This window comes from Ovis aries, chromosome 15 (genome assembly GCF_016772045.2).
Source record: "Ovis aries strain OAR_USU_Benz2616 breed Rambouillet chromosome 15, ARS-UI_Ramb_v3.0, whole genome shotgun sequence".
Taxonomy (NCBI): Eukaryota; Metazoa; Chordata; class Mammalia; order Artiodactyla; family Bovidae; genus Ovis; species Ovis aries.
The window spans coordinates 78,754,858-78,821,259 of NC_056068.1; the positions used below are offsets into that span (position 1 = coordinate 78,754,858).

Sequence of the window (66,402 nt, forward strand, 5' to 3'; positions counted from 1 at the left end):
CCAACTCCCGGAGGTCACTCAGACTCATGTTTTATCGAGTCCATGATGCCATCCAGCCATCTCATCCTCGGTCGTCCCCTTCTCCTCCTGCCCACAATCCCTCGCAGCATCAGAGTCTTTTCCAATGAGTCAACACTTCACATGAGGTGGCCAAAGTACTGGAGTTTCAGCTTTAGCATCATTCCTTCCAAAGAAATCCCAAGGCTGATCTCCTTCAGAATGGACTGGTTGGATCTCCTTGCAGTCCAAGGGACTCTCAAGAGTCTTCTCCAACACTGCAGTTCAAAAGCATCAATTCTTCGGCGCTCAGCCTTCTTCACAGTCCAACTCTCACATCCATACATGACCACAGGAAAAACCATAGCCTTGACTAGACGGACCTTAGTCGGCAAAGCAATGTCTCTGCTTTTGAATATACTATCTAGGTTGGTCATAACTTTTCTTCCAAGGAGCAAGCGTCTTTTAATCTCATGGCTGCAATCACCATCTGCAGTGATTTTGGAGCCAAGAAAAATAAAGGCTGACACTGTTTCCACTGGTTCCCCATCTATTTCCCATGAAGTGATGGGACCAGATGCCATGATCTTCGTTTTCTGAATGTTGAGCTTTAAGCCAACATTTTCACTCTCCTCTTTCACTTTCATCAAGAGGCTTTTTAGTTCTTTTTCACTTTCTGTCATAAGGGTGGTGTCATCTGCATATCTGAGGTTATTTATATTTCTCCCAGCAATCTTGATTCCAGCTTGTGTTTCTTCCAGTCCAGCATTTCTTATGATGTACTCTGCATATAAGTTCAGTAAGCAGGGTGACAATATATAGCCTTGACGTACTCCTTTTCCTGTTTGGAACCAGTCTGTTGTTCCATGTCCAGTTCTAACTGTTTCTTCCTGGCCTGCATACAGATTTCTCAAGAGGCAGGTCAGGTGGTCTGTATTCCCATCTCTTTCAGAATTTTCCTCAGTTTATCATAATCCACACAGTCAAAGGCTTTGGCATAGTCAATAAAGCAGAAATAGATGTTTTTCTGGAAGTCTCAGTTGAAGAAAGAGTCCTTTCTGAAATATCCAATGGCTCTGCTCAAACTCAGGGGGAAAGTCAGAGGGTCATTAGGATGCAGGTTGACAATAAACTGGTATGAACAAAATTAGTCATAATGGAATTACACTGTGTCGAAACAGAAAAGCTTCAGCTATGAAGCCAACCACAACCAAGTTCAAATCCTAGTTGAGTCACTTTCCAGCTATGTTACTTTGAGCTGTTCATATCTATTCTGAAACTCATCTGCAATGGGGCTAAGGATCAACTGTTAAGACTGGCTGAGAAGTTGCAATTAACATTTTGAAACACAGCAGTTGTGCAACAAAAGGTAAAAACAACTATGAGAATCAGAAGGTCAACTGCAGTGCTGAATGCAAAGGCATGAATCTGCCACTTGAAACAGCAAATGCTTCTGAGAAAACCACAGTTTGGGTCTTTTTAGTTTGTCACCTGAAGAGTTTGTTAGGCCATCAGAAATCACCTTTTGCCCTTCATGAGAATTTACTTTGCAGATTTTGCAATTATCATCAGACTTAAAGATTATGTGAATGATACAAGAATGTTAACAGCACATCAAAAGATAAATGATTGCACCTAGCATTAAAGACCTAAGGACACTCCTCATCAGGTGAGAAAGAACAATCAGGGATAACACTGACATCAGTCACAAGGCTTGGCACTGCTAAGGTGAGATAGGAGCTGGGGGGTTAGTTTAAGTGGGTCTTGCACTCACCCCCTTCATCTCCATCACAGAAAGCATACATGACAGAGTAGAGCGTGCACAACGCTGGGTCTTAGCTTTCCACTGAACCAGTCATTCTCTCTGTAAGCAAATACTGAACACTAGTTAGTGCCTGCTTTGAAAAATGCAGACGAGAGAAAGGCATGCTCCCTGCCTTCAAACCATCGCTGATCTAGAGGAGGAGAGAGACAACCAAGGTGACGGCAACACGAACAAGACGCGACCAAAGCTGCGACCTTGCCGCCGGAAGGGATAGCGGGGCACAAACGAGGAGCTTCAGCTCCATCGAGGCTGAGCACGAGGCAGCAGAAGCGTGTGCTTCAACCGAACTCAAGACTGAGCAGGAGTACCCTGGAAAGGCAGGGTGGTGGGGACTAACCTGGGCGTGGTGACTTCTTTGTGACGTCACACATAGACCTTAACAGGAGTGCAGAAAGTCTAAGAGGGGGGCAGATGGGAAACCACTGTGAGCAGAGATCACACACCCTGCCTTTCCTGCGTATCCTCTAAGAAGGCCGAGCAGGATGATTGGCACATAGGTCTACAGGAGATAAATATTTATTATGAAATGTCATATTATCTGAAGATTTAATTTGATATATAACAGACACACGTATTCATGATGAAATTTCATTTTATCTGAAGATTTAATCCCATATATAACAGAGACAAGTATTTATTATGAAATCTCATATTATCTGAGGATTTAATCCCATATGCAATAGAGCAGAATCATAAGTACACTTTGTCTATGGTTAAGGGAGAACAGTGAAGACCTAATTTTACCAGAGCAAGGAAAACAGACAGGGCTTCTTTTTATCGAAGAGCCAGAAGGAATCTTGGATATTATCCAATGCACTGTTCAATGATCAGTCAAAAAAATAGCTTTTGATTTCTAATTCAGTATTCTTTGGGATCCCTGAGTCCTTGAGAACAACATTAATGCATCACTCAACGTGAGATAAGGACATGGAGACCCCAAAAAGAAAAATGGTTGCGCAATGCATCCAGCTAATCAGCAATGTTCAAACTACCGTGCAATTGCACTCATTTCACAAGCTAGCAAGGTAATGCACAAAATCCTTCAAGTCTTCAGCAGTATGTGAACCAAGAAGGACCAAATGTACAAGCTGGATTTAGAAAAGGCAGAGGAACTATAGATCAAATTATTAAAATCTGTTGGATCATAGATAAAGCAAGGGAATTCCAGAATAACATCTACTTCTGCTTCATTGACTACACTGAAGCCTTTGACTGTGTGTATCACAACTGGGTAATTCTTAAAGAGATGGGAATATTAGACCATTTTACCCATCTCCTGCATGTAGGACAAGAAGTAACAGAACAGGATGGGGAAATGGATTGGTTCAAAATAGGGAAAGGATTACATCAAGGCTGTATATTTTCACCCTGCTTGTGTAACTTCTATGCAGAGCACATCATGTGAAATGCCAGGCTTGGTGAACGACAAGCCAGAATCAAGATTGCCAGGAGAAATAACAACCTCATGCACACAGGTGATATCACTCTAATGGCAGAAAGTGAAGAGGAACTAAAGAACCTCTTGATGAAAGTGAAAAAAGAGAGTGAAAAGCTGGCTTAAGACTCAGCATTCAAAGAACAAAGATCGTGGCATCCAGTTCCATCACTTCATGATAAATAGAGGAGGAAAAACTAGAAACAGTGACAAATTTTATTTCCTTGGGCTCCAAAATAACTGCAAATGATGACTGCAGCCACGAAATTAAGACACTTGTTCCTTGGAAGAAAAGCAATGACAAACCTGTTAAAGAGCATATTAAAGAGCAGAGACATCACTTTGCCAGCAAAGGTTCATATATTGAAACTATGATTTTTCCAGTAGTCATGTATGGATGTGAGATTTGGACCATAAAGAAGGCTGAGCACTGAAGAATTGCTGCTTTTGAACTGCGGCATTGGAGAAGCCCCTTGGGAGTCTCTTGGACAGCAAGGAGATCAGACCACTCAATCCTAAAGGAAATTAACCGTGAATATGCATTGGAAAGACTGATGCTGAAGTTGAAGCTCCAATATTCTGGCCACCTGATGTGAAGAGATGACTCATTGGAAAAGATCCTGATTCTGGGAAAGATTGAGGACAGGAGAGGGGGGCAACAGAGGGTGAGATGTTTGGATAGCAACACTGGCCCAATGGACATGCTGCTGCTGCTGCTAAGTCACATCAGTCGTGTCTGACTCTATGCAACCCCATAGTTGGCAGCCCACCAGGCTCCCCTGTCCCTGGGATTCTCCAGGCAAGAACACTGGAGTGGGTTGCCATTTCCTTCTTCAATGCATGAAAGTGAAAAGTGAAAGTGAAGTCGTTCAGTCATGTCCGATTCTTTGCAACCCCATGAACTGCAGCACACCAGGCCTCCCTGACCATCACCAACTCCTGGAGACCACCCAAACCCATGTCCATTGAGTCAGTGATGCCATCCAACCATCTCATCCTCTATCATCCCCTTCTCCTGCACTCAATCTCTCCCAGCATCAGGGTCTTTTCAAATGAGTCAGCTCTTCCCACCAGGTGCCAAAGTATTGGAGTTTCAGCTTCAACATCAGTCCTTCCAATGAACACCCAGGACCAATGTCCTTTAGGATGGACTGGTTGGATCTCCTTGCAGTCCAAGGTACTCTGTTTATCACAGTTTAGGCACCACCTGTTTGAATAGACAGCTACCAGTACCACAACTTTCAGAATCTCTAATTACAGACCCACTCATAATTCACAATGGTCCAATTTATGTTTATGGTCAGAGTTTCAGCTTCCAGTTTATCTTGAACTAAAACTAAGTCTGTGGAAAGCAAACAGAAAGGGTCAGGATAAACTGGCCAGCTTACAATGATAAAAACAGTGTTTTTTAAAAAACCCACATTCCTTGGCCTTGTCATATTACTGATTCGTGCCTTCACACATAAAAGTGGGGTTTGTCTTACATTCTGATTAGATAGTACCTTGGAACTTCTGAGCCAAAAATAAGAATTGTTATTTTCTTTATTGAAGGATGGTGGTAACGATTTTTCACCAGGAAATTGTAAAAGCAGAGCAATCAGTTTGTGCTGTTCTTTACATACATATGATCCTTTCATCAGTAGTCTCTGAAGTGAAGTGAAGTGAAGTCACTCAGTCATGTCTGACTATTTTGCGACCCCATGGACTGTAGCCTACAAGGCTCCCATGGACTGTAGCCTACAAGGCTCCTCTGTCCATGGCATTTTCCAGGCAACAGTACTGGAGTGGGTTGCCATTTCCTTCTCCAGGGCACATTTCTGAGCCAGGGATCGAACCCGGGTTGCCTGCATTGCTTGTGGACGCTTTACCGTCTGAGCCACCAAACAGGCACATAACGAACATTAGTGTGTAGTGAAATATACTAAGTACGAAGAAAACACAAGAGAGTTAAAGAAACCGTCACATGATTCCTTAAATGAGTCTTCATTGATACATAGATGTTTTCCTGGCCAGGTAAAGCGAGAAGGTTCCCAAACAAAGTATACTGTAGAATCAAAGTTTTTGTGCAGCAGAAGGAAGTTTCACGGCTGAGAAGTGTAACTATGGCTAGAAGACTAGTCATTGTGAAAGTGATTTGCCTGTCCTGCCACTGTGAGCTGTGAAAATAAGAGCAAGTTACTAAAGCATTTAGTGCTTGCCCATAGGATTGTTGTGAGGATTAACTTTTCTAGTGCACGTGAAGGGTTTAGAATACTGCTGGCACATCTTTGGTGCTTAATAAACGTTTTCTTATTGTTACCACTGTCAAATCATCATCACCATTATTTCAAACAAAAGTGCTATTCCTGGGGGTTTTCTTTTACTTGTGAGAGGAGAGCCCATTTCGTTTATCATCATACCACAAATATCGTGATTCGGATATGGTCCAGGTGCCAAGGAGTAAGTTCAAAATCACGTACATTAGGTTGCTGATAAGGTCATGGTAGATGCCATAGGCTTAGCTGAGGAAATTCCTTTCTTCAAAAAACCACATGCTGTTTTCACATAATCATATACTCCCACCCAGAATTACCAATTCTACTTGGTGCCATAAAAGATTTCTACTGGCTCTATCTGTCATTCAGCCCAGTCCCACCATGGAGCCCATAAACCAGAATCCAACTTCATTCTTTCAGAATAATATTCCAAAGCACGAACCAATCTCAAAAACACAACTCCACACCACAGAGACAGCTAAGTTCCAAATTTAAAATTATTTCCTGCCTATTCTTAGGACTTTGGCTCAAGGAATGAGATCAATGCTCCCTTAGGTTTTGGTAGGAGTTAGAATTGTTTCTCTTTCTGCCAATCCTTTATCTCTTCAGTCAGTTACCAGCCATGAGGACATTATCATTTTGAACCAGAAAAATCCATCCCCAAACCACTATCTTTGTGGATTCTTTTATTTCTAGCTTTGCCAAGGACCCCAATCTTGCTTCTCCTGTACAAATAGGGTTCTTTGTATTAAAATTTGCCAATCACTGTCTAGGTGGTTAGAATGCAGATATAAAGGCCATGATCCTTAGTAAGTGTCCCTGGGTGAAACTCAGGTGATTAAAATGAACACATACAACATTGTAGGAATCAGCACAAGGCTGGCACAAGATAGACACTCAATGTGAGCATGTTCGGATGAATTTTGTCTCTTACACTGAGCCATAAGACACTAATTATATTTGACTGGCTTGACCTTTAAAAAACAGCAATTATATATGATTTAACCTAATCAGCATTCTGATGGGATTAATCTTTGGGTATTGTTGGAGTATAGGGAAATAGCTACATGGAATAAAGCCCTGGCTTTTAAAAATTCAACTTTTTTCCTTGTTAGAAAAGCAATATATCGGAGAAGAATCTTTCTCCACTTTAACTGCCACTCCTCATGTGCAATCCATCATCACCTCTCCCTTGGAGTACTGCAAGAGCTTCTTAACTGACTTCTCCACTTTCATTCTTCTTGCACTTGGGCATGAACTTGGGTGAGCATACATGTACACATGTACGATGGACATGAGTTTGAGCAAGCTCCAGGAGACATCAAAGGACAGGGAAGCCTGGTGTGCTGCAGTCCATGGGGTCACAAAGAGGTGGACATGACTGAGCAACTGAACAGCATGAAAGAAAAACTGAACACATAGGAGACTTCCCTGGTGCTCTAGCAGTTAGGGGTTTGCCTACCGATGCCGCAGACACAGATTCAATCCCTTGTCCAAGAGGATCCCACATGCCATGGAATAACTAAGCCACAGCTATACCACAACTACTGAGCCCACACTCTAGGGCCAACAAGACAGCTGCCAAAGCCTGTGTGCCTAGAGTCCATACTGCACAGCAAGAGAGGCCACTTCAACAAAGAGCATCCCTTGTTCACTGCAACTAGAGAAAGCCCGTGCTATGCAATGAAGACCAAGCACAGTGAAAATAAAATAAATAAATAACTAAAAATAAACAAACGGGGCCTACGTAAAAGCTTTCCACAGCAAAGGAAACCACCAACAGAACAAAAAGGACAACTTAAAGAATGGAAGGAAATATTGGTAAATGATATGAGCAAAAAGGGATCCAACCAACATAAATGGCTCATACAACTCAACCTCCCAAAAACAAACAACCCAATTAAAAGATGGGCAGAAGAAATGAATAGACATTTTTCCAAAGAAGATATGCAGGTGGCCAACAGATATATGAAAAGATGCTCAACATCATTAGTCATCAGGGAAATGCAAATGAAAACCACAATGAGGATTAAAGAAAAGGAAAAAAGAAAGAAAAGACAAAACATCAAATTGTAAATAGAAACAAGAACAAAGTAACATATACACAAAAGAAACGAAAACAGAACCAAAAACAAAACAAAACACGAGAACTAAAGAAACCAAAGAAACCAAAAAAGAAATCAATTTTAAAAAAGCTAAAAATAAGCAAATAAATAAAACAAAACCAAAGTAGAGTGCCAACTGAAGAATAAAGCAAAGAAAACAAAACAGACAAAAATTCTCAGAAATCATTAAAAGATAATTAAAATGATTAAAAGATGAAATCTTCACACTTTTGGAAATAGGGATGGCTCTTGAGAATTTGGGCTTCCCTGGTGGCTCAGATGGCAAAGCATCTGCCCACAATGTGGGGGAGACCCAGGTTCAGTCCCTGGATTGGGACGATCCCCTGGAGAAGGAGATGGCAACCCACTCCAGTATTCTTGCCTGGAAAATCCCATGGACAGAGGACCCTGGTAGGCTACAATCCATGGGGTTGCAAAGACTTGGACACCACTGAGCAACTTCACGTTCTTGAGAATATTATACTAAGTGAGAAAAAACAAGCAGAGAAAGACAGCTACCATATGACTTCACTCCTTTCTGGATACAAACGTGAAATGTTAAAAACAAACATACAGTGCAGTGGCTCCTCGAGTGGGAGTGCGGGGAGGATGGTAGAATGGGTAAAGAAGGTCAACTGCATGGCGACTGATGGAAAATAAAACTTTTGGTGGTGAGCATGCTGTACTGCTTCAGAAGTTGAATTATAATTTCCCACACCTGAAATTTATGTAATGTTGTAAACCATGTAACCTTAATAGGGTGTTACAAACATTTTAAAGTCAAAAATGCTTTTTTTCAGAAATTTAAACCCTTAGGGAGAAATAACAGCTTTCAAAAGAACAATTTGCTGTATGACTGAGGGAATTCAAGCAGGGGTTCTATGACAGTCTGAAAGGGTGGGATGGGGAGGAGACACAAAGGATATGGTCTTACCTGTGGCTGATTCTTGTTGATGTATGACAGAAAGCCACAAAATTCTGTAAAGCAATTATCCTTCAGTTCAGATTTTTTAAAAGAAAATTTTTAAGTAATCTGAGAAAAGCAGAAGAAAAGGAAAGTTTCCAATCTTTTTTTTTTATTTTATTTTTATTTTATTTTTTTTTTATTTTTTAAATTTTAAAATCTTTAATTCTTACATGCATTCCCAAACATGAACCCCCCTCCCACCTCCCTCCCCATAACATCTTTCTGGGTCATCCCCATGCACCAGCCCCAAGCATGCTGCATCCTGCGTCAGACATAGACTGGCGATTCAATTCACATGATAGTATACATGTTCCAATCTTAACAACAACAAAGAAAGAACATTTCCCAATTCCAGGAGGCGTTCACAGCCTCCTAGAGGTTTTGCAAGCTTCTGCTCATGTGTTGAGTTAAAACAGCTCTTCCTTTCAATGGGGGAGAGCTAATGAGCCTGACCCAGCATGATGCCAGTGCAGACAGCAAAGAAGGAGCCCAGCCCCTCCTCCCAGGGGTCAGGCCACACCATCCACTGGGCTGTGATTGGCTTCAGCTCTTGACTAAAGGACACTTAATAATGAATAAGAACTCTGCTAAAAGATCAGCCAACAGAGAGAAGAGAGAAAGGTAGACCAAGTTCTGGAGTGTGGGGAAAGTCTTCATCAGGACAAAAAAGACTCAGGACAGAGAAGTGAGAGGCCGGGAAGGAACTCACTATCAGGTTTGCCAAGAGTCAAGTAGGCTAAACAGTTTTCTTTGAAGGCTTCTTACTTCACAGGAGAGGGAAAAGGTCATTCTGTAGTTCAATCAGGTGAGAATTAGAAATTCCAGGTGTCAAGCCAGAAATTCTAAAAGTACAAAGACAATGACATTTGAAGAAAAGCCTGAGGGCAATGGGAGCCTTGTAGATGAGAGCCAGCTGGACCTAGATGCGAAGCATCAGGCAAACGGGAAACCAGGAGCAAGTGGGAAAGCCAAGCTCTCTGCAAGGCAAGAGGCATATGCGAAGTGCAACTTGCCCAGAAAAAGCCTCAACACGTATACCTGGCAGGAGATCCAGAGACACAATCAGAAGACTGATCAGTGGCTGGTGATCAATCGCAAGGTCTACGATGTTACTGGCTGGGCAGACAGGCATCCTGGTGGGCGGCAGGTCCTCAAGCACTACGCTGGGGAAGACGCCACGGTAAGGAGCTCAAAGCCTTGCCCTCTCTCTCTCTGTTCCAGCTGCTGGGTGGCTGGGACCTTGGCTGTCTTTCCAAAACCATTTCAAATACGTGTTCAAGCTCCATGATCACTCATCTCCTCCCAAACCAACTTTTCAGTATTCCTATCCAGCAAAAACTTGAAAGCTAATTAAGCCTCAAGGTCTAGCTATTATTTGCACTGGGTTTGGGGTGGGCTCAGATGCTGACAGTAGATGCTATGTGTATTGCAGGTTTTGGTTTTTGTTCTTGGCATTATGTTTTTTGTTTTATTTGTTTGGTTTTGAAATGTAGTTATTGTCTTATAAGAAGGAAATTACAAATAGGTGAGTAAAATCTGGAAAAAACGTCGTGACCCAAGTAGAAATTTCTCAGACTCCTACAACTGGAGTGCATGAAGTAGACAGCAGTCCATCTGGCGAGCATCAGAGTGTTGAGCGGTGTTTGAAGCGTACAGTGACACAGAGTGGTGTCATCTGCATAACTGAGGTTACTGATACTTTGCCCGGCAATCTTGGTTCCAGCTTGTGCTTCATCCAGCCCAGCGTTTCTCATGAGATACTCTGCATACAAGTTAAATAAGCAGGGTGACAATATACAGCCTTGACGTACTCCTTTTCCTATTTGGAACCAGTCTGTTGTTCCATGTCCAGTTCGAACTGTTGCTTCCTGACCTGCATACGGATTTCTCAAGAGGCAAGTCAGGTGGTCTGGTATTCCTATCTCTTTCATAATTTCCCACAGTTTATTGTGATCCACACAGTCAAAGGCTTTGGCATCATCAATAAAGCAGAAAAATATGTTTTCCCAGAACTCCCTTGATTTACTGATGATCCACCGGATGTTGGCAATTTGATCTCTGGTTCCTCTGCCTTCTGTAAATCAACCTTGAAAATCTGCAAGTTCATGGTTCACGCAATGCTGAAGGCTGGCTTGGAGAATTTTTAGCATTACTTTACTAACATGTGAGATGAGTGCAATTGTGCCCTAGTTTGAACATTCTTTGGCATTGCCTTTCTTAGGGATAGGAATGAAAACTGACCTTTTCCAGTCCCATGGCCACTGCTGAGTTTTCCAAATTTCCTGGCATAATGAGTGCAGCACTTTCACAGCATCATCTTTTAGGATTTGAAATAGCTCAACTGGAATACCATCACCTCCACTAGCTTTGTTCATAGTGATGCTTCCTAAGGCCCACTTGACTTCACATTCCAGGATGTCTGGCTCTAGCTGAGTGACAACACCACCATGATTATCTGGGTCATGAAGATCTTTTTGTACAGTTCTTCTGTGTATCCTTGCCAACTCTGCTTAATATCTACTGCTTCTGTTCCGTCCATACCATTCTGTCCTTTATTGAGCCCATCGTTGTATGAAATGTTCCCTTGGTATCTTTAACGTTCTTGAAGAAATCTCTAGTCTTTCCCATTCTATTGTTTTCTTTATTTCTTTGCATTGACCGCTGAGGAAGGCTTTCTTATCACTCCTTGGTATTCTTTGGAACTCCACATTCAAATGGATATATCTTTCCTTTACTCCTTTGCTTTTCACTTCTCTTCTATTCAAAGCTATTTGTAAGCCCTCCTCAGACAGCCATTTTGCCTTTTTGCATTTCTTTTTCTTGGGGATGGTCTTGCTCCCTTTCTCCTGTACAATGTCCCGAACCTCCATCTGCTCATCAGGCACTCTATCAGATCTAGTCCTTTGAATCTATTTCTCAATTCCACTTAATGATACTTACAGATTTGATTTAGGTCATACTTGAATGGCATAACGGTCTTCCCCACTTTCTTCTATTTAAGTCTGAATTTGCTAATAAGGAGCTCATGATCTGAGCCACAGTCAGCTCCCAGTCTTGTTTTGCTGACTCTATAGAACTTCTCCACCTTGGGCTGCAGAAATATAATGTATCTTTTATCAGTGTTGACGATCTGGTGATGTCCATGTGTGGAGTCTTCTCTTGTGTTGTTGGAAGAGGGTAAGTCTATTATACAAGACACAGGTGCATCAATTCCTATTATAGAACATATTGTTTATTTGATTGTTTCTTCAAAATATATGATTTAAAACTAATGCACAATGCTAATAACTAAAGTTAAGGCTTAGACCTTCTCACCTAGAAAAGCTTACCTATGAAAAGCCAGAAAAAACCTATATGTCCAACAAGAGGAATTAATCACATAGATTACAACATGTCCGTATGAAGCATCCTGCATGCTAAGTTGGGCTAAGTTACTTCAGTCACCTCTGACTCTGGGCAACCCTATGGACTATATCCCACTAGGCTCTTCTGTCCTTGGGGATCCTCCAGGCAAGAATACTGGAGTGGGTTGTCCTGCTCTCCTCCAGGGGAATCTTCCCTACCAGGAACCGAACCTGCACCTCTTATGTCTCCTGCATTGGCAGGTGGGTTCTTTACCACTAGCACAACCTGGGAAGTCCCAAGTTTTATACAAGTAAGTGAACTATATTTCCGGGCTCCACAAAAGAAGTAAACACACACCTCTTGTGAGGTATGCACAAGAGCAGACAATTCAGAACAAAAAAGTCATGGTTATTACCAAAGCTGCATGCTAAGCCACCTCAAGTCTGAACATCAGGGCCTGAGAGAGACACTGAGAAACACAAGCTCTTCATCAGAGTAAAAATCCAATATGACAGGAAAAAGTTGACAAAAGCCTGGAGGAAATATAGCAAAATTTGTTTCAACTGCTTGGAAGACTGCAAGGTGGACGAGGATAGAGCTGTGTGCAGGTCCAAAAGACTCATGTGGAATCAGCAGAGGCAAGGCTGGGGTGGGGAAGAGAGGAGGTGTACAGCGGTGGCATACAGATCAGGTTCACAGCGCGAGTAAGCACCAGCAGAATAGGTCTCCCGGCTTGGGCACATCCTTTGCTCAGCGCAATCCTGGTCGATGTGATGGCTTGAGGATGAGAAGAGGGGAAGGAGGAAGAGAGGATGAAGGGTGTGCGAGGTAAAGAAAGAGACAAGAGAAGGAGGAGGGAGAGAAAGGGTCTTGAGTTCTGAGCAAAGGACTCTGGATTTTACCATCGCTGTAGGTCTTCCTCTCCTCCCACTGCAGGTAATGACACTTCTCTAGCCCAGCATCCCTCCCTACACCCAATCCTACAGGGAAACCAACCAGGATTCTAGCTGCCTGTAAAAGGAAAGTTGTCATCAGTCATAACTGCATCTTTTGTGGGCTGTCAACATTTTGTACTTTAAAATTAAATTTTCATTTGATTTTCATTTGAATGATGGTTCAAGTTGAAAACAAGGTACAAGAGTAAAGAGACAAGTGCAGTTAAAGGGCTAATGGGTGGCAAAGGCCATGAAGAGGGACTCTTTTTCAAACGTCAGCCTGGTGGTTAAGTAAAGGCTGAAGATCAAGAAGCGTTAGTCAAGGCAGAATGGATACAGGCATCTGTATGGCTGAGTCCCTTTGCTGTCCGCCTGAAACTATCACAACATTGTTAATAGGCTATGGCCCCATATACATTTTTTTTTTAAATATGGACCTTTGATGGCAGAGCAATGTCTCTGTTTTTCAATACACTGTCTAGGTTTGTCACTGCTCTCCAGCCAAGAAGCAATTGCCTTCTGATTTCATGGCTGCAGTCACTGTCCACAGTGATTTTGGAGCCCAAGAAGAGTAAAGCAGTTACTACTTCCACATTTTCCCCTTCTGTTTGCCATGCAGCAATGGGGCCAGATGCCATGATCTTAGTTTAATATTTAGTTTTAAGACGGCTCTTTCACTCTCCTGTAGAAGCTCTTTAGTTCCTCTTTGCTTTCTGCCATTAAGACTGCTACCGTTTGCACATCCGAGGTTGTTGATGTAGTACTTCTAATGAGTAGTCATGTTTAAAAACAATTGGACTATATTATGATGATCTTTTATCTAGTTTGTTTCACTTTGTCTATTTCATATTCAGTGCTCCCATTTCATTTAGTTTATGCTCTCCAATTTTTCCACCTCTTTTTTTGATGTTCTTTCTCAAGCCTTTATCAAGTGTAGTAGAAAAAAGTTTTTGTATACATATACAAAAATATGTATAATATATATATTTTAGAAAGTTTATGAATTTTTGCCTAACTAAAAAGTTTATGACATTTTGATTGCACTTGTTTGACTTATAAATAGAATGCTAGATTTCTTATTAAAAATAGATATGTAACAAGCAACAAAGGTTTATTGTATAGCATAGTGAACTATGGTCAATATCTTGTATTAAACTATGATGGAAAATAATTTCAAAAAAAAAAAAAAAAAACGAAGGAAAGAGTCCAGGGAACATGCTGAAGTCCTGAGAAAAGCACTGACAACAGAAATGAGGAAGAGGGGTGGATAACCAGGAGACATAATTTATAATAGGGGATAAGTGGCTGGGTAAGTAAGCAGGAGTAAGGAGTCTAAACTGTCTGATGGATGCCTTATGTAGGTAGGTGGGTGGCAGTTGCCATTATGAGATAATGAAGCCAGAAAGATGAACAGGTTTGGTGGGGGCAGTGGAGATAGAGAGAGTCTGGCCTGGAGCTTAGTTAAGTATATCACAGGAAAAAATCTCAAATAATAGAGTGAGTTATGGCAAAAATAAATAGATAAATAAATACCCCTCTGTTTATCCGTGTGGATGGAGGGGAATCTTGGTGACTTCATGTAAACATTCTCCACTCCAAAGTGGCTCTTTTCCCAAATGCAGGCAAAGACTATATTCTCCAGATAAATCAGCCTACTCAAAACTTGTGATCTCCCAGAAATATAAGGGACCTTGAGTTAGCATTTGCCTTGAAACAGGTGAGATCTGAGAAGGAACCAGAAGAGGAACTACCCAAAGGTGTAGGAATGGGTGTCCACGGTTGGGTATTGAATATTCTGGTGAGGTGTTTGGTTTTTTTTGTTTTTTTTTTTTTCTTTCAGCTGTGCTGAAAGGCGTGTGGGACCTTAGTTGCCCAACAGGGATGGAACCCACACCCTCTATCCGAAGCATGGAGTCTTAACCACAAGACTGACAGGGAAGTCCCCTGTGAGCTTTTTGAGATAAGTAAATCAAAATCTATGTTCTAGTTATATTGTTTTGTGACTATATACATAAATTCACCATGGGTAGGTGTGTTTTTTTTTTTCTGAATTTTGGGAAATTTCAACCCACTTCAGAGGAACCAAATAATGATAATAACATAAAAACATCATCATTTTAATAGCATCTGGTTCCAAAGCTTAAGCTTTCTGATGCTTGGCTAAGTCTTCGGCAAGGTTTTGTAATGACGGAATAAATGAATGACGGAATAAATGAATGAAGGGATGAATGAGCCCATGGAGCAGACTAAGCAGCATCCACAGTCAGAAAGCAAATCGAAGCTCCAGAGATTAAGCAAATTTCCCAACATAAACAACGTGCTGCACTGCTCCCTATAGTGTATTTTGGTGTAAATTTAACAGGCACACACTTGATTGATTACAGAGCAATATTTGGCAAATGGAGTGTCTCCTGAATTTCAACCCACATACCCTCTAGGCCAAGTGCCTTGATGTGGGGCACAGCGTGTATACAGTAGTTAAATTATAAGGACATGATCCTTCTCAGGCCTTCTCACTTTACATACTTGTCTCTCCCACTAGGGATCATACTGCTCTTCCAATAATGGGCACACTTCCAGACCCCATTAAATATCAGCAAAAAATCAGCAGGATTTCAAAGTCACTGTGAAAGCAAAGATAATCACATCTTTCCTCTCTGCTGATACTGTTTGGGAAATGATCAGTTTTAAGAGGAGCTACTGTGTTAATTTATGAATAGGTTAGTAAATAGAGATGATGGTTGAGAAGTGAATCAAAAGATAACAGATGAAAATGAGAGATAACAAAGTAGTTAAGAGATCAGAAAATAGAGATGCTGAGGGAGGGGAAGAGACAGCAGTGCTTAAGATCCATATCCTTTGAACTCAATACTTCTCAACTTTCTCCTTTTTAGAGAAGTCATATACTGCTCTATTCATTCACCCTTCCCCTTATTCATCCGACATCTCTTGATCACATGTCATATTCCAGGCACAGCGAAAAACATCAGGTATAATTTAATCAATAATGAATTGTCTCAGTCTTCAAAAAAGTCAAAAACCACTAGAGAAGGCCTTTGTGAATACACAGGTTCACTGCAACATCCTTTGAAAAGCTTTAGGAACAAAGTGTCATGGGAGTCCAGAAGAGATCATAAATAACTTTCCTACCTGTGTTAAGAAGCCATATTTCATCTGGATGTTCAAGACTGAGAAGGAACTTTTCAGTAGAAAAAAAAAAAATGGAGGAAAGCAGTCAAGGCAAAGGGAGCAGCAGGTATTAAAAGCTTCAGAACTGTACAGGGTCCTGGAGTGTTTATCGAATAGGGAGAGTTCCACTGGACAGGATGAGGCATGAAGCGTATGGTGAGAGGTCAACCTGGAGAAGTAGGTTGGGGCCACAAAGTGATGTACATCATTAAAACCGAAGGTGGGGAAACACTTTACTAACTGCCTAGCATGCACATACTGATCTCAACATCCTCCCAAACAATCTTGTGTCACCCTTCTTTCAGGAAAAGAACTGTACATGTTAAGGCGGGAATGGACCTTTATGGCTTCCTGGCTGTAAAGCCACATAGCCTTGAGTTCAGTTCCCGGCTCTCCCACTTACTGTGGCAATGTTCTGAGATTTGGAGTCTTTATATGTATAACAAAGATGATGGAACCTCACAGAAGTAAGTTGATGATGTTGAGTTGGCCCACAGAGCGCCTTGTACACAGGATACACTAAAAACATGGTGTTACTCCCTCTCCCCTTCATTTACCCCTGGACTTTCTTCAGGAGGAGCATGCTTGTCAAATAAAGTTAATTAAGAAAAAATAACAACTCATTTTTGAAGGTCTTTTGAGAAGATTTCACAACTTACTCAGTATCTAGACTCTAATAGTGAATTCCTTCAAACTGAATATTCTAAGACTGCCTGAGTCATATTTGTACTGCCCATTAATGCAATGAAAAGAGTTCCACACAGCAGGGCAATTCTTACTCTTCTGGAAAACTCTGTAGGTCTTCAGGCTCTGTTGTCACAGTATTGACCTGTGAATCTTGCTGAAGATCAGAAGAAACAGTGAACCCAGAGTAATATTAGCATCAGCAAACTGTTCCAGGGCTCTGAGCGACTTCTCAGAGTAAGATGCAAGTCCAGGGCCTCACCCCTGCTCTGCACCCTGACCTTGATCCCTCAGAGCATTTCTCGCCCTCCTCTGTTCCTTAACAGCAGGCAGACCATGATTTTCCAGTATGGGCCACCCTGAAATGTTTTAGTCACATGGTTAATCACCAGATGACTCTCATCCTGGTTAGGTAAACTAACTTTAGGGTCGTTGAATGTGACAGCGAAAACACATCTTTGAAAGCAGCATTTCCCAAGGGGGTCAGAGCAAGTGTGCAAAGGCAGAAGGAGCAGCAGGTCCTGGACTGGTTCTCACGGATACAAATCCCTTCTTCCATCACTGAATCCAGAAGAGTGAGTCTAAAGAGTTGATATTGCACCCTTCTGAATAGCCTCATTCATGTTATATATATACATACAAGCCTATACATATGAAAATGCTCCATGTGTAGGTTTGTATGTAGTTCTAGATGTATCTAAAGTTGCTTTAGATTTTGAAGATGGAGGGTTCATTGTCTTCACTAAAACAATTCAGAGCTCACTCCGAGTGGAGTATGGAAAGAAAATCTCTGAACTGTTATATTTTATTGAAGAGAAGGAAGGCAGGTGGCTCTTATCCTGTGTATCTTAGTCATTCAGTCGTGTACAACTCTTTGCAAGGCCGTGAACTGTAGCCCATCAGGCTCCTCTGTCCATGGAATTCTCCAGCCCAGAATACTGGAGTGGGTGCCATTCCCTTCTCCAGGGGATCTTCCCAACCCAGGGATCTAACCGGGGTCTCCCGCGTTGCAGGCGGATTCTTTACCATCTGAGCCACCAGGGAAGCCCAGAGGCACACGTATAGGAAAGAGAGCTAATATGTTTGAGAATTTACTATAAACCACTCAGATTCTAATCAGCTCACTTAATTTTTATAACTTTATAGATTGAGTAGCTATTACCCTCACTCCCATGTTAGGGAAGAGAAAACAGGAGTATGGACTGGTCAAGAGACTTGTCCACAATTACACAGCAAGCATAGACTTATGTGTAGGAAGGCTGCTCGGGGATCCAGTTTCTTAATCAGCACTCTGCAACACCACCACTCCAGGGTATTGTGTGTGGATTCCACATATTCAAATTAATAAACCTTGGTTATTTTTCTTCATATTGACCATTCCTATTCTCAAAACCATAATAGCAAGAAGTCCAGTGTCTTACTCTTGGAGAAACCTCCTTCCCCCAAAGCAGTTTAAATCCCTGGAGGAAAAAAAAAAAAAAAAGGTCTATGTCTTATTTCCAAACTTAAGCAGGACATGAGAATCAACACTGCTTCTCATAGCCACTTGTTGTTACTACTTAACATGAGAGTGCAGTTGGAAAAATATAGTGGGTCAGCTCTATTTTGTGCCTGTCTCCAGCCCCTACAGAGAATGCTATGGTGCTTTTTTGTTTGTTCGTTTGTTTTTCTTTTAGAAAGAATGCTAAGGCTTCTTCAGTGATAAACTTAGCCAAGAAAGTGCCACTTTAGACAACTAAGGGTTGGAGGGCTTTGCTCCCATGCTCTCTTAGACATTTGTTATCATCATCAACTTTAACTTGTCTTTCCTTGGAAATAACTCAATTCAAGAGCCTCTGTCCCCTGGTCCTTGACCAAGAACTAAAAGGGAAACTGATAGATGTGGTTTGTATAGGCAGTCTTGGTTTCTGCACGCTCCAAACGGTGTGGGCAACTTCCACACCAAGCCTGAGGTTTGACTCTAGAGATTCACCATGGCCCACAATCTCAAAGCCAACTACTTCTTCTCATGCTCAATAAAATAAACAACGATCTCTTCCAATGCTTGGGGATCAACTTTCCACCCAGGACTTGCCTAGTAAGCCATGCACTCAGTGGGTGGATCTCCAGTGTGAGGCTCTCATAGAAGAATTTCAAGGGTAACACTGATCAATGAACTTGAAGTGTCAACCTAGAGTTAGAAGTAAATGCTCTATAACATAGTCTGTGCTGATTCCTAAGGTTGGTACAGAATGAGGTAAGAAAGGGGAGATATCTGTAAGTAAGCATGTCATTTTTAAGCCTCTAACAGTTCTCTCTGATTCACAGGACGTCTTCAGAGCCATGCATCTGGACCCTGACATTGTGCGGTTGTACCTTAAACCACTGCTCATCGGAGAGCTTGCTCCAGAAGAGCCCAATCAGGAGAGAAACAAAAATGTGAGTGAGGTCTCGGGACCCAAGAGTATGTGGAGAGATGAGGAAGAGGTATATTTCAGGGCCAACTTATCATTTTCTGTGGGAAACCAGCCATTCTGCCTGGGAGGACCTGCAATACCATAAATGCTGCTAAGTCACTTCAGTCATGTCCGACTCCATGCGATCCCATAGACGGCAGCCCACCAGGCTCCCCCGTCCCTGGGATTCTCCAGGCAAGAACACTGGAGTGGGTTGCCATTTCCTTCTCCAGTGCATGAAAGTGAAAAGGGAAAGTGAAGTCACTTAGTCGTGTCCGACTCTTAGCAACCCCATGGACTGCAGCCCACCAGGCTCCTCCATCCTTGGGATTTTCCAGGCAAGAGTACTGGAGTGGGTTGCCATTGCCTTCTCCAAATAGCATAAATGAGTGGATTCCAAATATTTCAAAATAATGACATCCTCCTGAGATCCTCAGAATTCTTAAGCCTCTGAGAAACAAAGGAATGGGATGCTTGGCCCTGTGCCAAACGGTAATTCCATGTTTCTAACTACCTACTTCTTGCCACACAACTTACAAGTAACTTCTTTTTCCATGACTGCTTACAATTGTTTGATGTTCCCTGTTAAACCAGTTTCCATGAGAGCAGAGACTATGTCAATTTTGCTCATCCCTCAGTCCTCAGTACCTACCGGTGCAGGATTGGACCTGTAGTAGGAATTCCATAAATAGCTGTTGAATCAATGATGTGACTATATCCTAATTATAGTTCTTTTTACAATTGGAGAAATTACAGTTCCAGGAGAATAAACTACCTTCTGTAAAGCAAAGACAGGAACTCCAGCTCACCTCTTCCTGGCCTCAGACCTTTGGGTATTCCCCACGAAAAGCACCACTTTTTTATTTCACCAAGCCTTTGGTTGACTGAAAAACTGTCTTCAAAGGGCAGGGCCTCCATAAGATTAGAATTCACTAGAATGGTTGCACACAAAGCTTAAAGGGATTTTAGGTAATATTAAGCACTTTTTTTTTGCACTTCATGTTTTAAAACAGCTTACAATTGTACCATTCTTTTGAAATACTTTGTACAAGGTGGTGATCCAGATATCACTGTGCGGCAGAAAGAATATGAATTATATTTCCATTTTAAGAAATGAAGAAACAAACTCACAAGGGGATAGCAGGAATCTGAGGAAAGAGGACTGGTTAAGTGCCGGCCCAAGACGAATACTTAGGCTCACTCCTGAGGTCCATGTGCTTCCCTCAAGGCTGTGTGTCAGGAAGCAACGCACTGTACTGAGATGAGTGGGCCATCAGGCACACAGCCTGGACACAGCCCGGTTCCTATGACAAGGTGTAGGAGCCGAGATATTGTTGTTCGGTCAGTAAGTCATGCCTGACTCTTCGTGACCCTGTGAACTGCAGCACACCAGGCCTACATGTTCCTACACTATCTCCCAGAGTTTGCTTGAACTCATGTCCATTGAGTCCATGATGCCATCCAACCATCTCATCCTCTGTCGCCCTCTGCTCTTCCTGTTCTCAACCTTTCCAGGCACCAGGGTCTTTTACAATGAGTTGGTTCTTTCCATCAGGTGGCCAATGTATTGGAGCTTCAGCTCAACCATCAGTCATTTCAATGCAAATTCAGGGTTGATTTCCTATAGGGCTGATAGGTTTGATCTCCATGCTGTCCAGGGGACGCTCAAGAGTTTTCTCCAACACCGCAGTTCAAAAGCAATGATTCTTTGATGCTCAGCCTTCTTTCATGTCCAACTCTCACATCCATACCTGACTACTGGAAAACCCATAACTTTGACTATATGGACATTTGTTGGCAAAGTAATGTCTCTGCTTTTGAATATGCTATTTAGGTTTGTCACTGCTTTTCTTCCAAGGAGCAAGCATCTTTTAATTTCATGGCTGCAGTCACCAGCTTCAGTGACTTTTGGAGCCCAAGAAAATAAAGTCTGTCACTGTTTCTATTTTTCCCCATCTATTTGCCATAAAGTGATTGGACTGAATGCCATGATCTTCATTGTTTGAATGTTGAGTTTGAAGCCAGCATTTTTACCCTCCTCTTTCACCTTCATCAACAGACTCTTTAATTCCTCTTCACTTTCTGCCATTAGAGTGGCATGATCTTATCTGAAGTTGTTGATATTTCTCCCAGCAATTTTGATTCCAGCTTCTGCTTCATCCAGCACAGCATTTCACATGATATACTCTGCATATAATTTAAATATGCAGGGTGATAATATACAGCCTTGACATACTCCTTTCCCAATTTGGAACCAGTCCATTGTTCCAAGTCTGGTTCGAACTGCTGCTTCTTGACCTGCATACAGGTTTCTCAGGAGGCAGGAAACATGGTCTAGTACTCCCATTTTGTTATGAGTTTTCCACAGATTGTTGTGATCCACAAAGGGTCAGAAGAAACAATAAACCCAGAGGAATGTTAGAGTAGTCAGTGAAGCAGGTTTTGTTTTTGTTTTTGTTTTTTTAAGTCTCTTACTTTTTCCATGATCCAACAGATATTGGTAATTTGATTTTTTGATTCCTCTTCCTTTTTTTAAATCTGACTTGTATATCTGGAAGTTCTCAGTTCATGCACTGTTGAAGCCTAGTTTGAAAGATTTTGAGCATTACCTTGCTAGCATGTGAAATGAGAGCAATTATGTGGTATTTTGAATGTTCTTTGGTCTTAACTTTCTTTGGGATTGGAATGAAAACTGATTTTTCAAGTCCTGTGACCACTGCTGAGTTTTCCAAATTTGCTAGCATATCGAGTGTAGCACTATAATAGCATTATCTTTTGGGATTTCAAATAGTTCAGCTGGAATTACACCACCCCTATTAGCATTAAATCACCTCTATTAGCATTTTTCATATCAGTGCTTTCTAAGGCCTACTTGACTTCACACTCCAAAATGTTTGGCTCTAGGTGAATGACCATATCATTGTGGTTATCTGGATCATTAGAACTTTTTTTGTAGAATTCTCTTTATTCTTGCCACATCTTCTTACTATCTTCTTTTCGGTGACGTCTTTACCATTTCTGTCCTTTATTGTGCCCATCTTTGCATGAAATGTTCGCTTGACATCTCCAATTTTGTTGAAGAGATCTCTAGTTTTTCCCATTCTATCATTTTCCTCTACTTCTTGCTATGTTCACGTAAGAATGCTTTCTTATCTCTACTTGCTATTCTCTGGAACTCTGCATTCAGTTGGGTATATCTTTCCTTTTCTCCTTTGCCTTTTTCTTCTTTTCTTTTCTCAGATATTTGTAAGGCCTCTTCAGATCCCATTTGCCATTTGGCTTTTCTTTTCCTTGGGGATGAGTTTGATCACCACCTCCAGTACAATGTTATGAACCTCTGTCCATAGTTCTTCAGGCGCTCTATCAGATCCCATCCCTTGAATTTATTTGTCACTTCCACTGTATTACTGCAAGTTCCTACCTGAATGGCTTAGTGGTTTTCCCTACTTTTTTCAATTTCAGTCTGAATTTGGCAATAAGGAGTTCGTGATCTTAGCCATAATCAACTCGCGGTCTTGTTTTTGCTGATGTATAGAGCTTCTCCATCTTTGGCCACAATGAATATAGTCAATCTGGCTTCAGTATTGACGATCTGGTGATGTCCATGTGTAGAGCCGTTTCTTGTGTTGTTGGAAGAGAGTGTTTGCTTTAACCAGTGCATCCTCTTGGCAAAAATGTGTTAGCCTTTGCCTAGTTTCATTTTGTACTCCGAGGCCAAGCTTGCCTATTACTCCAGGTATCTCTTGACTTCCTACTTTTGTGTTCCAATTCCCTATGATGAAAAGGATATCTTTTTTTGGTGTTAGTTCTAGAAGGTGTGGTAGGACTTCAGAGAACCATTCAAATTCAGCTTCTTCAGCATTAGGGGTCAGGGCATAGATTTGGATTACTGTGATACTGAATGGTTTGCCTTGGAATTGAACAGAGATCATACTCTCATTTTTGAGACTGCACCCAAGTACTACATTTTAGACTCTTTTGTTGACTATGAGAGCTACTCCATTTCTTCTAAGGGATTCTTGACCACAGTAGTAGATACAATGGTCATATGAATTAAATTCACCTATTCCCTTACACTGTAGTTCACTGATTCCTAAAATGTTGATGTTCACTCTTGCCATCTCCTGCTTGCCCACGTGCAGTTTCCCTTGATTCATGGACCTAACTTTCCAGGTCTCTATGCAATATTGTTGTTTACATCATCAGGCTTTACTTTCCCCACTAAACACATCCATAACTGGGTGTCATTTCTGCCTTGGCCTAGTCTCATATTCTTTCTGGTGCTATTTCTCCACAGTTTCCCAGTAGTATATTGGACATCTACTTACCTGGGGGGGGAGGGGGGTCATCTTTCAGTGTCATAGCTTTCGCCTTTTCATACTGTTCATGGGATTCTTGGGCAAGAATGCTGAAGTGGTTTGCCATTCCCTTCTGACCATGTTTGGTCACAACTTTCCACCATGGTCCATCCGTCTTGGGACCCTGACTTTGAAGGGCTTGAGACTGTGGAATATGAGTGTAGGCCAGTTACCAAACCTGTCTGTGGTTCAGTGTCTCTCTGTGTAAAATAGCAACAATAGAATCAACCATATAAGTGTTATTGGGAGATTACTGAAAGAGTTAAAGGCATTTAAAGTGCTTAGAACAGCGCCCGGAATGTAGAAAATATTCAATAAACTTTAGAGACTACAATTATCATAAACTTAGCAGTCACACAAGTAACTTGCAAGCCTCTAAGTTTACAGAGTCATTTAGGGCAGGACGCACTAGGGTAAAAAGAGGAAATGATGCAGAGCTTTGTTGTTTTCCCTAAATATTTTCTCTAAGGAAAACATAATCCCATTCATGGTTGAGAGCTATAATTGTTCATTATCTAAAACAGTGTTGATCCCTGAGGGTAAAGAGCTGATATGAATTTTCTTTGTGCATCTGTGATTACCCAGAGATATGTATATAGACAATTAGTGTTTGAGCACAAAACTGAATGTCAGGAAGTACAGGCTAAAGTCCAGCTTCCATCACTTGCTGAGGATTTCACATTAATCACTCTTCTGGGCTTTAGTGATCCCCAACAGTACAGTGACTGTGATGGTAAAATCAGCCAAGCTTGGAAACACCCTGTTGTTGTTGTTCAGTTGCTAGGTTGTGTCTGACTCTTTGTGACCTCATGGACTGCAGCACGCCAGGCTCCCCTGTCCTTCACCATCTCCCAGAGCTTGTTCGAACTCTCATATCCACTGAGTCGGTGATGCCATCCAGCCATCTCATTTTCTGTTGTCCCCTTTTCCTCATACCTTCAATCTTTCCCAGCATTAGAGTCTTTTCCAATGAGTCAGCTCTTCCTATTATGTGGTCAAAGGATTGGAACTTCAGCTTCAACATCAGCCCTTCCAATGGATATTCAAGACTGATTTCCATTAGGATTGACTGGCTTGATCTTCTTGCACTCCAAGGGACTCGAAAGAGTCTTCTCCAACACAACAGTTCAAGCATCAATACTTCGGTCCCCAGACGTCTTTATAGTCCAATTCTCACATCCATACATTACTACTAGAAAAACCATAGCTTTGACTAGACAGTCACTTGTTGGCAAAGGAACGTCTCTGCTTTTTAAAATGTTGTCTAGTTTTGTCTTTTCTTCCAAGGAGCAAGCCAGGTTCAGTTTCATGGCTGCAGTCATAGTCTGCAGTGATCTGGGAGCCCAAGAAAATAAAGTCTGTCACTGTTTTTATTGTTTACCCATCTATTTGTCATGAAATCATGGGACCAGTTGCCGTGATCTTCATTTTTGAATCTTGAATTTTAAACCATCTTTTTCACTCTCCTCTTTCACCTTCATCAAGAGGCTCTTCAGGTCCTCTTCACTTTCTGCCGTAAGGGTGCTGTCATCTGCATATATGAGGTTATTGATTTTTCTCCTGGCAATCTTGATTCCAGCTTCTGCTTCATCCAGCCCAATATTTCTCATTATATAGTCTGCATAGAAGTTAAATAAGCAGGGTGACAGCATACAGCCTTGATGTGCTCCTTTCCCAATTTGGAACCACTCAGTTGTTCCATGTCCAATTCTGTTACCTCTTGACCTACATACAGGTTACTCAGTAGGCAGCTAAGGCAGTCTGGTATTCCCAGCGATTGAAGAATTTTCCACAGTTTGCTATGATCCGCATTGTCAAAGCCTTTAGCATAGTGAGTGAAGCAGAAGTAGATGTCTTTTGGAATTCCCTTGCTTTCTCTATGATCCAACAGATATTACCAATTTGATTGCTGGATTCTCTGCCTCTTCTAGATTCAGCTGGAAGATCTGGAAGTTCTTGGTTCACATATTGTTGAAGCCTAGATTGGAGAATTTTAAGAATTCTTTTGTTAGCGTGTGAAGTGACTGCAATTGTGCAGAAGTTTGAACATCCTTTGGCATTGCCTTCCTTTGGGATTGGGATGAAAATTGATTTCTCTGGTCCTGTGGCCACTGCTGAGTTTCCCATGTTTGCTGGCATATTGAATGCAGCACTTTAACAGCATCATCTTTTAGGATTTGAAATAGCTCAGCTGGAATTCTATCACTTCTGCTACCTTTGTTGGTAGTGATGCTTCCTAAGGCCTACTTGACTTCACACTCCAGCATGTCTGGCTCTAGGTGAGTGATTGCAAAACCATCATGGTTATCTGGTTCATTAAGATCTTTTTTGTATAGTTCTTCTCTGTATTCTTACCACCTCTTCTGGATATCCTCTGCTTCTGTTAGGTCCATATGGTTTCTGTCCTTTATTGTGCTTTATTGTCCTTTATTGTACTATTTCTTTGCATTGATCAGTGAGGAAGGCTTTCTTGTCTCTCCTTGCTATTCTTTGGAATTCTGCATTCAGATAGGTATATCTTTCTTTTTCTCCTTTGCCTTTCACTTCTCTTCTTTTCTCAGATATTTGTAAGGGCTCCTCAAACACTGCTTTGCCATTTTGCAGTGATTGTCCTTGGGATGATTTTGATCACCACCTCCAGTACAATTTATGAACCTAGGTCCGTAGTTCTTCAGGCACTCTGTCTATCAGATGTTATCCCTTGAATCTATTTCTCACTTCCACTGTATAACTGCAACTGATTTACTTTAGGTCATACATGAATGGCCTAGTGGTTTCCCCTACTTTCTTCAATTTCAGTCTGAATTTGGCAATAAGGAGTTCATGATCTGAGCCATAATCAGCTCCTGGTCTTGTTTTTGCTGACTGTATAGAGCTTCTCTATCTTTGGCTGCAAAGAATATAATCAATCTGATTTTGGTATTGGCTATCTGGTGATGTCCATGTGTAGAGTCATCTACCGTGTTGTTGGAAGAGGGTGTTTGTTATGACCGGTCTGTTCTCTTGGGCAAACTCTGTTAGCCTCTGCTGAGCTTCATTTCGTACTCCAAGGCCAAGCTTGCCTGTTACTCCAGGTACCTTTTGACTTCCCTTGCATTCTAATCCCCTATGATGAAAGAAAGCTAAGCACTGAAGAATTGATGCCTTTGAACTGTGATGTTGGAGAAGACTTTTGAGAGTCCCTTGGACTGCAAGGAGATACAACCAGTCCATCCTAAAGGAGATCAGCCCTGAATATTCATTTAAAGGACTGATGCTGAAGCTGAAACTGCAATACTTTGGCTACCTGATGTGAAGAACTGACTCTTTTAGAAAGACCCTGATGCTGGGATAGATTGAATGCAGGAGGAGAAGGGGATGACAGAGGATGAGATGATTGGATGGCATCACCACCTAAATGGGCATAAGTTTGAGTAAGCTCCAGGAGTTGATGATGGACAGGGAAGCCTAGCGTGCAGCAGTCCATTTGGTCACAAAGTGTCAGACATGACTGAGCGACTAAACTGAACTGATGATAAAAAGAACATCTCTTTTTGGTGTTAGTTCTAGAAGGTCTTGTAAATCTTTAGAGAACCATCCAACTTCAGCTTCTTCAGCATTAGTGATCAGAGCACAGAATTGGATTACTCTGCTAGTGAATGGTTTCCCTTGGAAATGAACAGAGATCATCTTTCATTTTTGATTTTGCACCTAAGTACTATATTTTGAACCCTTTTGTTGACTAGGACACTTGTGTGATCTATTAAAGTTATCTGTGGCCACCAGCATTCTGATGTTCATGGGGTCTTTAGAGATGAGCCTATCCAGACCCTTCCCAGGTATTGGATCATTTAAACAACCTAGATGTCCATCAGCAGATGAATGGGTAAGAAAGCTGTGGTACATATACACAATGGAGTATTACTCAGCCATAAAAAAGAATTCATTTGAATCAGTTCTGATGAGATGGATGAAACTGGAGCCGATTATACAGAGTGAAGTAAGCCAGAAAGAAAAACACCAATACAGTATACTAACACATATATATGGAATTTAGGAAGATGGCAATGACGACCCTGTATGCAAGACAGGGAAAGAGACACAGATGTGTATAACGGACCTCTGGACTCAGAGGGAGAGGGAGAGGGTGGGATGATTTGGGAAAATGACATTCTAACATGTATACTATCATGTAAGAATTGAATCGCCAGTCTATGTCTGACGCAGGATGCAGCATGCTTGGGGCTGGTGCATGGGGATGACCCAGAGAGATGTTATGGGGAGGGAGGTGGGAAGGGGGTTCCTGTTTGGGAACGCATGTAAGAATTAAAGATATTAAAATTTAAAAAATAAAAAACTAAAAAAAAAAAGTTGTATCAGTGAATCTTGAAATGAATTTTCTTGCTTCTAGGATTGTTCATAGCTTTTTTTGGTATTAACATTTCAAATTTGCAACAATCAAGTTTTCATTCTTACACCCTGGTCACTTTCTCAACAGTCTGAGTTTCAAACCCACTATAGTTATTAAGCTGAGGAGATAGTTCTTCCCAGGCCTTTCGCTGACTCTCGAGTATGTGCAAGTTCATAAATCCATGCTAGCACTTGACGTACATACGTAAGCACAGTACATGTACACAGAGTAAGGACTCCTTCAGCCAATAGACACCCAACAAATACCAAGGGCACCCTGTCTCGTTCCTGCAGAGCTTCTGAGCATCTCACAAGAAATTCACCCTTTGAGCTAATCTAAGTGAACGCTATCTTTCATACAGGAGTCTTTTGCACACACTAAACAGATGATAACATAGAAAGTAACACAGATCCGTATAGATAGCAAAGTTCCCCAAAGTATAATCAGAGATCAAACAACGCATTGATTTAAAAAGGCAATTATTATTAATAGCTACACACTTCTACATACAAAACAGACAAACAACAAGGACCTATTGTTCGGCAGGGATCTATATTCAATATCTCACAATGGTCTACAATGGGATGGAATCTGAAGAAACAATATGTGTGTGTGTGTGTGTGTGTGTGTGTGTGTGTGTGTGTGTGTATATGATTTGCTGTACACCTGAAACCAATACAACATTGTTAATCAACTATACTTCAATAAACCTTTTGGTTTGGAAAAGTGGAAAATTAATTTAAGGGGTTTTCCCTGGCAGCTCAGTTGTTAAGACTTCTCCTTTCAATGCAGGGGGTGCAGCTTTGATCCCTCATCAGGGAATCCAGATCTCACATGCTTCACAGCCCCCCAAAACCCAAAAACGTAAAATAAAAGCAATATTGCCACAAATTCAATAAAGACCTCAAAAGAAATTATCTGCATCAAATTTGTTTAATTAATCAGTTTTAAGAAGAATTGTTAAAGTTATGTATCTGTTCACTGAACCTCCTCCATCCCCCAAAAAAGAAGTAAGTTATAAGTCCCATTACAATGTGAGGACAGTTTACAAATCACTACTCATTTGTCTCTTCTCAAAAAAAATATATTATCATAACTTGTTTTAAGCATTTTGCTTTCTGTTAATTTTTTAAGGTTTCGTTTTCTTGTTTAAATTATGCCTAATTAAATTTATTAAATAAATAAATGTCTATTCATAAAATTAAGGTATCATACATTGATAAAATAGATTAATATACATGCTCATCTGTGCTCCCTTTCCACTGAAGGAACTAATTCCTTTCTTGCATGCTTATTTCACAGGCCCGGTTGGTGGAAGATTTCCAAGAACTGAGGAGGACATTAGAGACCTTGAATATGTTCAATGCCAACCTGGGGTTCTTCTTCCTTCACCTCACCCAGATCTTGATTTTGGAGGCCCTGGCTTGGGTAATAGTGTGGCATTTTGGCAGTGGCTGGCTTATCACAATATTCATTTCTTTTCTTCTCACGGTTTCTCAGGTAAGTAGGTATCTTAAGCCCAGGCAGTGGCTCTATGGGAAGCCTCAGAATTTTTCTGCTCTCTTTACATGGGTATCAGTGGCTGCCTGGCACTTCCTGTCAAGCTAAGTTATCGAAACCCACAGGGCCCCAGTTCTCTTATCTGTAACATGGGGTAACAATTTTTTATGGAAATATTCTGAGGAGAACTAAACAAGTTACTCTGTAGAGTACTTAGCACAGAGACTGGCATGTGGTAAATATCCTTGATAGCTGCTGCTCTTTGCCCGACGTTATCCGCACAATGTCAGAAACTGAAGTTCCTTTCTAGGCCACATAACCTTCACCTTTGTTTTTCGTTCATTAACCAACCAACATTTTTCATGGTTGTTCAATGATTTTCTTAAGACTATAGGTACACACGTGAGTTTATTTTGTTCTCTTTTTAATCGCTCAGTTGTTTCCAACCTTTTTGACCCCATGGACTATAACTGGCTCCTCTGTCCATGGATTTCCTCAGGCAAGAATACTGGAGTAGGTTGCCATTCCCTTTACCGGGGAATCTTCCTGACCCAGGGATCAAATCCGAGTCTCCCACATTGCAGGCAGATTCTTTTCTGTCTTAGCCACCACGAAGAAAGGAAGCCCCACATTAATTTATACCTATACGTGTGTGTGTGTGTGTATATATATGTGTATATATATATATATATATGTGTGTGTATATATATATCACTATTTATACATGCTGTTTAAACATTCTTCTACTTTAAAAAAAAGATTCTACTAAAAAGAAGTTATATATTTGTATTTTTTTTAAAAATTACCTGAGACCATGGCCAAAAGCCTCATTTCACCAATACTTATCAGTACACCAGTCTATGAAGAGAGTCTATTTATTATTACATGATAATAGGATGTTTTTTCCAGTGGTCATGTATGGATGCGAGAGTTGGACTGTGAAGAAGGCTGAGCGCCGAAGAATTGATGCTTTTGAACTGTGGTGTTGGAGAAAACTCCTGAGAGTCCCTTGGACTGCAAGGAGATCTAGCCAGTATATTCTAAAGGAGATCAGCCCTGGGATTTCTTTGGAGGGAATGATTCTAAAGCTGAAGCTCCATTACTTTAGTCACCTCATGCTGAAAGTTGACTCATTGGAAAAGACTCTGATGCTGGGAGGGATTGGGGGCAGGAAGAGAAGGGGACGACCGACGATGAGATGGCTGGATGGCATCACCAACTTGATGGACGTGAGTCTGAGTGAACTCCAGGAGTTGGTGATGGACAGGAGGCTGCGATTCATGGGGTCGCAAAGAGTTGGACGTGACTGAGTGACTGAACTGAACTGAATGATCATGTATTCTACCAGAAATGGCAATCAGCAACTGGCATGTAGCAGGGCAATTGATAAATCCTTTGAATGAAGCACAGATCTCTGAAGATGGCATTCTATGACCACAACACTGTATTGTGGACACAAAGGGAAACACCCTGGCCCTGCACTTGGGAAATGGTCTTCCAAGGGAGGAGCTGGTCATTGAAATATCTAGATATGATATAAGGCAGGAGGAAAAGAAACAAGCATGTGCTGTTGGAGCAGAAAGAGGTATCTAACTCTAATTGAGGCAACTGGGGATGACTTCATGGAGAATTAACATCAGTGTTAATTACAAAATTTTATCTGCTCATTTTTTTCTTGAAAAGTCAACTTGCTTTATTCTTTGAAAAGCAACTTTTGGAATCAAGAAAGGAAACAAATATTTGACTGCTTAGCATTATCAGGAATTTTACATGTATTCAGCTGCAAAACAGCTGAATGAACAAGGTATAGTATAATCCCTGCTTCTCAAACAAAGAACTGAGTTCAGAGGTACCGACTAGCTTGCCAAGAGTTGTATAACTTGTAAAGTGGTGAAGGACAGTTTAGAGCCCTAGTCAACCTGACTCCAGAGGCATCCTCCTTCCATTCCACACTGGAGATTGTGACAGTTGAGAGAAGAGTATTGCCAGCTAACAGAACCACCTGTGCAAAGGCACAGAGATGGGAAAGAACACAGCAAGTGTGGCAGATGCACACAGAGCTCTCTCAATATTCCCAGGGGCTCCCAAGTCTACCAGAGGGCTCACTTACTACTTTCTTCTTAACTTGTCAACTTCTCTGACAGTAACCCTGTCTCTTCTAGGCTCAGGGTTCATTTCTGCAACATGACATGGGACATCTTTCCATATTTAAGAAGTCCAAGTGGAACCGCCTGATGCACAAATTTGTGATGGGTCATCTCAAGGTACAGAATGTTCCAGGAGTATGATGGGATTCTGAAAGTCATTTCACTAAGCAGTGCTTTCTACATACACTTATCAGCAAAAAATGTCACTACACACCCCACAAGTAAATGTAAATATACCAACAATGTAGTGACTATACACACACACACACACACACACACACACACACACACACACAACATTATAACATATATGCTAAAATTAGAATTTTAAATGTTTAGGAGAAATGGTTAATTTTATTTAAGAAGTTCTGTTTTTTCTTAGCCAACAAACGATTTGGCCCAATCCCTGGTACACCATTAAAGAACCACTTCTCAGGACATATACCTATAAAGTCATGAGTAGAGATATTCCTAGAAGGGGTCTGGACATGTACTTCTAGGAGGCTAGGGGAATCCAGCAAACCATTTAATCCTGGGAAGACAATGTACAAATAAAAGAAATGATGCAGAATAGATAAAAGTTTAACAAAAGAGAGAAACCATGGAAAGTTAGATGGCTCGGTTTAAGAGTTGAGGGTTGCAAAACCCAGACTGCTGGAAAAAGCAGGGGCAGTTGGTCTTATCCCCCTCAGATATGTTCCAGAGGGACAGGAACGCTATCCTATGCACCCCTGAAATGCAGCGCCTAACAGAGTGCCTAACACACAGTAGGCCTTCAATAAGCATTTGTTGAATGCATGAAGGAATGGATGGATGGATGGAATGATGGATGGATAGATGGACAGATGCTAGATAACAGGACATGGATTGATGAAAGTAGGTTTTAGCCCAGGCTCTGCTAATGCTCACTGTGCAACCCTGAATAAGTCAGATTCTATCTCTGGCTCTCAGTGTTCTCATCTCTAAAACTAAGACTTCAACTGGATATCAGCTTTTCTATGATGTTCTAGGATTTGGAGAGAAACCAAATGACAGAATGATCTCTGTTTGTTTCCAAGGCAAACCATTTAGAATCACAGTAATCCAAGCCGAGCTAACTCTGCTAGCCTTTGCCCTGCTTCATTTTGTACTCCTTTTCAGTATTCTTGCCTTGATAACCCCATGAACAGGATGAAATGGCAAAAAGATATGACATTGAAAGATGAAGTCCCAGGTCGGTAGGTACCCAATGTGCTACTGGAGAAGAGTGGGGATGTAACTCCAGCAAGAATGAAGAAACAGAGCCAAAGTGAAAACAGCGGTGAGCTGTGGATGTGACTGGTGGTGGAAGTAAAGTCCAGCGCTGTAAAGAGCGATATTGCATAGGAACCTGGAATGTTAGGCCCAAGAATCAAGGCAGATTGGAAGCGGTCAAACAGAAGATGGCAAGAGTGAGCATCGACATTTTAGGAATCAGTGAACTAAAATGGACCAGAATGGGCGAATGTAATTCAGATGAACATTATATCTACTACTGTGGGCAAAAATTCCTTAGAAGAAATAGAGTAACCCTCATAATCAACAAGAGTCCTAAATGCAGTACTTGGATGCAGTCTCAAAAATTAATGAATGATCTCTGTTCATTTCCAAGGCAAACCATTCAATATCACAGTAATCGAAGTCTATGCCCCAAACACTAATGCCAAAGAAGCTGAAGTGGAATGGCTCTATGAAGACCTACAAGACCTTCTAGAACTAAAACTGAAAAAAGATGTCCTTTGCATCAAAGGGGGCTGGGATGTAAAAGTAGGAAATCAAGAGATACCTGGCATAACAGGCAAGTTTGACCTTAGGATGAATGAAGCAGGGCAAAAGCCAACAGAATCTTGCCAAGAGAACACACTGGTCACAGCAAATACCCTCTTCCAACTTCATTATTCTTGTATATATTTCAAATATTTTCATTTTAACACAAAAGAAATATAAAAATTCTTTTTTCATCCTGAGGCTTTGAATCTAGTATGTATTATATCCTTACACAGCCCGCCTCAATTTGACTGGTCACTTATTAAGTGCTCAGTGGCCACACATAGATAAGGGCTACTCTATTGAGCACTGGAGATCTAAAATACACATTAATCACTTTTTGAGAGATGTCATATATTCAGTAAAAGCTATGACTTATTGCTTATTCTTCTATAAATGATTAACATAACAGGGGAAGGGAAGAGAAATTTAATATCTCAATATGCCAGTATTCTACAGAGAGCAATTCATGTCTCCTTAAACAACCCATGCCGGTAAATGTCATTGTATTATACTATATTTACTGAAGATGAAACTGAACATCAAAGGGTAGATGGTTTTCCCAAACCACACAGATGCATTTATACATCCAGTGGATGCAAGTAAGTTGATGTGCTTCCAAATCCTTTTCTCTGTTAAAACCTTAAGATTTTCACTGAAAGAGAAAAAAGTCCCAAACAACTTAATCAGAGATGACATGAGCTCAGCATCAACTAAAATACTTTTATTCTTTCATGTGTAATGAGATCATTGAAGCTTGAACATGTGATGATCAGAGGCAAGCCCCCATAGGAGATGACTTCAGATCCCTGATTCTTTAAAATATTCATTGAAGTAGGAACCCTGGGGCCATTTTCCCCCCAGAACTAATTAGTTTTAGAGCTGAAGTTTCTTTCTTTATAAAATAAGAAGTGTTCTATCTGCTCTACCTATTTCATGTTTCTTTTTAAAAGGAGGACAAAAAAAAAAAAAAAGAAAGATGGAAAAACCTTTCATTTCAATGGTTTTTCTTCTTCTTCATTATCAGGAGTTGTTTTAACCTGGAATTTGTGTTCCTGGGTAAGATAATTATTTGCTGGTAAGCTTCTAGAGCCTCTAGGCAATGAATCATTCTGTGACCCAGGAATGAGGGGTGGTGGCATGTTCCAGGAATCCATATCCTAATTAAACTTTGGAGATGTAGGCAGAAAACTCTGATTGTTACTATTCAGACGCTGGTCAGGTCCGACTCACTGCGACCTCATGAACACAGCACACAAGGCCTCCCTGTCCATCACCAGTTCACAAAGTTGCTTTTTTCATGTCCATTGAATGGGTGATATCATCCAACCATCTCATCCTCTGTCGTCCCCTTTTCTTCCTGCCCTCAGTCTTTCGCAGCATCAGGGTCTTTTCCAGTGAGTTGGCTCTTCACATCAGGTGGTCAGTATTGGAGCTTCAGCTTCAGCATCAGTCCTTCCAATGAATATTCAGGGTTGATTTTCTTTAGTTTTGGAAAACTCTGATAATGAAAGGTATTTCAGGAGAGAAATCTTGCATCTAATGAATGTTCTCTTCTCCTCAGGGCTTATCTGCAAAATGGTGGAATTACCGGCACTTCCAACACCATGTAAAAACAAACATCTACCCCAAAGACCCAGATATTGACGCAGGCCCACTTTTTGTTCTTGGAGATTTACAACCTGTTGAGGTATGTTTAGAAATCCTAAGCACTAGAGAAATGTTTCAGGAAGCAGTTCTTGGAAAGGTCTACACCTTTGTCTTGAGGAGATCAGGCTGGAGATTCTGGCTTCAAGTATGTTATCAGAGCATCTCTTTTTAAGCCCAGGATATAGATTGTATTTATTTTTTTAATATAAATTTATTTATTTTAATTGGAGGTTAATTACTTTACAATATTGTTTTGGTTTTGACATACATCAACATGAATCTGCCGCAAGTATACACATGTTCCCCATCCTGAACCCCCCTCCCTCCTCCCTCCCCATACCATCCCTCTGGGTCGTCCCTGTGCACCAGCCCCAAGCATCCAGTATCATGCATCAAACCTGGACTGGCGATTCACTTCATATGTGATATTATACATGTTTTAATGCCATTCTCCCAAATCATCCCATCTTCACCCTCTCCCACAGAGTCCAAAAGACTGTTCTATACATCTGTGTCTCTTTCGCTGTCTGCATACAGGGTTATCATTACCATCTTTCTAAATTCCATATATATGTGTTAATATACTGTATTGGTGTTTTTCTTTCTGGCTTGCTTCACTCTGCATAATAGGCTCCAGTTTCATCCACCTCATTAGAACTGATTCAAACGTATTCTTTTTAATGGCTGAGTAATACTCCATGTATATATGTACCACAGCTTTCTTATCCATTCATCTGCAGGATATAGATTTTAAATAAGTGAATCTGGTGTGGTAAGAAAAGAAGAAAATGTGGAAGGAATGACTTCATGATCTTAAAAATCATTCAGGCTAAATCACATGGAAGGCATGGCAGTACATTCAACAAGTGCTAAATCATGAAACATCTATATATCTAGTTGTGTCAACTAATTCTAGCTGTTGGAGGAAACTAAGCTGTTATTTTTAGTTTAGGTTCGTTTTGGTTCATTTATACATGAAACTCAGCTCAAATGCCTCATAATACACAGGACCTCGCCTCTAACTCAGATTTCTTAAGGAAAAGAAAAAGGAAGGCAAACTCCAGGATGTCTCAGCTGTTGACTTTCTTAAATCTCAGCTTAAACACCAGCATGTAAGGATTATTACCAAGATTTTTAGAGTCTGCTTTCAAGACAGAAGGCAGAAGGATAACCACAAAAAGGTATCTCTTTCCTTGAGAAGAAATGATGGATCCTGAGAATTACGTGCTTAGGAAGAGGCTCTGCTTCCTTCTGGAAGAATTTAGGAGCTTTCTAAAAACAAAGGAGTGTAGCTTGGTCACTTGCTGGGTGGACTTTGTGGTAACCAGAATTGTGCAACTTTCTCAAAATAGGTTTTCCCAGTTTGGGAAGACAACCTTTTTCCAATTAGGGAAAAGTCTCCTGCCAAGATATAAAGAAAATAAAAGAAAGAAAGAAACCTTGACTGCATTCTTCAGTCAGTTGTTCTTCACAATGACTCCACAAACAAGTCAGAGCTCTCCAAAGTTTGCAAACACCTAAAGTGAAGTCGTTCAGTCCTGACTGACTCTTTGCAACCCTATGGACTGTAGCCCTGCCAGGCTCCTCCACCCATGGGATTTTCCAAGCAAGAATACTGGAGTAGGTTGTCATTTCCTTCTCCAGGGATCGAACCTGGGTCTCCCACATTGCAGTCAGACTTTACAGTCTGAGCACCAGGGAATCCCTGTGAACTCCTCGGCTGATCACTAAACTTATAACACTTTGAATTCTCTCCTCATTCCCTCACAGCAATGAAGATTTGTCTCACTGGAGTTCATGAGGCAGCCTGGCCCCCTCCAGAAGTCCTGTCTGTAGAGCTGTATCCAGTTCACATGCTGCCTCTTCACAGAGGATGGAGACATCATCACTTCTCCATCATTCGAGAGACATATCCCTTGAGGCTTAGGTTTCTATTTACTATAATTTCAAAGCCAATGCACACCACATTACTTACAATCAGTTAATCTTTAAATTCAGCTGTTTTACAACACAACTAATTCTGATAAGCCTTAAATGTTTCTGTTCTTCCCATTTTACTGTCAGTCTTTCTACCACTTTCTTCAAACATTCATTCCTTTAACAAGTATTATTTAAATCCTCTAGGCCCAGGTCCTGTGCTCATACTCTGGAAAAGTTAGACTTCTCCTTTGGAACCATACTCATAAATCAATCCTTCACCTACATTTGCCTGCTCTCCAAAATTCTCCACCAACTCCCTCTTCCAAGTTTCCTACCACTTAAATATCCAGAAGCTTGGGAGTAACTGCAAATAACTATCATTACTTTATCACCATGACATTTATTTTTATTTATGATAGTAAGAGAACCAAGGGTCAAGTCTAATATCTAAATAACAGAAGAAATATATAGAAGGGAAGGTGTCAAAAGAATGGGAAAAGCAAAAAATTAAACACGGCTCACAGTTTTGTAACTGAACATAAGGTAAAATTATAGAGGGGGTTTGAATTATCATTTATTCATTAATTCCTTCAACTAATGTTTATCAAGTGTCTCTTAGGTTATAGAATTAAACCATTACTTCTATGCCTCCTCTCAAGATATTTGCTGCTTTTGTGCATTTGGGCACAGACTAAATTAACTAAGAAGACTCCTAGGAAATGACTCAATTTCCCAGTGATAAGTTTATATATTACCAAGCCTTAAAAGAATAAACCACAGCATGAGATCCATGATGGAATTAAAGGATGAAAGATGAAGTAGATACCAGAGTTATGACTATGTGTTTTATAATGTAACTATTCAACAAATATCTGTTAAATGGATGAATGGATACAAGCAGACTGAGCTTCAAACAGAATTCTAGGCACATAGGTTGAAGAAGACCTTGAAAACTTAGAAATATTTCTCCTCCATCACCATTCTATTTACACCAGGACAAAAATTTTAAAATGGCTCGCATGAGAATGATAATAAACGATCAGTTCACTTCAGTTCAGTCGCTCAGTCGTGTCCGACTCTTTGCAACCCCATGAATCGCAGCACGCCAGGCCTCCCTGTCCATCACCAACTCCCGGAGTTCACTCAGACTCACGTCCATCGAGTCCGTGATGCCATCCAGCCATCTCATCCTCGGTCGTCCCCTTCTCCTCCTGCCCCCAATCCCTCCCAGCATCAGAGTCTTTTCCAGTGAGTCAACTCTTTGCATGAGGTGGCCAAAATACTGGAGCTTCAGCTTTAGCATCATTCCTTCCAAAGAACACCCACGGCTGATCTCTTTCAGAATGGACTCGTTGGATCTCCTTGCAGTCCAAAGAACTCTCAAGAGTCTTCTCCAACACCACAGTTCAAAAGCATCAATTCTTCAGTGCTCAGCTTTCTTCACAGTCCAACTCTCACATCCATACATGACCACAGGAAAAACCATAGCCTTGACTAGATGGACCTTAGTCGGCAAAGTAATGTCTCTGCTTTTGAATATGCTATCTAGGTTGGTCATAACTTTTCTTCCAAGGAGTAAGCACCTTTTACTTTCATGGCTGCAGTCACCATCTGCAGTGATTTTGGAGCCCAAAATAATAAAGTCTGACACTGTTTCCATTGTTTCCCCATCTATTTCCCATGAAGTGATCGGACCAGATGCCATGATCTTCGTTTTCTGAATGTTGAGCTTTAAGCCAACTTTTTTGCTCTCCTCTTTCACTTTCATCAAGAGGCTTTTTAGCTCCTCTTCACTTTCTGCCATAAGGGTGGTGTCATCTGCAAATGGAATAAAGCATCCCTGCAAGAATTGCCCACATTTAAATAAAGAAAAAGGCACCACAATATTTCCTTCCCCTTCAGTTCTGGTTCCTCAGTGCCTTCACTTTGACAGTAAATGAACTCTGACCAGATGGCTCTTTCCATAGAGATTCTACACACACACACACACACACACGCACACAGAGACACACACACACACACAGACACACATGCATGCACACAGAGACACACATGCACACACACACAGACACACATGCACACACACACAGACACACATGCACACACATAGACATACACAGACACACATGCACACACACAGACACACATGCATGCACACAGACACACACATATGCGCACACACATGCACACACACATACAGACACACACATGCACGTGCACACACACAACCTTGAGTATAGTAACAGAAGTCTAGATTGTTCTTACTTTTGTTCTGTTCTCTCTCCATTCAGTATGGCAAGAAAAAAATCAAATTCTTCGACTACGAGAAGCAGCACCTGATCTTCTGCCTGGGTGAGTCACCAGAGAGCCAAAATCCTTATCACCCCGTTTCCGGGAAGCAAACAGCTGTCGAGCCAGAAGGCATGACTGAAATGCTCCCACAGAGAGACGATCCCAGGCCTTGTGCCTCAGAAAAGCAGCCTGTTTTATTTCAGACTTACTGGGGTGGAATCTGAAGAGGAAAACAGAAGAGCAATTAAGCATTCTTAATGGGCATCTCATCACTCTGGCTACTGTACAGGGAAGGTGATGGTCCAAGAAGGATGGGAGGCAGGATGCCAATCAAGGGGTCTGGTGTCTGTGACTCTCGTCCTGGATAAACTAAATGCAATACTTATCAGAAGAAAAGGACAGTGGTATATGGATAGGGAGGAAAGACAGGAAAAGGACGCTCAAGCACTGGCAGTAGGTGCCAGGAAAAGCAGAGGCTCATGAATAAAAGCCAGCTGTAGAGCTTCTGTGTGGAAGAAAGTTGACTGTTCCCACAGCTTACATACAGCTGTAGAAGGTATTTTAGTGGACAGATACACACACACATACACACACGCACGCATTTAATAAGACAGGTCGGGATATGTTCTAGGCTTGAGAGAAAATAGAGTAGCTGAATAATGCTAATAACAATACAAATATTAGAAGCAAAAGTGTTTTGCTCTTAACCAAGTCAAACTCATGATTGCTCACAAAGAAAAGTTTAGGACCCCAAAATATGCTCATCTGAAACACGCTTACTCATTTGGAAAAGAAACCCAAATTAGGAAAGATTCCAAACATTTCCTATAGATCAGTGGCTCTCAGCTAAGAGCATTGCTGCCCCCAGTGGGACGTTTGACACCGTATAGATACTTTTTTTTTTTTTTAATTTTAGTTTTTTATTTTTTAAATTTTAAAATCTTTAATTCTTACATGCATTCCCAAACATGAACCCCCCTCCCACCTCCCTCCCCATAACATCTTTCTGGGTCATCCCCATGCACCAGCCCCAAGCATGCTGCATCCTGCGTCAGACATAGACTGGCGATTCAATTCACATGATAGTATACATGTTAGAATGTCATTCTCCCAAATCATCCCACCCTCTCCCTCTCCCTCTGAGTCCAAAAGTCCGTTATACACATCTGTGTCTCTTTCCCTGTCTTGCATACAGGGTCGTCATTGCCATCTTCCTAAATTCCATATATATGTGTTAGTATACTGTATTGGTGTTTTTCTTTCTGGCTTACTTCACTCTGTATAATCGACTCCAGTTTCATCCATCTCATCAGAACTGATTCAAATGAATTCTTTTTAACTGCTGAGTAGTAATACTCCATTGTGTATATGTACCACAGCTTGCTTATCCATTCATCTGCTGGTGGACATCTAGGTTGTTTCCATGTCCTGGCTATTATAAACAGTGCTGCGATGAACATTGGGGTACATGTGTCTCTTTCAATTCTGGTTTCCTCGGTGTGTATGCCCAGCAGTGGGATTGCTGGGTCATAAGGTAGTTCTATTTGCAATTTTTTAAGGAATCTCCACACTGTTCTCCATAGTGGCTGTACTAGTTTGCATTCCCACCAACAGTGTAGGAGGGTTCCCTTTTCTCCACACCCTCTCCAGCATTTATTGCTTGCAGATTTTTGGATCGCAGCCATTCTTACTGGTGTGAAGTGAATGGAACTGGAGGAATCAACTTGCCTGACTTCAGGCTCTACTACAAAGCCACAGTCATCAAGACAGTATGGTACTGGCACAAAGACAGACATATAGATCAATGGAACAAAATAGAAAGCCCAGAGATAAATCCACACACATATGGACACCTTATCTTTGACAAAGGAGGCAAGAATATACAATGGAGTAAAGACAACCTCTTTAACAAGTGGTGCTGGGAAAACTGGTCAACCACTTGTAAAAGAATGAAACTAGATCACTTTCTAACACCGTACACAAAAATAAACTCAAAATGGATTAAAGATCTAAATGTAAGATCAGAAACTATAAAACTCCTAGAGGAGAACATAGGCAAAACACTCTCAGACATAAATCACAGCAGGATCCTCTATGATCCACCTCCCAGAATTCTGGAAATAAAAGCAAAAATAAACAAATGGGATCTAATTAAAATTAAAAGCTTCTGCACAACAAAGGAAAATATAAGCAAGGTGAAAAGACAGCCTTCTGAATGGGAGAAAATAATAGCAAATGAAGCAACTGACAAACAACTCATCTCAAAAATATACAAGCAACTTATGCAGCTCAATTCCAGAAAAATAAACGACCCAATCAAAAAATGGGCCAAAGAACTAAATAGACATTTCTCCAAAGAAGACATACGGATGGCTAACAAACACATGAAAAGATGCTCAACATCACTCATTATTAGAGAAACGTATAGATACTTTTTTGATTATCGCAACAAAGAGGGAAGAATGGTATTGACACCCATGGGACAGAAGCCAGGGATGTTATGAAATATCTTATAGTACACAGAATAGCCCTGAACAATAAAGAATTATCTGACCCTAAAATGCCAACAGTGTTAAGATTCAGAAACTGTTACAGATGATCTGGCTTGACCAAACATTGGCCACCAAGGGTCATCTGTCTCATGCCTGACCGGGATAGCCTGTAAGTCCATTTTCTGAGACACGAGGCTCAACCACCACTGCAGCCTCTTCCAGGGCTAGAATTCTGAGGATTTCTCCTAATGCAGTTATTCCCTTTGATGACCAAAAAGGGTGTGGAGGACATTGGTGCCCCAGTTTGAAAGGGAACTCTTCCAGCCCAGACAGATGTATATTCACATAAGAAAAAACTGTTGGAGTCTCCTGTGTGTAGTAAACCAATACAGCCTTAGCTTATGAGGAATAGATGAATACTGTAGCTCGCTGCAGAATGCCCAGCTTACAAACCACATCATCCTCAGGAGCTGTTTCATTTTGTCATTTTCTTTCAAATGTCTTCAACGTAGTATGACAGGTACAAATGAGTCATACTCAACCTGTCAGAGAGAGATGAGGCTTGACACTTCATAAAGGTGGTGAGACAGCTATCATGCAGATTCCTGTAGTAGGGAAAGGTAATTCAGTATAGGCTGAGCTCAACTCTCCAGAAATGAAAGGTGGGAGACTTTTAAAACACTGGGACATGCTAATGGCAATCAGGGAAAGAGGATAAAGGGAGGGGAAGCTGGTCTTGTGGTTAAGCCACCTGTGGCTTCTCACTGGTGCTTATCAAAGTCAAACCCCTACCCTCCCAGAGGCTGCAGGAGAGAGCCCAATCTTCAAAGATTGTATTTCAAAGGGATAACTCCCAAGTCCTTGAGAAAAACATTTCTGGGTCAGAGAAGATCCATCTCAGAGGGACAGATTAAGAATTTTATAATTGTAAGTTTTCTAACAAATGATTGAAGAAAAGGAGGTCAGAAGCCTACTGAACAAGCAGTAAGTTCTTTAGACAGTCTTGAACTTTCTCAGGCAGGGACTTTAAGGTGTCAGTGTCATCCCAGGAGCACGACCTTGAATTGTTCTTAGAAACTATTTCTAGCATTTGTGTGAGTTTCTTAGTGTGTAGGGTGGAGAAAATCATTTGTGCTGACAGTTGGCAGACTCTGAAAATCTATGGGTCCCGTTTGAAGCCTAGTTAGGACAGGGACTCAGAGCATCTGACTAAATTTTGATTAAGAAGAGAGTTGTCAAAATCTGAAGGGTCTCCATATGACTCCTACCTGCTCCAGGCAACTTCACTGGTCCTGGGGGAGATGCAGGCATGCTCTGTATCTGCCACCTCAACATATTGTGACAGGGCCCAACATGAAGGATCGTGAAGACTTGAAGGATTCCAGGGACCTTGAGAAAACTTGAAAGCTCACAGCAGAAGCCCTTCCAGGATGCCTTCATGGAATGACTCAGATCTTCAAAGCTTCCCTAGTCTCCTTAAGGGAGCTTGAACCAAAGTCTCGGTTCACCCTCAGAGGCTCTGAAAGCCCAGCAGCATCCAGGATGTGATTGTGGATCTCCACCTTGCATCCTTCTCAGGGGAAATACTCCAGGGGCAGCTTGTTAGGAGATCACCTCCCACTAGGGATCAATCTGCTCATGTGTTCACTATCTTCTTGTTGTTTTTGTTTTTTCTTCTTCTTCTTCTTTTTTTCAGTTTCCCCCTTTCTCATACCAGTATATTTCTACCCGGAGTCCATTCTACATATGTGCCACAGAAGGCACTGGGAGGTGAGTAACTCGATTCCTTCTCTAGACCTAGATCAGGCTGGTAGAAAAGGGGAAGGGTAAATGCTTGATCCTTTCCAGATGCAGCTTCCTTAAGTATAAGGATATAAGACTTAACCAGTTTTATTTCCGCTAGCTTAACTTTCAAGCACTTCTTTCTACAGGACATTGCCTGGGCCATCAGCTTTTATATCCGCTATTTCATCACATTCAGTCCTTTCTACGGAATCTTTGGAACCATGGTGCTCATATATTTAGTCAAGTAAGAAAACAATAATATTATCCTACTCTTATTGCCTGGATGGTCCTCTTACCTTTCTTACTTGATTTATTTATGATTAGCAAAGGTTTGCAATTTATGACACCAGACTGCATTCTTGTAGCTGAGACACTTCAAGAAAATGTGGGATAAAACAGCTGAAATAGTTGAATGAGTTTCTGGGAAACTGCATTTGCCCAGTCTTGCCTGTTTTCCCACATGATTAATTCCCAATTACAGTATAGTAGTCCCTCAGCATCTGAGGAGGATTAGTCCCTGGACCCACGTCAGTTACCAAAATCCAAAGATATTCAAGCCCCATAGTCATCTATCCATATATGTGGTTCCACAACTGTGGATTCAAGCAACCACTAATCTTGTAGTACTGTGTGTTTTCTTAAAAATATCCATATTTAAGTGGACCTGCATGTTTCTCAAAGGTCAACTGTATTCTGCCTGATCACCAAGTCCTTCAAACTGTAATCGAGCTGGACATCATAATTCTTGCCAAAGAGAACAGGAGGCCAATTTTTTAAATTTATTTTGCAACTACAGATTTTCTCCAAACCAAAATGACTTTAAACTGAATAACCCTCTTCAACTTCCCAATGTATTCCTTCCTCGTTCATTTGCATTGCTATTAATAAAATAACGGTAGCTACTATGCATCAGGCAATTTGCTAAAGGCTTTACGTTGTGGGCTTCCCTGGTGGCTCAGACAGTAAAGCGCCTGCCTGCATTGTGGGAGACCCGGGTCAATCCCTGGGTCAGGAAGAACCCCTGGAGAAGGAAATGGCAACCCACTCCAGTGTTCTTGCCTGGAAAATTCCACGGATGGAAGTGCTGATGGGCTACTGTCAATGGGGTCGCAAAGAGTCAGACACAACTGAGCAACTTCATTCACTTTACAAGCATTATCTTATTGGATGTAATCAAAAATGCACAACCAGGCAATGCAGATAGTATCAATTTCATTTTTCTGATAAGAGAACTAAAGTTCAGAGAAATTAAATCCCTTACTCAAGAGCAAATAAGGGCCAGTGGCAGTGCCAAATCAGAGCTTGTACTCAGTTCTATCTGATGACAACAGCCAAGCCGTTAATCGCATTGCGTATATCTTCAATTTGTTGTTGCTTTAGTCGCTAAATCATGTCTGACTCTTTTGTGACCCCATGGATTGTAGCCTGCAAGGCTCCTCTGCCCTGGGGATTTCACAGGGAAGAATACTGGAGTTGGTTGCCATTTCTTTGTCCAGGGGATCTTCCCAACCCAGGAATCAAACCTGGATCTCCTCATTGGCAGATGGAATCTTGACCACTGAGCCACCAGGGAAGCCTGACCTTCAGTTATCTAGGTATCTTCTGAGCCTGGCACCAATGGCTACAGAAAATACTAGGGACACTGCTCTGGTCCAGTAGGCTGCAAGACAGGTAGTGTGACTGAATACCTAGTATGCCATCTTTAGACATAAAAGGTCTGCAAAGATGAAAAACAAACCACCACCACATGATGGAACCTTTGAGTCACTGCCATTTCCTCTACTGCTCAGCCAGATCTGCCAGTGGCTATGCAAGCCCAGTGACTGGAACTTAGACTCCCCAAGGAATGATCATATCTTCCTATTCTCTTAAAGGATTTTGGAAAGTCCCTGGATTGTATATATTACCCAGATGAGCCACATACCAATGAAAGTGAGCAAAGAGGAGAACCGGGACTGGTTCAGCGCTCAGGTAATAATGCTGTTCCGGGAAAACGTCCACCAAAGCATCCTAATTACTGTCTGCTTACCTCAAATAATGTCTATTGGAGGCTTGCCAGGGGCCAGGCACTGTCAACTGTTTTGCATGTAGCTACAACATGTACCTACATGCTCGGAATATTCCCGCTTTGCGAATGATAACACTGAGGTATGAAGAAGCTGCACAGCTTGAGCAAGATCACACAGCTAAGTGGCAGAAGCAGGTTTGTTTATTAATTTGGCCACACTGTGCGGCAGGCAGGGTCTTAGTTCTCCTACCAGGGATCAAACCTGTGTTGAGCACACAGTCTTAACCAGTGGACCGGTGGAAATTCCCTAGAAGCAGGTTTAAAACCTCAGCAGTTTGATTTCAGAACCTTGGCTTTTAACCAAGGCTTAATAAACTACAGTCCAAGGGACAATCTAGCCCAGTTTTTATTTTATTTTTTTAAGTTTTATTGGAACACTGCCACACTCATACATTACGTATTCTCTATGATAGTTTTCATTCTAAAACAGCAGAACTGCATAGCTGTGACGCAGAATTGAAACATTTACTGGGCGGCACTTTACAGGCAAGGTTTACTAAACCTGCCTCAACATGATACGATCTTTCAATGAATCTCACACTCCTAGAATAACCGAAGGGAGAACCCTGGAATCCCCCTCATTTCATTGTACAGATAGTGGGGCCCAGAGAGGAGACTCAGTATTCTCAGCAAGCATGCTGTTAACGATTAAAAGATTCATGACCCATGCAGAATACCACTGCCTCCTAAGCCTGACCCTGGCTGTGCCGTGATTAACTGGAGAATCCAGTCATCAGTCTGCTTCCTTCTCCACGCGCATTTGCAAATTCAGTGGACATTCCACACAGTAGTGATTCTCAATCTTTTTGGTCGAGAAACCACTCTTAAAACTTATTGAGAACATAAAAGAGCTTTCGTTGCTGGAGGTTATATCCACTGATACTTACTGTATTTGAAATTGAAACTGAGTTTTTAAATATCTATTAATTAATTTTAAAATAACACGATAAAGCCAATAAAGGTTAACATCAGGGTGATTACATCATCCCATGTTTAACAGCCTCTGGAAAAAACCATGCTATAAGTGTGCATGAATGAGAATTTAAAAAGGCAAATACTGTCTCAGAAGTATTATGGGGATCATTTTGACCTTGAAGATCCCCTGAAAGTGTCTTAGGGACCCCAAGGTGCTCTAAAGTACACTCAAGGAACCCTGACATAAACCAACTGCAAAAATACCATTCAAAATGGCAACAACCCTAACAAGAATTAAATCTTAGAAAGACACTGAATAAAAGTCACATTCATAAGCATTCTAAGTAGTCTGAAGAATCCTATGAACTTTGTACAAAATAAAATACATTAGATTAAAAAAGAAGCTACTTGTATATATTAATAAATGTATTTCTATGCACAAAACTCTTGATTTAAGCCCTTGCATGCTTTATTCCCCATTTAGAAGTCCTTTAAGTCTATTCTGTGGCAATAATATTCAAACTCCTATAATTTCTACGAGTCCTACAATCCCGCTTCCATCCGCCAAAGTCCTTATCCATGATACCTTAGTCTTCTGATTTTGAGGGCTGATAGTGACTTAGTCCTCTCAAATCCTATTCACTTCTTCATATCTGTTGCCTTATCAATACTTCTTAGCAAAATGCCTATTTCTTTTATAATTATAAGGTCCCTGAGACCTGGGACTTATTTTTATCCCGCATGGTTTGTTACATAAAATACGTACTCAATCAGCACTTGTTGAATGATGGATGAACAAAAGAATGACTAAGTATCTTGTTTGATACGGGTTCATTTATATCTAATGTAAGCTTTTTCTTTGCAGGTCTTGGCCACCTGTAATGTTGAACATTCCTTTTTCAATGACTGGTTCACTGGGCACTTGAACTTCCAAATTGAGCACCAGTGAGTAAGAGAAATAGTTTATGATAAAGGGCAAGGGCTGTCACTAATAACTGCCCTCCATAGAGTCCAGAAAGGAGCAGTAGACTCACAATCTTAAGGGAAAAAAATGAACCAGGATTCTCTAAAGGATGCTATTTTTCAATTAACGACAATGATAGATAAGGGAAGAAAGAAATGAAGGAAGTGTCACAATTGCAAGTAAATGGAGTGAAATCTTGGAAAAGTATCAGTGACTCAGTTTCCAGATTCCTATGGGCTTAGGAAATGGTGATGTCTTTGCATTTTCTTTGTTGGCAAAACCTCAGAAAAATCAGGACACTTGAGTAACCAACTTGTGTTCAAACTTAACTATGCTATAATTCAAATATTTATTTATCTGTGTCTTTAGAGCCAAGTTTACAAAATAATTAATGAAGTGGAGTCCCTGCTGCAATTTATACATGGTATCTGGAAATACTTTGCCACTGGGTCAGTTACAGAGAGGAAATGGGTAGTTCACACCTTGATGCAAGTTAAAACACTGAGAGTCAATTTCCCCAGAGCATCAGGGGAAAGGCTTTCCACATTCTCTTTGTCTAACCATGTGAGTCTATGATAGTCAAGGAAAGAACAAAACCTTTATTTGTTCAAGGAATTTTTTCTCATTCTCTCTCTCATATTAGGGCTTGAAAATTTCAGCAAAACAAAACAGAAAGATTCTTACTCACAGTTTCATTAAAGGAGAGGTTTACATCTAAGACAATCATCTGGAAGACTAATGAAAACTTGGGATTAAAAATCATCTCTCCTCACTTCTTATTCTTTTCCTGGGACTTTTAGCTATTTCCCATTACTTTTATAAATGGTAGAAAGTTCTAAATAATTTACTTCCATTGGATCAGGCCAAAAATAACAAGTTGATGGAGCTAAAACATATTCTCTTAGTTCTTCCTAAACATCTGCCACCCACAAGGCTTGTAGAGGTTTAAGGGATAAGATGAGTCTGGCAGCAAGTTTAATTTCCCAGAACAAATGTATTGGGCAAGGTCAAGGTTGGGTCTGTGTGGCTGATACCATTTTATTTTGTAAAAGGGGAAAGGGAACTTTGGGTTTCTCCTTAGGTCTGAGAAGTTTTATATCTCCTTTCTCTGTTTCCCTAGTCTATTTCCCACAATGCCACGCCATAATTGTCACAAGGTGGCACCTCTGGTGAAGTCACTGTGTGCCAAGTATGGACTACCATATGTGAATAAGCCCATGTTGAAGGCATTTGGAGATATTCTCAGGTAATAACAGTCCCTCAACCCACAGCTCTCATTTCCCTTCACTGTTGGTCACCAGACTCTTCACTGCTTTATGAATCATTCAGCCAATAGCTATTTATTAAGGAGCATCCACATACCCAGCATGGACATGAGGCTCAGTACGGAACGACACTAACACAGAAATGGTAACAGTCATTCCTACTATTTACCTGCTGCCTTCTGGGTACTTCTTAGTGAAAATACCTTGACACCCTACTAAATTTCAAGCTTCTTATAAACCAGGGTTCTGCATTATTTGTCTTTGTATCACCCACAGAGCCTTGACATGCTTTAGAACTTAACCAGTGGGAGGGACTCTCAAATCATCTGGTCCAGGGTTGCAAACTAAGATGCTTGCAGGGTCTGGTGGGACAGGCAGGCGTGACACTTCCTACAGAAACTGAGAATCCATACTCATCCTGAAGCATTCACAGTTCCCTGGAGGATCCTGTGCTTGTCAAATTAACTGCCAAAACCTTGGTTGTAATTTTTTTTTTAAGATTAGGAAAAAGAAAAACAGTATCCTATTAATGTTAATAAATAATGCAGCAAGGCTAGACCTAGTCATATCAGATCCCTGAAGAGTGATCCATCTTCACTTTCTACCATTGTCCTCCTCCTTTCCTGCCCTCCAGGTATCTGACCTCCCTACAGTTGACACATAACTCCCTGCCCCTTGCCATGACCCATCCTTGGTCACCTTTTCTTCTACCAGAATAATCTTCCAACTTGCCACCCGCCTCCTGTCACCTTCTCAAGTTCCATTCACTCTCCAAAGCTCACCTGAAAAGTCTTTTCTTCATCTCAGTCCTCCCTTGCCCCCAAGACTACACCTGTAGAGAAGAAGAGAAATGCTTGGTTCTCTTCATGTCTGACCTTTATCACAATCATGATTCAATAGCATATTGGGTAATATGTGTCTCCCAGTGCAGACCAGGAATTCCAGGTGGACAAGACTCTCATCACTCCTATTCACTCCTGTATCACCAGAGCCTAGAAAAATATTTCCCTTTATAAAGTAGGTTGTGGGGAGGGAGGTGGGAGGGGGGGTCATGTTTGGGAATGCATGTAAGAATTAAAGATTTTAAAATTAAAAAAAATTAAAAAATAAAAAAACAAAGTTAGGAGAGAAAGAGAAAAAAAAGTAGGTGAGGTAGGTGGGTACAGGATGAGATGGTTTATAGTTATATGATTTATCTTATAGAGATTCAGCAGAGCTTTTTCTTTTAATACTGGAGAAAAGGGAAATGATGCTTTGGGGTACAGAAAAGCATGCAACAAAAGAAAATCTCAATCTCCTCCATATAGAAAATGTGAACTCACCTTCTAAAACATAAGTCAGAGTGTATTTGACTCCCTCCACCGGGCAAGATAGAAAGAGGCCTTTCAGATATAGCTGAAAATGACAGCGTTGTAAAGTATTAAGTAAAAGAGCAAATGTTCCATGAAGTAGCTCCTTTGACCCGAATCTCACCTACTCATGATTTTGTCTGCTCCTCTTGCAGGGCCCTGAAGAAGTACGGAGCCCTCTGGAAGGAGGCTTACTGCACACATTCAGAAATATAATCCAGATGTGCTGGTGCTAAAGAGAAAAACCACAGGCCCCAAAAGTGTCACTTGTGCTAAAGCCCATGATAACCAAACCTCTATAATACCTGACAGAATTGCACTTAAGCCTTCCCCAGAAATACAATCTTAATCAACTAGTCTGGAATTTTGGGGTAGGCAGTGTGGTGATAATCTGTTGCATTTTACCCCTTTCCATTCCTGCCCCTGGCCCAGCAAAAGATTTATCTGCATGATAAAACCCTTGTAATCCCTCCCCCCTCATAAAAAAAAAAAAAGGTGTCTGCCCCAAATATACTTTGCTGATGGCTTCCTTACCTTTCCTTTCTTCCTATAAAAACCTTCCATTTGCACAACCCCTCAGAACTCCCTTCTGCTTAATAACTGGGATACTGCTTGATTCATAAGTCATTGAATAAAGCCAGTGAAGTCTTCAAATTTACTCAATTGAAGTTTTTTTAACAGCTTGTTCAATAAACTTCCCAGAGGAAGACATGAAGGCCTATTACTTTCACAGTTTCCCAGATCACTGAGCATGGCGTTTGAATTCAGATGATCAATTCTGTGGATCATGTCTGCCCTCTGCTCACTGGCCACATGGATAAAGATGGCTTAACTGGGCAGACTTCCATTTAAACTAAATGACTCATGAGAGTTATGTTACAGTCCTACCTGAAGTTCTTCAATGGATTCCCATTGCTCTTGGAATAAAGTTGCAATCTGCAACCTGGTGATTGACAACAGACTACCAGCATTGGCCCCCCTCCAGGAACCCTGCCCCACCTTGTATAGTCCCTCCCTCAGCTTCAGCTCCAGGCAGCCAAAGTAGGCACAAGGGAAGAATTTCTGACCTCAAATAACACCCCAAAACTAAGTCTCCATACCACCTCCAGGGAACCAAAGGATCAGGACATGACTGGAATTTGAATGCCAGAATCCTTTTAGAAGTGAAGGGTTCTCCATCCTCGAAGATCCCATGTTGAAGCTTCAACCATACCCCATCATAAATGGACAAGTTACAAAATCCACTAATTGAAACCTGCTTCATCAACATTTCTGCCAACTAATACATCCTCCACCAACTCATAATGTTTGACTGAATCTCAAATCAAAGACACAGATTTGAGCCCTCCCCACGTCTCCTCGCCAGCTGGCCTCAAAATAGAACTCTTCTCAAAAGCTGGGGCCATAGTATTGGTTTCTACGTGCTTCAAGTAGTGAGCCCTTTGCTTGGCAAAGATTTTAGGGACGCCTCCCCATTAATTCAAGGCCTCCTTTTGATATATTCTGTAGTAATTACTAAAGGTATAAGTTTGCATCCATTTCTGTGATTCCTTAGTTTTCCACTGGAACCTGCAATATCCATAAGAGTAGAGACTGCCTAACATGACAGAGACACTCAATGACAACGTGCAGGAGGGAGGGAGGGAGGGAGCTGGAGAGGAGAAAGGAAGGGGGAAAGAAGGAGTTTGTCAACTACAAATTGGCACTTGACAGCTACCTCCACAAGGAATAAATCAAGTGCTTCTGCAGCTGCTGACATTCAATACCCTCTGAAAGGAATACACAGTGGAGAACAGGAATGAGGCACTCTGTACTCTTGGAAAAACTGGCAGGGCAGGTCTTCAGATCGTTAGATATTTGCAGAAGAAGATTTTATGAGCCCAGTTATTACATCTCTTCATATCCAGAAAAGCACTAAACTCATTAATGGCGAATTTGCTCATGACTAGCAGCAAACCTCTGCCAAAATGTGTGCGTGACTGCAGGTGCCGCCTTCACTAAAATCATGTACGACACTTACCTTACCCCCTAACAAGACACTGAACTTTTTTCAGAGATAAAAGAGCGAAACTGTAAGCCAGGCAGAAGTTCCTCTTTGGAGCAGTTTCTCATAGCTCTCAGAAATCCTGTCTCCCAGGCTGTAGTCCTCATTTTGCCCCAACAGAACTTAACTCACAGCTCTCATACTGGGCCTTTCTTTCAGTCTATAGAAAGAAGGGAGGGAGGGAGGGAGGGAGGGAGGAAGGGAGGGAGGGAGGGAGGGAGGAGGCAGGAAGAAAAAGCTGTGTGTAAATGCTGCTGTTGTTCAGTCTCTAAGCTGTGTCCAACTCTCTTTGTGACCCAAGAATTGCAGCACACCAGGATTCCCTGTCTTTTGCTGTCTCCCAGGGTTTGCTCAAACTCATGTCCATTGAGTCAGGGATGCCGTCTAACCATCTCACTCTCTGTTCCTCCCTTCTCCTCCTGCCCTCAGTCTTTCGCAGCATCAGGGTCTTTTTTAGTGAGTGAGCTCTTCAAAACTAGGTAGCCAAATATTGAAGTTTCAGCATCAGTCCTAATGTATATTCAGGGTTGATTTCCTTTAGGATTGACTGGTTTAATCTCCATGATCTTCAAGGGACTCTTGAGAGTCTTCTCCATCACCACAATTGAAAAGCATCAACTCTTTGGTGCTCAGTCTTCTTAATGGCCCAGATCTCACATCTGTACATGATTGCTGGAAAAATCATAGCTTTGACTATATGGATGTTTGTTGGCAAAATGCTGTATCAGTCAGTTCAGTCGCTCAGTTGTGTCCGACTCTTTGCGACCCCATGAATCACAGCATGCCAGGCCTCCCTGACCATCACCATCTCAAGGAGTTCACTCAGACTCACGTCCATCGAGTCCGTGATGCCATCCAGCCATCTCATCCTCGGTCGTCCCATTCTCCTCCTGCCCCCAATCCCTCCCAGCATCAGAGTCTTTTCCAATGAGTCAACTCTTGACCTGACGTGGCCAAAGTACTGGAGTTTCAGCTTTAGCATCATTCCTTCCAAAGAAATCCCAGGACTAATCTCCTTCAGAATGGACTGGTTGGATCTCCTTGCAGTCCAAGGGACTCTCAAGAGTCTCCTCCAACACCACAGTTCAAAAGCATCAATTCTTCAGTGCTCAGCTTTCTTCACAGTCCAACTCTCACATCCATACATGACTATTGGAAAATCCATAGCCTTGACTAGATGGACCTTAGTCGGCAAAGTAATGTCTCTGCTTTTGAATATGCTATCTAGGTTGGTCATAACTTTTCTTCCAAGGAATATGTGTCTTTTAATTTCATGGCTGCAGTCACCATCTGCAGTGATTTTTGAGTCCCCAAACATAATGTCTGACACTGTTTCCACTGTTTACCCATCTATTTCCCATGAAGTGATGGGACCGGATGCCATTCTCTTTGTTTTCTGAATGTTGAGCTTTAAGCCAACTTTTTCAATCTCCTCTTTCACTTTCATCAAGAGGCTTTTAGTTCCTCTTCACTTTCTGCCATAAGAGTGGTGTCATCTGCATTCCTTCTAATTAGAGAGTAAGATAAACTTTATCAAGTTTATGAAGAGCATTTCTATATTCTAACTCTGAATTATTAAAATTCTTAGCAATAGTTATGAGTATCTTCTAAGCAGCAAGTACTGAGTTGTACCCTTCATAAGTATTATTCCAGTTAGTCCTCACAACAATTCCAAAGGGAAAGTTTTACAATTAATCTCATTTTATAGATAAAAATATGAGACTTAAGGGAAGCCGAGCGACTTGCCTGATGGCACAGGTGAGCTGAGTATAGTCTCAGACACAGGGATGTCTGACTCCGTAGTCAACACTCATTAACCTTCAACAAACCAAAAGTAAAGGGGAATTAAATGGCATTACAAGTCATGAGCAGTGGGCACATTTGAACTCTAATAGCTTCTCAGAAGCTGACGGAATAAGTATTGAAGGAGTTATCATTCCACCTCACTAGGATCAGCCACCTGGGGAGGGGAGGATACACGGAACATATGACAGGCACAGCAGCAGCATAGTAAGGATGCCTGTTGGCTAGTCTCTACTCCCTAATCCTAAAAGAGTACTATTCACCTCAGAGAAACTCACTGGGAGAGAATCAAGCAGAGATTTCTCCTTTCAGAAGGGAGAGACACTGCAAAAAACATGGAAGAACAGAATGGAGAACTGGATTCGAGTCTTTGCAATTATGTAGCATGAATTCAGCCTGGGAAGAGTTCACCTTCCTTGGGCTTTTCTCTGATATTCTAATTCCTTGAAATAGCCTCCCTCCTTTTCATAAAATCAGGTAGTGAACTATTCCCTATATTTTCAGTCGGGCATTAGACAAGGGTAACTGCTTGGATTAGAAGTCAGGAGCCTCAGTCCTAATTTCAGCTCCTCAATACCATACCATGAAATTGCCCATGTCTCTCACACATTGCCTCGATCTGTAAAATAGGTGGGTACATACTATTACCTGGCTTATCTGCAACATAGCATTGTTGGGAAAACCAAATAAAGTAAGGCAAATAAAGAATACTTTCCTAAGCCGTGAACACTCATTCACATGCTGGTTATTGTTATTACTGTAATGATGGTTCCTCCCATCCTGGACCCATCAAAAGCAAGAGTGGCCCCAAGGTCAACAAGATTTACAGGACAGAAAGACAGGGAACCATCTTAATGATCCCAAGGGCACATTTCCTTAGATGAGAGAATTATGAGTTACAAGTGAGACAATGATTTCTCCTGTTACAACAGGTAACAATTGGGAGTCACCTTCCACTTCTGACTTTACTCAGTCCCCTGGAACCAGCAGCCAGATCTTAAGCCAGAGGAACAGTGAGTCACGGGCTCTAGTTTTCCCAACTTCTAATTAACCATGTGAGTGTACAACTCTCTACTGGAAATCATACCAAATATATCACTTGCTGCTTAAACAAGATACTATAAAGTATTTTCTTAGCTATTTCCCTGATAATCATCCACCTGAAGGACATAGAAAGTATAGATTAAAAGTAAATTCTAGCCAGAGGAGGAATATACACGGGTACTTTTTCTTTCCCACATTCGTTTATGAAAATTTGCATAAAGACAGTCATGTTGAAAGAATTTACCAGTGAACATCTATCTGGTCAGCTATCATGCAAGTTTTGATGTTACATTTTAGTAAGTTTGTTTTATTTTATATCTATCCATCTGTCTCTATATCCATTAATCTATCTCTAAATTTTCAGGGGCTTATTTATAAAACTAAACCTCAGATTATGCAAATAACAAAGTTCATTTCTCATCTTCAATAAAGAATTGTGTAGCAGCTTCATCTTTAAGGGGGTTTTATCAGAATGTTGCTATGTGAAGGGAATATAACACGGTTAACGTTGTGGAAAATAAATTAACTCAGTATAAACCTTCTTGTGCAAACATTTATCCTTCATTATTATTGAGCTTTCAATATTTATTGAGCACTTACCATGCGTCAGACTTGGACCAGATGATGTGACCAAGAGATCCAGGAGCCCAGGTTCTTGAAGCTCACAACCTAGTAGAAAAAAAAATTACATAAATAAATGGAAGAAAAACCAAGATCATCACATCTGAAGAAAACAAAAGGGTGTTTTGAGAGTGATAAGCAGGGACTAATCAAAATAAGGAGGGTCATGGAAAAAGGAGGAAATAATACTTGGTCAGGCAACGTGCTGTTAGAGTCTCTGCAAAACCTATGAGTCACTCCTATCGTGTGACTTGGAGGCTTTCACCACTACAGGTGGGATAGGAGAGCCCTCCTCTGTCTAAACACCCCCTCAGTGCCGTCCACACATGCCCAATCTTGAAGCAAAGGATGGAGGGGAACTAAGGCAAAGGGGCAGAAAACGTCACAGTGCGCCTAGAATCCCTAAGGACCACTCAGAGAATAAGGCTTCCCTGGTGGCTCAGATGATGAAGAATCTGCCTGCCAATGCAGGAGATCCAGGTTCTATCCATGGATTAGGAAGATCCCCTGGAGAAGGAAATGGCAACCAGCTCCAGTATTCTTGCCTGGAGAATTCCATGGACAGAGGAGACTGTTGGGCTATATACAATCACAGAGTCAGACACAACTAAGCAAGTCACGCTAATATACTCAGAGAATGCAAGAGGGCAAAGCTGCTTAAGTGTAACTATGTCAGGCACAGGGGCCATTTTTGGAAGGAGAAGAAAAAGGAACAAGGTCATAATAACTGACTGTGTTCTTAAATTTATGAAATACTCCTGCATAATAGAGGAAAGTGAAAGTGGCTCAGCCGAGTCAGACTCTTTGTGACCCTATAGACTAGTCCATGGAACTCTCTAGGCCAGAACACTGGAGTGGGTAGCCTTTCCCTTCTCCAGGGGATCCTTCCAACCCAGGGATTGAACCCAGGTCTCCCACATTGCAGGCAGATTCTTCACCAGCTGAGCTACAAGGGAGGCCAGAGAATACTGGAGTGGGTAGCCTGTCCCTTGTCCAGCAGGTCTTCCTGACCCAGAAATTGAACTGGGGTCTCCTGCATTGCAGGTGGATTCTTTACCAACCAAGCTGCATAATAGAGGAGATCCCCCGCTCAAGGCTGGACAAATTAAGGCTGAGTCATTTGCGCGTCTATAGACAGAACCTCAATTAAAGAAAAATGTTTCTGTTTATGACCCTACTGTAAATCACAGTCCCTCTAAGTAACTTCAGACCAGTATTGGAACTTGACAAGATAACAGTTCACGCTTCCCTACACGACGCAAAAAGGCTCATAAATTACAGCCTTCCTGCCCAGTCACCTCTTCTGCGAGTCATCACCACCATGCTTTCAATGATGCAGACCCCCAGAACTCTGTCTTATTACCTGGAAAAGCCTCCACTATGAGCACCTCTCCTTGGATTTGAGCATGCTGTTCCTTGAGCTTGCAATATTTTTGCAAGCTACTTCACCTTGCATGCTTCTAGTCACACCACATAATTCAAGTCAAAAATTAGCCTAAGACATTTGGCATTCCCCCACTTGCAAAAACAGTATGAATCACTCACTGTTCTTTGTAATGGTGATCCCCAATGAGGTACACTTCCGTACAGGGTACTGACAAGGATTCATTTCCAATATATACAAAGAACTCATGAAACTCACTATCTAAAAACAAACAACCAATCAAAAAATTGTCCAAAATTCTAAGACACACAGATGGCCAAGAGACACAGGAAAAGATGCTCAGCATCACTAATTGTTCAGTTCAGTTCAATTCAATTCAGTTCCGTTCAGTCGTTCAGTCATGTCCGACTCTTTGTGAACCCATAGGCTGCAGCACACCAGGCTTCCCTGTCTATCACCAACTCCCGGAGTTTACTTAAACTCATGTCCATTGAGTCGGTGATGCCATCCAACCATCTCATTCTCTGTCGTCCCTTTCTCCTCCTGCCTTCAATCTTTCCCAGCATCAGGGTCTTTTCAAATGAGTTGGTCCTTCGTATCAGGTGGCCAAAATATTGGAGTTTCAGCTTCAACATCAGCACTTCCAATGAACACACCCAGGACTGATCTCCTTTAGGATGGACTGGGTGGATCTTCTTGCAGTCCAAGGGACTCTCAAGAGTCTTCTTCAGTTCAAAAGCATCAAATCTTCTGCACTCAACGTTCTTTATAGTCCAACTCTCACATCCATACAGGAGAAAGGCAAATCAAAGCTACAATGAGGTGCCAATCTACCCTGATCAGAATGGCCATCATCAAAAAACCTACAAACAATAGATGCTGGAGAGGGTGTGGAGAAACAGTTCTCTTGCATTGTTGATGGGAATGTAAGTTGATACAGCCACTTGGAGAACAGTATGGAGATTCCTTAAAAAAAAAACCTCTAAAAATAGAATCACCACTACTGAACATATAACTGAGAAAACCATGATTCAAAAAGACACATGTGCAAAGCACCCTCAACACCAAGAACTCAGGATTCCTTTCACATCTGTCCTCCACTCTCAATACTTAATAAAAAGAATGGTTACTATGGCACGTTCTTGCTGAATTCCAGGCACAGGGTTGAGAATTTTATGGATATTATCTCACTCAAACCTCAAACAATTGAAAGAGATAAAAACCTGCCTAGAGCAGTGGGAAACTTGCTTAAACCTCAGATAACTAACATAAAAAGTGTATAAGATATACATTTCTCTAAGAAGTAAAATTGTTTTTAAAAATAGCAAATAGCAACTATATTTAAGCATTCTATGAATAATTTGCAAAATAAGTTAAAACACATAAAGTGTTTAGAACCTTGTTTAAAATAGATGATATATAATTTTAGAATTAATGTTAATACTGTTTGATTTCTTTATTTTGAACACTGAGGTGCTTTTCCTATCCTTTAGGGAAGATGGCATAAAATCACAGAAATTGCAGCTTTTCTGGTAATGTGAAATTCCTATCTAATTCCATAAATTTTATCAAGTAGTGCTCTGACAAGAATATTAGAGATGTATGAATGGTAAGACAAATAGGCATTGCTGATTTTAAAAGTCAAAAGCAAACAAACGTGTAGTCCCTGCCTTCAATAAGATAACGTAATCAATCACAGAAATGTAACTGTAAGCAAATATTGTAACACCAGGCTTCCCAAGTGGCTCAGTGGTAAAGAATCTGCCTGCCAATGCAGAAGACACGGGTTCAATCCCTTGATCAGAAGATCCCCTGGAGGGGAAATGGCAACTCACCCCAGAATTCTTGCCTGGACAATCCCATAGACAGAGGAGCCTGGCAGGCTCGCTGTGAGGTCACTAAAGAATCAGACACGGCTGAGTGACTGAACAACAACATTATAATACTCTCTCTTTTGCAGGCAAATTTAAAAGAAAAAAAATTGTTAAAAGGATTTATCTTCTGTACTTTCCAAGAAATTTTGTCCTGAAATTAAACTTAACCTTAAAAAAATATTAGTCTATTTAAAAAGATGAAAGAAGGTGATTGGGTTTTTTTGTTTGTTTGTTATGTTTTTTAATGTATTTATTTTAATTGGAGGCTAATTATTTTACACTATTGTAGTGGTTTTTGCCATACATTGACATGAATCAGTCATGTGTGTACATGTGTTCCCCATCCTGAACCCCCTCCCATCTCCCTCCTCATCCCATCCCTCTGGGTCATCAGTTGAACCTGAAGCAGGTTAAACGTAAAGGAGTAGATTGAATGGAGTTTTTATTTTCCTTCTGTATACTTTAGGGATTTTGACTCTTTTTAGTAACAGACATGAATTAATACAGCCTTCTAATAGAAATTTAAAAGAATTATTTCCGTCTATAAACATATTAAATATAATTGATGACATTGTTTATGAATGATTTAAATTTTTTTCCTATATAATTATTTGTGTGCATATGTGTAAAGTCATAAAAAACCCAGTCCAACTTCAGCATAACAAGAAAAGATGCTTTTGTTGGATAAATCTTGCCACCTTGTGGTGTCTAAAAATAATACTGTGCTTAAAGTATTCACACATGTGCTCAACAAGAAGCACTGTCCTTTAGCCAGGCTCTCCTGCCCCAGTCACTAATAGAATCCATACCCTTCCAAGTATCCATAATCTAGAATCCTCACTTTGTAGTATTTATAATGCTGAATAATTTACATATATTTGCAGTTGTTTATTTTCTTGTCTCTTCTCTAAACCACAAACCCCAGGAACACTGGGTGATTTTTGCCCTGAGTCAGACATGACTGAGCCGGCGTGAAGTAAAGCACAGTGTTTCCCACACACACACAGTGCAATGAGCACTATATCCACGCTAACAACACATCCGCCCTCTCACATTATCGTGTGTGCGCATGTGTGCGTGTGTGTGTGTGTGCGTGTGCGTGCGCGTGTGTGTGTGCGTGTGTGTGCGTGTGTGTGTGTGCGTGTGTGTGCGTGTGTGTGTGTGTGCGTGTGTGTGTGCGTGTGTGTGCGTGTGTGTGTGCGTGTGTGTGTGTGCGTGTGTGTGCGTGTGTGTGTGTGCGTGTGTGTGTGTGCGTGTGCGTGCGCGTGTGTGTGCGCATGTGTGCGTGTGTGTATGTGCGTGTGCGTGTGCGTGTGTGTGTGTGTGTGCGTGTGTGTGCGTGTGTGGAGGTCGCCTGAGGTCTACTCGCTTAGCAAGCTTCCAATATAATATAACCGTTAACCGTGACCACCATGCAGCACTTTGGGTTTCTCAAACTCATTCATCCTTCGTAACTGAAACTTCACACACTTTGACCAATATCCCCCTGTTTCCCACACCTCCCTGTTCCTGCTCTACTCATTATTCCTATGAATTTGGCTGTTTGAGATTTCACATGTAGCTGGGATCCTGCAGTGTTTGTCTTTTTGTGCCTGGCTCATTCGCTTCGGATAATGTCCTCCAGGGGCTTACCAGGTGGCAACTGCGATAGAGAATCCGCTTGCAAAACAGGAGACACAAGACATGCGGGCTCAGGCTCTGGGACGGGAGGAGCCTGAAGGAGGAGCCCACTCCAGGATTCTCACCTGGGAAATCCCCTGGACAGGGGAGCCTGGGGGGCTACAGCTGACGGGGTCGCGATGCGTGGGACACAACTGTGCTCGGGGACCGAGCACGCTATCCTCCAGATCCGCCCATGTTGTTGCAAAACCCAGGCTCCCTTCATTCTAAAATTATAGGGACAGAAAAAGATGTGGCACAGTTTCTTTATCCGTTCATTTGTCAATGGACATTTAGAATATCCAACGTACTGATTTCATTTTCTTTGGTTACATATTCAGAAATGAAATTACTGAATCATATGGTAGTTCTGTTTTTAGAGAAACCTCCAAACTCTATCCCATAAAGCCTATGGCAATGTTCCTTCCCCAACATGCATGAGGGTCCTTTTTCTCTACATCTTTCACTGCACTTGTTATCTTTTGTCTTTTTGACAACAGTCATTCCAACAAGTCTGAGTCCATACCTCATTATGGTTTTCATTTGCGCTTTCCTGATGACCAGTGATGTGGAGTATATTTTTATATACCTAATGGTCATTCATATGTCTTCCTTGGGGAAAAAGATGCCTATTCAAGTCCTTTTCCCATTTTTTAAATCAACTTCTTTGATATTTTCTTCTACTAGGATGTTTGAGATCCTCACATGTTTTGGACATTAACTCCTTATCACATCCATGATTTGCAAGTATTTTTCCAAGTACAAGTTGTCTTTCCATGATGATGATAGTTTTCTTTGCTGTGCAGAAGCATTTTGATATAGTCCACTTGTCTATGTTTGCTTTTGATTTCTGGGCTTTTGGTGCCACATTCAAAAAATCATCGCCAATGTCAAGGATATTTCCCTCTATGTTTTCTTCTAGTTTTTACAGTATAAAGTGTTACATTTAAGTCTCTAATCTATTTGGGGTTGACAATTGCATGTGCTGTAATAGCAGGGGCCCACCCATATTTCTCTTTTGCATGATTACTCATGGCTTTTTATTGCAGTCCTCTCACTTTTATCTTAAAACAGCATTGTTATGCCTTGTAATACCTATTCAAAATTACTTCATCAATTCAGGACTTCCCTGGTCATACATTTTCTCTGAGTGTGTTTATGTGTGTGTATACAGTATATGCCAAAGCCTTTGACTGTGTGGATCACAAGAAACTGTGGGAAATTGTGAAAGAGATGGGAATACCAGACCACCTGACCTGCCTATTGAGAAACCTATATGCAGGTCAGAAAGCAACAGCTAGAACTGGATATGGAACAACAGACTCATTCCAAATAGGAAAAGGTGTATGTCAAGGCTGTATATTGTCACCCTGCTTAATTTACTTATATACAGAGTACATCATGAGAAATGCTGAGCTGGAAGAAGCAGAATCTGGAGTCATGATTGCCGGGAGAAATATCAATAACCTCAGATATGCAGATGACACCACCCTTATGGCAGAAAGTAGGGGGAACTAAAAAGCCTCTTGATGAAAGTGAAAGAGAGTGAAAAAGTTGGCTTAAAGGTCAACATTCAGAAAACTAAGATTATGGCATCTGGCCCCATCACTTCATGGGAAAGAGATGGGGAAGCAGTGGAAACAGTGGCAGACTTTATTTTTTAGGGCTCCAAAATCATTGCGGATGGTGATTGCAGCCATGAAATTAAAAGATGCTTACTCCTTGGAAGGAAAGTTATGACCAACCTAGATCCAAAAGCAGAGACATTACTTTGCCAACAAAGGTCCGTCTAGTCAAGGCTATGGTTTTTCCTGTGGTTATGTATGGATGTGAGAGTTGGACTGTGAAGAAAGCTGAGCACCGAAGAACTGATACTTTTGAACTGTGTTGTTGGAGAAGACTCTTGAGAGTCCCTTGGACTGCAAGGAGATCCAACCAGTCCATTCTAGTATGGCAAAACCAATACAGTATTGTAAAGTAAACTAAAGTAAAAATAAAAATTAAAAAACAAACAAACAAACAAAAAATAAATAGAAGAAAGTGAAAATGTTAAAATAAAGAGACACAGATGTGTATAACGGACTTTTGGATTCAGAGGGAGAGGGAGAGGGTGGGATGATTTGGGAGAATGACATTCTAACATGTATACTATCATGTGAATTGAATGGCCAGTCTATGTCTGACGCAGGATGCAGCATGCTTGGGGCTGGTGCATGGGGATGACCCAGAAAGATGTTATGGGGAGGGAGGTGGGAGGGGGGTTCATGTTTGGGAATGCATGTAAGAATTAAAGATTTTAAAATTTAAAAAATAAAAAAGAAAAAAATAAATAAATAAATAAATAAATAAATAAATAAAAGGAGATCAGCCCTGGGTGTTCTTTGGAAGGACTGATGCTAATGCTGAAACTCCAGTTCTTTGGCCACCTCATGCGAAGAGTTGACTCATTGGAAAAGACTGATGCTGGCACGGATTGGGGGCAGGAGGAGAAGGGGAGGACAGAGGATGAGATGGCTGGATGGCATCACCGACTCCATAGAAGTGAGTTTGAGTGAACTCCGGGAGTTGGTGATTGACAGGGAGGCGTGGCGTGCTGGGGTTCACGGGGTTGCAAAGAGTCGGACACAACTGAGTGACTGAACTGAACTGAGCTGATACAGTACAGTGACTGAACTGAACTGATACACATACAAAGTTTACATGTATTGAAACTATATAAAGTATATTTGCATATATTTGCTATACCCATTCAGCAGATTATACCAGACAACTATCTCTCAGAGAAAAGATTTATTTAAAAAAAAAACAGCTGGCCAGAAAAGAAAGCAAAGTTGATTTAGCTGAGAGCAATGGTCTTTATTTCCCTGAGTTTCAAGACTATTTCCTTCCCCTTATGGCCTCTGTCAAAAAGTACCAGGAAGCAATGACTTTCTTTTTTAAAAATTCTTTGCTTCTCTATCACATATTTCTAAAATTCCACCAGAATATGATTATCTTTTTTAATAGAATGTCCTTTGGGAATAGTCATGAGTCAATCATAAAATGTTTAATATTCTCTTTCAGTGTGATTCGTTATTTGAGCCTTATTTTCCTCCCTTCTTGCTTCTTTCCTTTGTTTTTTATAATATCATGGGACCCTGCAAGGTGTAACCTCCCTAACCATCAGGAGGACCAGGTTCTTAATGCTACGGTTCCACCTCCATGACCTGAGTCAATCAATTCTTTATTTATGAGTTCCCTCATCTCACAGACGGAAGGATCAGCCCTGGTTATCGCTAAGGCAGTTTTCACTTCTAACATTTCTGGGATTCAGAAAAACTTTGACTGAGTTTCAAACCTGAGCAATCAGTAGTTTAATCTTTGGAGAAGCTATTACAGCAAAAAACTAACTTAAGTTTTTCATCCCAGTGTGAGACAGACTCCAAGACCCAATATATTAACTAATCTTCTCTCTAACAAGATGCTTTGGGCATTATTAAGACTGATTGAGTGTCCAGAGATGGGCGATTACTAACATTGGAATAAATCATTTGCCTCACTCCTAAACAAGTTTCAGAGGAACTAATTAATGAAGGCAGTTTTAAATAAGAAAACTTCTTGGGTGATCATTGCTGTTCAACTCTGAAATGTAGCTCTTGAGGCCTGATACAGTGAGGCAGCAAAAAACTGACCCCGGGGGAATCACAATGTCTTTGTAAATTAACGTAAGGTGCAGACTAGTTCTTTCTAGCACTGTAAGTTTATTGATTGTTATCCTAGCTTCTTGAAGTTAGATTGTTTGCCTTACAAAACAAACAAAAGAACAATTTATTCCCATTTAGCAAAAACTGGCAAAGGTGGAAGATTCAATTCCTTTATAAAAATCAGAAGATATAGAAAAGGCTGTAATTCAAACTCTTTGCTAGTTGGGGAACATGGGTCCTAGTCTTCAAAAGCTACGTATTTTGTTATTCCCATTACATGACACTATAGAAAAGGCAGAAATGTACAGACGGAGAAAGATCACTGATTGTCCGGGGTTTGGAGGAGGGTAGATACATAAAGTAGGTGAAGCGCAGAGACGTCACATTAGAAAAACTAAGAAAAAAGTGCACGGGCTCTCTCTGTGTTATTCCTCATACTTCTGTCTCATATTCCTCAGAGTTATTTCTCATTATTTCATCTACAGTTATCTCAAAATAAAAACTTAATTAAAAACAAAACAGTGTGTGTGCCGCAGGAGGACACTTTAGGTTGGAACACCAGCTCTTGATCTCCAGCAAGTTACTTAAAACCCCCGAGTTTCTGTTTCTTCAAGCGTAGCTGCAAGCTAGTGGTGCCCACAGTCAGGAGTCACATGGGGTAGTGTACATAATGTGCCTAGAGGATAGCAAGCGCTCAATAAATATTACGTCTCCTTCCTGCTTAACCATCACTGCTCTTCTCTCCCAGGCTATTGCACTAGCTCCTACCTGGTTGCATCCCCTCTAGACGCTCTGACCATCCTACACAAAGCCACCTTTCCAACAGGGTAGCCCTAACGTGACAAAAATTAGCCTCTTTCTAGAGAATAATGTTCAAACTCACTAAACCAATTAGATACGACTCCGTCTATTTTTCTACTCACATCCCACACCACGCGACTTCACCGTTCCCATAATCTCAGCTAAAGGTGACTCCTATTTTGTCACGTCACCAGGCCCCTCCTCGGGTCATTCCCATCACCTGCTATCCCTCTCATCACCGCTGGACATCCAAACCCTACCTTCAGGCCCATCTCAAAGGGCACCTCGTCCACAACGACTATTTACTGCCTAGTCTAACACACAGTGAGAATTCCTTCCTTCTACCCTTCCTTCCTTTGAGTCTTCATCAAACCCTGTGTTTCCTTCTTATGACTATTGACAATTCTGTCATAACTTTTAGTCATTATATGTTAGCCATGCTTTAATCGATTGGGACTTTCCTAAGGATAGAAACTATATTTTTCCTGGTTATTTTTATTAATAGCAACAATAAAGGCCAACAAATGATAGTATCTTAAGTTTAGTAAATAAGCCCTATTTTGTTGCTCAGAAATGGTTGTAATTCTATTTTATAAATGTGAAAATGAAGCCCTTCTGGGAGCAAGGTATCTGGAGGTTAAAGAAAAATTAACGACAAAGTTCAGTCTGATACTCTCCCCTTTGACTTCCTAGCCAGTAAGCTTCCCAGACCAATATCTTCTTACTCTTACTGGGACAAGATCACCAGTTCTGTGTTGTCAACGTTGTCAACAGTCCGTATGCCCTCAGGATTCCCACATGAACACTTACACATTCGCCAGAGTATTAGTTTCATCTCACTTTTACAAAACAAAACTATGCAAAGATTATAGTCATTTAACTTTCCCAGCCCCATCTTCTATTCCCATTGTTCTTTTCCCACCAAAGTGTGCATAAGCCCAGAATCTCCTAAAAGCCCTTAGAAGTACCTCATCAAGGGCAAAATCCATGCCATAAGGGCCTCAAGTTTAAACAAGTAAATCAAAGTATGAGAAGAGAATGGTGAATGTGTCTTTTATACAGAGAAATACTAAGTTAGAAATTGGAAGTCTATAAATTGGCAAGGGAATGCTTAAAGCATTGTTATTGACTGATACTGAATGATAAATATGTGAAAGAGGCTAATTTTCAAATCCCAATCTCAATTAAAAATAAATAAAAGGAGAGTTACTACCCTCGAAAAGGACAATAAAGAATTAAGTGGACATTCTTAAGGGTATTCTAGGATCCTTTTAAAGTAGACATTATAAAAACATACTCATTATAAACAGCTTAAACAACATAGAAACATAGGAAATATTTTTCAATGATCTCATCACACAAATATAACTGCTATTAAGTTAGGTGGTTCACTTCTGATCTTCCTTGTTTTCAGCCTTTCTCCCCTGTTTCGTGTTT

General features: G+C 41.1%; 1 protein-coding gene across 1 annotated transcript; it reads left to right on the forward strand.

The window, feature by feature from the left end:
- The first annotated feature begins 9,380 nt into the window (after window positions 1-9,380).
- On the forward strand, window positions 9,381-50,268 carry LOC114118432 (fatty acid desaturase 2-like protein FADS2B). Its single transcript, XM_060400203.1, has 12 exons — window positions 9,381-9,764; window positions 19,045-19,203; window positions 29,223-29,420; window positions 31,583-31,684; window positions 34,917-35,042; window positions 39,214-39,274; window positions 43,403-43,476; window positions 43,638-43,735; window positions 45,583-45,694; window positions 47,340-47,419; window positions 48,559-48,684; window positions 50,208-50,268. Exons 1-12 carry the CDS (start codon window positions 9,444-9,446, stop codon window positions 50,266-50,268), a joined length of 1,518 nt encoding a protein of 505 aa, XP_060256186.1. The 5' UTR covers window positions 9,381-9,443.
- The last annotated feature ends 16,134 nt before the right edge of the window (window positions 50,269-66,402 follow it).

Excerpts from the sequence above, each read along its gene's own strand:
- LOC114118432 (XM_060400203.1), top strand. The coding sequence starts at position 9,444 with ATGACATTTGAAGAAAAGCCTGAGGGCAATGGGAGCCTTGTAGATGAG. Across the intron at positions 9,765-19,044 it reads ACGCTGGGGAAGACGCCACG|GACGTCTTCAGAGCCATGCA; the intron begins GTAAGGAGCTCA and ends TCTGATTCACAG. Across the intron at positions 43,736-45,582 it reads GTGCTCATATATTTAGTCAA|CTACAACATGTACCTACATG; the intron begins GTAAGAAAACAA and ends TTTTGCATGTAG.